The 66458-nt window shown below is 42.3% G+C and overlaps 1 long non-coding RNA gene across 1 annotated transcript; it reads left to right on the plus strand.

Moving 5' to 3' along the window:
* Positions 1 to 27785: 27785 nt before the first annotated feature.
* LOC119467548 lies at positions 27786 to 36571 on the plus strand. Its single transcript, XR_005196085.1, has 3 exons — positions 27786 to 27824; positions 35102 to 35257; positions 36430 to 36571. It is a non-coding gene; the product is annotated as an uncharacterized LOC119467548 (long non-coding RNA).
* Positions 36572 to 66458: the final 29887 nt, after the last annotated feature.

Raw genomic sequence — 66458 nt, forward strand, 5'->3', positions numbered from 1 at the left:
GTTAGCTTCCTTCCAGTGTGTCTTTTATTTGCATGTGAGGGTTGCATTCAGATGGCTTCTGCTTCTGTTATGCACATAAGAACTGTTTTCTGGGGACGCCTTTTATCTCATTAGCACGGTGCTCCCACCCTTTGCTTTCATCTATAAATACAGGGACTCCAGGAGTGAAGGCAAACTGCATTGGTACCTACTCACGTACTATCTTTGCCAATTTCCTGTTTCCTCTCTTTTTAAAGGCCTACTGGAAAAGGAGGCAATCGAAAAAGAGAGATTCTAAAATTATATGGCAGTTAAGGGGGAAAGTTTCTGTAATCAGAAATCTGGGGTGTAATTATATGATAGCCAGAAGAAAGAAACATGCAGGAGGAATAAGTCTCCGGAGTACGATTACTAATGAATTCTCTCTATTCCTTATGGGAAAGAGCCACATTTGTAAAATTAAAAGTCAATGCCTCTTTGATGAGAGGATTTGCAGGCTCTGCTGTCCTTTTTTCAAATATTGTGTGCTTGGAAAGAAGAGTGAGGAAGTTAAACCTCTAGTCAAGGGCGTTGGAGCAGAGCAGGCAGCTTGCTTCTTCCCTCCCGTTTCAAGGCTATGTGAGCCTTTTTCTGAAAGAGCTTGATAGGTGGTACGTGCATGGCTGTTTTGAGGAATATGCCTTTGTCTGTACAACATTAACATACCCAGTCAATTCAGAGAACAATATTTTAGTTGTATCTGTCTTTTGGCATTGTGCAGCCGACACAAATGGTTGGCTGGATTTTTCAGTTATTGTGATATTTGAGAGTCATGTTGAGTTTGTGGGTGCGTGCGCCAGCTTATGTGACAAGCAGGGGTAGCAACCACAAAATGGCACACTGCGTGAGGGCATTGCCTATCTGGTGGCAGAGTTCACAACGGAAAAACACTCAATTTGAGAGGAGCTCAAGAAACATCTGCTTCATCAATTTGCAAAGTTGCCTGAAATTCCACCATTGCAATGACCACTTTGGGTTTCATAAAAATGTCACCAAGTAGCAAACCAGAGGCAGGGGCTGGGTGGGGAGTAGCTGGAGTGGACAGTTGTTTGCCGTGGTCAGCCCCTACAGGCTGAAGAGAGCCCATTATTAAATTTTCAGGAAATTCAGGAGCTGGTTGTTAAACATAGCTATTGTTATTAAGAATTGAATTATATAAGTTTATAGTTAAATTATATTGGAAACAAAGTTAGTAAATACTGAAAGCTCATCATTTCCTATTAAGGGTGCACTTTTCACGATGATCTGTGCCCGGAGGCTGCTTATGACGGTTGTACTGTGCAGCAGAAATGCCACTGCACATTTTTTCCCACGCTGCCTTCAGGGATGTCACACTGGTAGCTTGAGATCAGCCATGAGAGCATTTACACCGTGGAAACGGCAAGTCCTACAAATCAGGGCTGTTTTGTTTTTTGGAGACTGGCTTGTAGAACATTTACCAGCAAAACTCTGGGCTTGTGTGTGGTGTGATGGTGGTGGTGGTGGTGGGATAAGGACCTGTGTGCTGGCGGAGCAAAGATGCTTACCTTTAAGTTGGGGGAGTATCTCAGTTTGGCCTGCTATAACAAAATACCATAGCTGGGGTGACCTAAACAACACACTTTTATCTCTTACAGTTCTGGAGACTGGAATCCGAAATCAGGATGCCAGTGTCATAGGGTTCTGGTGAGGGTCCTCTTCCTCACTTCCTCACACAGTGGGGAGACAGAGAGATGACACAAACTCTCTCCAGTCTTTTATGGGCACTAATTGCATCTGGAGGGTTCTGTCCTCATAAATTACATCCAAAGCTTCTATCTCTAAATGCCATTACATTGGGGATTGGGATTTCAACATGTAAGTTTTGTGTGACACAGACATTCAGTCCATAGCGGAGAGGAAACACAACAAGTAGTGGCCAGGTCACTGGGGACTCTGGGTTTCTCCGTAGGAGAGGGAACGCTGTCCAAGGATGGGAGGATTTGTAATAAACTCCCTACACTTTGCAGTTCTGTCTAGGGCAGGCTGAGGCGCTCGCCTCTGCTTTCTTTCCCCTGATTGGCTCGCTTCACATCAGCGTTGGCCAATGGCCTTTCCTAGTCCTTAACCGTACTACTTAGTAGGGAAAAACTTCGGAAAGAACATGGAATCTGTGCACAGGTTATACATGCATGGACTGAACATTTTTCCTCTTGAAAATTCAAGAAATTCTAATCCCCAACATGATGGTATTTGGAGTTGGGGCCTATATTAGGCCATTTTTGCATTGCCATGAAGAAATACCTGAAACTAGGTAATTTAAAAAAAGAGAGGTTTAATTGGCTCATGGCTCTGCAGGCTGTATAGGAAGCCTTTGCTTATCCAGTACACGGGTCCTCATACCACCACCACCACCAGCACCCCACCACCAGCACCTCACCACCACCAGCACCCCACCACCAGCACCCCACCACCACCACCACTGGCATCAGCTTGGCTTCTGGGGAGGCCTCGGGAAACTTACAGTTATGGCAGAAGGCAAAGGGAGAGCAAAGCATCTCGCATGGTAGGAGCAGGAGCAAGAGAGAGAAAGAGTGAGATGGGAGGTGCTACACATTTTTAAACAACCAGCTCTTGCAAGAACTCGCCACTATCCTGAGAACAGCACCAAGAGGATGGTGCTGAACTATTCATGAGCAATCTGTCCCCATGATCGAGTCACCTCTCACCAGACCCCACCTCCAATGCTGGCGATGACAGTTTGACATGAGATTTGACTGGGGACACTGATCCAAACCATATCAGGGCCTTTAGGAGGTGATTAGGTAATTAAGATAGAGCCTCCGTGATGGGATTATCCCTTAGAAAAGGAATCAACATGAGATCCACCTTTCTCTCTCTCCACTAGAACACATTGAGCAAGGAAAGGCTAAGTGAACACACATTGAGGAGTTGGGGCTGTCTGCAAGCCAGGAAAAGAGCCCTTACCAGACACAGAGTCTGTTTGTACCTTGATCTTGGACTTCTCAGCCTTCAGAACTGTGAGAAATAGATGTCTATTTTTTATTTTTTTTTTGAAACAGAGTTTCACTCTGTTGCCCAGGTTGGAGTGCAGTAGCGTGATCTGGGCTCACTGCAGCCTCTGCCCCCTGGGTTCAAGTGATTCTCCTGCCTCAGCCTCCTGAGTAGCTGGGATTACAGGCAACTGCCACCATGCCTGGTTAATTTTTTGTATTTTTAGTAGCAACAAGGTTTCACCATGTTGGCCAGGTTGGTCTCGAACTCCTGACCTCAAGTGATCTGCCGGCCTTGGCCTCCCAAAGTGCTGGGATTACAGGTGCAAGCTACTGCACCCGGCCACATGTCTATTGTTTAAGCCACACAATCTATGGTATTTTGTCATAGCAGCCTGAGCTAAGACAGGTTATAAGCATAATTTAGTACAAACATGACTTCCAGGTATTTGCCTACACACAGTTAGACACATGTGAGGATTCTGGGGTACATTGTGCTCCCCCATCACCCTTGTATAATATTTTAGAATGATAATGGGAAAGACAGTTTTCTGGGAACCAGGAAGCCCTTCCCCTAAAGTCAGATTCTGAATTTCCAGCTGAGAAATCCTGGGTAGGTAACAACAGGAATCTCTGGGTACTCACATGTAAAATGACATGCTCATCATGATGTAAGAATCAAAAGGAAAGGTTGTTTGCAAATTATAAAACATTGTGCAAATGTACTCCAGGTGGTACTTTTGTTATTGTTGTTGGTTGTTTATTTTTCATCATAACCCTCAGAAACTGTGAAAGCAAGGGATAGTTTTTTTTTTTTTTTTTTTTTTTAAAGATGGGATCTTATTCTGTTGCCCAGCCTAAATGCAGTGGCACAATCATAGCTCACTACATCCTTAAACTCCTGGGCTCAGGCAATCCTCCCACCTCAGCCTCCTGAGTAGCTGGGACTGCAGGCATACACCATCACACCCAACTAATTTGTAGCGATTAGGGTCTCTTTATATTGCTCAGGCTGTTCTGGAACTCCTAGGCTCAAGTGATCCTCCCATCTTGGCCTCCTAAAGTGCTGGGATTATAGGTATAAGTCACTGTGCCAGCATAGGAGGTAGTTTTAAATTCATAGGTCCAACACTTTGGGAGGCCAAGACAGGCAGATCACCTGAGGTCAGGAGTTTGAGACCAGCCTGGCCAACATGGTGAAACCCTGTCTCTACTAAAAATATAAAAAATTAGCCAGGTGTGGTGGTGGGCACTGTAGTCCCGGTTACTTGGGAAGCTGAGGCAGGAGAATCACTTGAACCCAGGAGGTGGAATTTGTAGTGAGCCGAGATTGCACCACTGCATTCCAGCCTGGGCAACAGAGCAAGGCTCTGTAAAAAAAAAAAAAAAAAAATCATAGGTCCCTGAACAAAGGAGATTTTCTAGATACTCGGAACCCACTTTACCTTCTTCTCCTGCTAGAAAAAGCCCTATCTGTAATGAATATATGTGAATCAGAACATTTCTAGTATTCGATTTTTCTCCTTAAACCCTCTTATTTTATTTTGGCCTTCTTTCTTCCCTTCTGTTTCTCTCCCTATATGTCTCTCTCAGGTCTTTTTCTTCTCCTCTCTCTTATTTCTGTAACTATTGATATTATAGAATTATTTTGAGTTTTTCTCTTTTCTCAATATCACCTTTTATTGTTTTCTTACTAAAACTTCCCCTCCTTCTGAAATTAGGTACACTTTTCTATCACGGGACCCTTGATGATTTTTCTGACTCAGTGGTCCTAATGTTCCTTGCTCCGAGGATGAGATGTGGAAATTGCAATAGAAGCTCTCCTAGGGCCAGGCAAGTTGATGCTTGCAAAAGTGGCACAGTGGAGGCTTAGAATCCTAGCTTTCCTTGAAAGAAGGACAGCAATTAACCTTGGCAGTAGAGCAGAACTCACTTGAATTCGTACTTGTAAATCTGCACCTCTCCTTAAGCAAATATGATAGGATGAATCCAGGTTTTCATAAAAAATAAATTAAAAATGGAGTCTTCACCTTATGAAAGACTCTGCGGGGAGATTTCTTTAGTGAGCAACTCTTCCTTAATGTACTTAAACCATGTTTTGATTTGCATAAATTCATTACTGATAGGCTTTTTCTAGTAGCATGCCGACTGAAAACACGACACACGCAGGGATGAGCTACGGGGAAAGCTCACATTTTCAGTACGCTTATTAACCAGTATTACTCTGTATTTCACATGGCATTTTCCTGCTTTGTAAGTTTCTTTTTTAAAGAGGGATGTCAAGCCCAGGTGGGCCTGTTGTTTTGCTTCTGCCCATTTGGGTTTAAAACACAACCTGTTTATTTGGGCCCTTGTCTCTATTCAGTTTTCACTTTAAGCAGGGATTTTGGTTTCTGTGATGTGTGGAGGGAGAAAGTAGGTCACTAATGAAATGCTTCATGCCATGAATAAATGATCCGCCATCCGAACAGCACACAAAGGATGTTTACCAAGGGGACCATCCAGATCTAGAGAACGAGTGGTGAAGCCAACTGGGGAGGCTTCCCAGGAATCAACCAGGATGTCATTCTGAGTACCAGCACCGGCCCAGGCGGGATCTCGGGACTGCAGGAACTCTGGTCTGGTGGAAAATTCAAACTTCATGTCCCAGAGGCACCACCTTCTGTGGGGCAGAGTTTGCCGGAGGTTACTGGGGGCACGGGAGCTGTCAGAGCTGTTTTTCCAGCTTTGTGTTCACAAGGCTTCATCTCTAGCATTTCCTGCTCAATTCTGGAATGTTGGACTCCAAGGAGAAAAGGCAGATTGAAGTGAGCCATGGGATGGCAGAAAGTCCTTTGTCTGGAGACCGTAATCCCCCTTAAAGAAGATGTTCTCCATTTATTGTGGTACTACCTGTATTTGTCTGCTGTAACCACCTGTCAGAAACTGGGCAGCTTAAAGTAACAGAAAGCATTCTTGTACCGTTCTGGAGGGCAGAGTTTGAAATCAGTTTCACTGGTCTGACACCAAGGTCTTGGCAGAGCAGTGCCTCTCTGGAGGCACTGGGGAGAATCTGTCCCTTGCCCCTTCTAGCACCTGGTCCGTGCCCAAAGCAGCCACATTGCCTCTTTTTGTGTCTGTGTCAAATACCCCTTTGTCTCTTTCTTATAAGGATACGTGTGATTGCATTTAGGGCCCACAGAGATAATCCAGGATAATCTCCCCATTTTAAGATCCTTAACTTAATCATATCTGTAAAGTTTTTGCCAAATAAACTAACATTTGCTAGTTCCAGGAATGAAGATTTGATATCTTTGTGGCCGTTCTTTAGCTTACTACATTCCCTCTCGTAATTTTTTCAGCAATACTGTGTTTCGTGTTCGTGTAGCTCTAATTGTTTGTAATTATTGAGTGGCATTAGAAAGCTCTTCCATGGACTTCCTGCCAACTAAGGGCTCTCTGGCGTTGCATCTTCCCTAGAGGGTGGGGGAATAAGATACAACATCCTGGTAGGGAGGAGCATTTTAGCACAGACATTGCTTTCCATTGCCTGTGCATGATGATAATAAAAAGCAGAACTGCTGAGTCTGTTTCATTATTGTTGAAAAATGTTCCGATGACAATGTGCTCCTCATTTCCTGCACTCAGGGCTGACCACTCTCCCACTTCCCACCTTGGTACTCCACTGCTCTGGCCAGCATCCTGGTAAAGAAGCTGACTCCTGATTTACTCATCATGGTAGACTCAGAGAGGTGAGAAGGCTTGCCCTCGGTCACAGAGGTAGACACAGAGTTGAGGCCAGCACTCATGACTTCTCATGGCCCAGGGCTGTGTTCTCACCATTGGTGTCCCTCCTCATACCCTTGACTGGCTCCCTTCTCACCAAGCTGTGAAGGCTCCCTAGGTTCAGCCAGACCCTCAGGCTGTTCTGAGCTGTTGTCTTCTGCTTCTTTCCAGGGTCTTTTTCTCCTTCCCAATCTAAGCCTGGTTGTTGAGTTTTATTTTATTTTTCTGGCTTTCCCATTTCCTGCAGCACACGAAACATCTAAGAGCTCCAGTGCTGCTCACCAGGGGGAAACAGAACGAGGAAAAGAAACAGCTAGAGGGATGAAGCAAATATTCCAGACACCACGCAACATTCTTATGGCAGTGAGTCATGATCCATAGTCCTGTCTTCCCTCTCCTGTGTGTGGGAAATCCCTCGGCAGGTTCCTGGATTGCTTCTTGTTTTATCTGGCCAGTCTCGCTCTCCAGGTCTGATTAGGCTGGATGCTAGCCTGACTTGTGTGGAGTGATGGGGCTCATTGATCCTTCTCGCCTTCCTCTCTCATCTTTCTGGGTATGGGGTGCTTAAGGTTGGTCCTCAAATTCCCTAAGACTCCTCTTGGGAACTACTCTGCACAATTGCTTGTGCAGGCTGTGTGTTCCTCTCTCTTTACATCGGTTCTGTGTGAAGTCCCTGAAAATGTATGCATAGAGCACAGAGCCAGGCAGAGGCTATTTGCATCATACCCTGAACCCCAATCTAATTGCAGGCCAGCTCAAGTAGAATACTTAATCACTCACTTTCCCAAGGCTGGAGACAACTCTCGGTGACCTTCAACACTAAAAGAAGGCCAAGTGACCTTCATCACCTTTTTGCCCTTCATTCTGTGTATTCTCCTGTCCCCTTCCCCTTCCAGACCATTTCTTCTTTTTTTCTTTTTTTTTTTTAAATTTTTTGAGACGGAGTTTCACTCTTGTTGCCTGGGCTGAAGTGCAGTGATGTGATCTCTGCCCACTGCAACCTCCTGGCTTCAGGAGATTCTCCTGTCTCAGCCTCCGGAGTAGCTGGGATTACAGGCATGCACTACCATGCCCAGCTAATTTTTGTATTTTTAATGGAGACAGGGTTTTGCCATGTTGGCCAGGCTGGTCTCGAACTCCTGACCTCAGGTAATCCACCCGCCTAGGCCTCCCAAAGTGCTTTACAGGCATGAGCTACCATGCCCCAGCCCCAGACCATCCTTAGGACAGGAGCAGCTCCCAGGAGGAGACACCCCCAGCCTGTCTTCCTTCTAAATTGTGAGTGAATCAAAAAAGAAACTAGCTATATTTATTGCCCAACTGAAAGTTCCATGCTGTAGCCCCCAAGGACTACTTGGTTTCATTCTCCTGAAAACGATGGAGAGGAGCCCCACCCCACCCTCGCAGGCCATCTTTCTGTACTGTTTTCCCAAGTACCTTCCCCTCCTGTGGAGATCTGGGCTCAGTCCAGACAACAATCATTTTTCTTTCTACCCTGGAGAAGTTTGACATTTTCTACATTGGCACCCACAGCTCTTTTAAGATTTCCTCTTTTAGTCTGCCAGGAAGACTGTTGGCCCTGGAAGTCCTGCTCTCTGGAACTTGATTGGTCTGCTCTATTTTGATCACCAGGGCGTCCTCACTGGCCGGTCCTCATGGTTAATGCTACATTAGTTAAATGTCAGTGTCTTTTCCTACCACCTTATCCCATTGGGCCCACCCTCTCTAGGCAGCCTGGCCCACTGGGAGAAGCCATCTTCTTAATAGGATCCTGGATCTTTTATGTCTTCTCCCTCTTAGAGTGCCCAGGAATCTCTCCTCACTCCAAGCTCCTGTTCTGTCCAGACGTGGTTCTCTATCCCAGCTCCTCATGGAGCAGCGGTGGAAGGATTGAGCTCCACCTGGTTCAGATTATTGCAGGTGGGATTCCCCATTTCTGTTATTTTTCCCCTGTTTTCTTTTCTCCCTCTGTCTCCCTCCTCCATGCCCTCAATGGAGCAGTCTTTTAAACCCTCATCTTTAAAAAAGAAAATACTTCAAAATACAAAGACAATAAAAGACATAATACCCACTGAGGGACCAGGAGGCTAATTTCCTCACATGCGTTTTCTGACAGTTTTGGCAAAGCTGCTTCCCAAACATCTGCATTAAATATTCTCCACCACAGGTGTGCGCTTAATGCACTCTTCGAGTAAATAACAGTCAGAATTGTAATCACAAGGTGGTCTGGGGCCAGCCAGGTCATCTATCTGGATTTCTACCTTGGGAATCTGAGGAGAAGGAAGCCTGAGATCGGGGCTGCACGGGAATAGATTTGCTTCTGCTCAGCAGCATGGAGAAGGCAGCCGGGCTCAGGGCCTTCCAAAGAGGCACACCTGCTCCGGAACGGCACAGCCCCTGAATACCAACCTGTTGTTAATTCAGTCACCGTGCCGTCATCCTTGTGCTTCACAGATGAGAAAAGTGAGGCTCTTTGAGTAGTCAAAGATTAGATCCTAAGTACCTCAGTCCCCTCATCTTGCAGATGAAGAGGATGAACTAATGTTTCTTCTCATTCTAAAATGGTCTGATTTTATAAAATCACTCCTTCCAAATTTATACACTATTGCTGATGAGTGTGGCTGCCTCTCTAATTTCTGTGGGATGTGAAGGGTTTTCTAGCAATCTGCAGCCTGAGCTGAATGCCTCTTTGTGCTTTCCATTGCAGTCTAAAATAAAATCTTTGGAATAGTAGGAGGGAAAAAAAACCCTTCTGAAAAAGTCTCAGTAGAAGAAAAGTGACTTTACTGTAGCCTCTGTTCCACAAAAGGAAAAAGATCTTGACATTTTCCCAGGAGTGAATGAGCAGGTGCAGCAATTGTAAGAGTTAATGGCAAGGTTTCCCAAGAGCTCTGGGATAAGGACAGGATCATGACCAAACTTCTCAATGAGCTTTTTAAGGGATGATGTACAAGCTGGAATCTAGGATCCCATTACATTTCTCAGGTGAGGAACAAAAGGTTAATTTAGTGTGTTTCTTGCTCTCTCCCTCTCCTCTGCAGCCTGTACATTTTTCTATGTATGTAAGTATGTCTGCATCTATGTATGCACCATTTTCTGTGGGTCTATTTGTATGTATTAGGCATGCATCTCTGTGGGCATGATGACCTATATGTCTAACTATCCATATATCTATGTATGTATCTCTATCAATTACCTGTGTACTTACCTATCTCTGTTTCTATCCTCTATGTATCTATCTATCTATTCATCTGCTTCCCTGTCTCCGTATCTCACTTGCCTACTCTCTCTGCCTCTTCTCATTTTTATTTTGTCAGGCTGAAATTACTTGTCTTTCCAGTAAGGATGAATAATAGAGCAGTTTTTTCCTACCCATGGTATGTCAATCTTTCTCCTGACTGGACTGTTCAGATAGTTTCATAGAATTAAAATTCCGAGTCTGCCCCAAAAGTTGAAGCATATGTCTATAATGCTTCCTAACGGTTTTCAGAGATTCCAAGACAGGCGATCACAGCGGCCGACAGTGAGGGCCTCTTCTCTGAAGGGTCCCAGAGGCCTTTTAGTGTGATCATCAAGGAGATATCCCCAGGCGTCTGTTGGCAGTAACAGAGTCCACAACTTCCCATTCAAATTCTCCATGTCTCCTGAGTTGTGGATGGAGTTTGGTGGCTATAGAGTCCCACGGAGGATCTCTTAATGCCACCTCCTCCTTAAGGAGTTATGGGTCTTGGAAAGCAGACCTGTATTTCTTGAAAGCAAACATAGTCAAGCAACCCGTAAAAAGAATTTTTGAAGAGCAAATAAGCTATTTTAGTTTCTGTCTCTGCTCATTTGACTTGCTAGAATTATTTTAGTACCTATAGCTGACATTTATTGAGTGAGCGCTTAGGCACTGTTATACGTGTTTTACATGTATTAACACATTTAATTCTCATAGTAACCCAATGGGGTAGATACTATTAATAGCCCGATTTTACAGGAAGGGGGTTAATGAGGAAACATATCTTTTTGAGGGTAAGGCATACATTCTGCTTGGGGATTAAATAGACAAGGGAATCGAAAAAGTGAATTTCTGTCCTACCCACATTTTACTTTTAAATTCCCTACCGATATGTAAAAATAATTTAAAAATAATTTCAAAAATAGGGCAATAAGAATAAATAGGGCAGGGGAAAAGTAGAGCAATGATGACTAGATTTGTGATCTGCTAGGCCTGAAGTGAGTCAAGGAGTTCTCCACATGTCAACTTGTGACCCTCTTGGCTACTGGTCTGCTCTTGAGAACATCTTAAGGCAGATGTTCACGGCCATTGTCATAGTGTTGCTGAAGCCGGATCTCTAGCACTTCCTCCCTCCATGAAGACAGAATTGGGGGTCAAACGGAATCTGGATTTCCATCTATGCCTAATTTCTGCTGACCTTTACTCTTAACAGAACAAAAAAGGGAACTTTAAGGCCCAGATCCCCCCTGCCTCTGATCACTTTGCTTCTGTGCCTTTGCGGGTGGGTGTAGGGTGGAAGAGGGAGAGGGGACCGACCCTGAGCCGCTGCTTCTGTGCGGCTGTGGGATCTTGATCTCACGCTATGGATAGCCTAAGCTGCCGTATGACTTCCCTCCGGACAGCGCCATTAACCACCTGCGCTTTCAGACGGGCTAAACTTGGCTTCCGTTTTTAAGCCTTTAAACCAGAGCATGGGGAAAGAAGGCCCCTCTAGTGCAGGATATTGACAGCTTATCTAAATTTAGAGGCCATGTGGAATGTGATTTTGCATATGTCCCTTCCTGATGCCAGTTGGCACTGCAGAGCTCACACAAACCCTGCACATTTTCATACAACGCCCTCCACACACACGCAACCTACACGCGCATGCACACACATGTGCCTGCATGTGCACACACACACACACACACATGCACTTTGTGCATTTCAGACTATGCTTCAAGCCATTGACTAAGAAGAGACAGCTTAGCACTTTGCAGATTTGTTTGAAAATGGCTCCTTTTTAAATGCCACAAGATCCGATTGCAGCTCTCTCGCTCTAATCTATGAAGAAATGTCCTGTGCCCAGCACAGATCTGAGGCATAACAGTTCTGTTGGCCAACCCTAGTCTTCTGCCAAGCCTGTATAGAGTATGAACTCCTCAGCTTTCATCGGCAGACTCTCTCATCTCATTCTCTTCAAATTCCAAGAGGAAAATGTTGGGAGATGTGACAGGATATGGCCACTAGATGGGGCCAAAGGTCCGTGAAACATTTTTGTGGTCGCTGAAATCTGTAATTCCGCCCTTAGCTGAAGAATCCTTGCGGAAGAGAGAGACCTTGATCATAAATCCCACACACAATAACAGGTTCATAATGCATCCTAGTGACTACATGTTGTAATTTTTTCTCCCTGAGAAATAAAATTTCTCTTTCAATGGAGAAGGATGTTCCTTTACATTGAACATGTGCTAATGTTAAATCTCTTTCCTAAGAAGCCAGCAAACTAAGCCTCTAATGTGCACTGACCAAGACATCTGGGCAATATCTGCAGTGAAATGCGGATTGATAGCTTGAGGACCTAAGAACACATAAGCCACAGTCTTGGCGTCTGGATAGAGACGCCTATTTTTCCCCTAAAAAATGAACATTTGAATTGTCAAAATGTTTTCTCATTGATCCACTAAAACAGAATCTGCAGATTAGAGAGACAAGTTTACGGAAAATCTCATTCGTTTTCGAAGAGAAGTTAAGGGGAAAACAGAGACTAATTTCTTTCATTTAAAATGTATCTCCCTTTTAAAGATGGAGCAAAATGTTGAATGAATAAAATGTCACTGGGACAGAGATCCATTTCTTTTTTCTTTCCTTTTTTTTTTTTTTTTTGAGTCCAGTGGAGCCATCTCAGCTCACTGCAGCCTCCACCTCCTGGGCTCAAGCAATTCTCCTGCCTCAGGCCCACAAGTAGCTGGGATTAGAGACACTCACCACCATGCCTGGTTAATTTTTGTATTTTTAGTAGAGACAGATTTCACTATATTGATCAGGCTGGTCTTGAACTCCTAAACTTGTGATCCGCCCAGCTCGGCCTCCCAAAGTGCTAGGATTACAGGCATAAGCCACCGTGCCTGGCCAGAAATCTATTTCTTTGTTGCCCCTGACTCTTCCCTTCCTGTAGCCTTCCATGTTGCCTGGGAAGTGAAAACCGAAGGACATAAAACAAATTGCTAAATGATAGAATCTATATATGAAAACAGCAGAATCTATATATGAAAACATTTAGCACCAACCCTACATCTACGTATCCATTTGTTTTTCAGAGTCAGGCTCTGTCACCCACGCTGGAGTGCAGTGGTGCAATCTCGGTTCACTGCAACCTCCGTCTCCCAGATTCCAGCGATTCTCCTGTCTTAGCTTCCCGAGTAGCTAGGATTACAGATGTGCACCACCATGCCCAGCTAACTTTTGTATTTTTAGTAGAGACGGAGTTTTGCCATGTTGGTTATGGCTGGTCTCTAACTCCTGGCCTCATGTGATCCGCCTGCCTCTCAGCCTCCCAAAGCGCTGGGATTGCAGGCGTGAGCCACCATGCCTGGTCAATTTATTATTATTATTTGAGATGAAGTCTCACTCTGTTGCTCAGGCTGGAGTGCAATGGCGAGATCTCAGCTTACTGCAGCCTCCGACTCCTGAGTTCAAGTGATTCTCCTGCCTCAGCCTCCCGAGTAGGTGGGATTACAGGCATGTGCCACCATGCCCGGCTAATTTTTGTATTTGTAGTAGAGATGGGGTTTCACCATGTTGGCCAGGCTGGTCTTGAACTCCTGACCTCAGGTGATCCTCCCACCTCGGCTTCCTAAAGTGCTGGGATTACAGGTATGAGCCACTGCACCCGGCCCGATTTATTCTCAATAGTAATCCTTTTTTTTTTTTTTTTAAGCAATGCCATATAGCAAAAAGGGCTGACATTTCTTGACTGTGATGCACCTTTTGGTGCCTTACTGGTGAGCTCTTTACATGATGATTGTTTATCACGTGCAAAATGTGAGATTATCGGAAAAAAAAACAAACCAAAAACAAAAGCAAAACACCTAACACTGAATTTGATGCTGAGTTACAATTCCTTTGAAATTTCAACTGTTAGGGGTTCACAGCTATTTCTCCGATCTGATTTCTTGGAACTGCACTAGGAGAGCAGGTGGCTTGTGTGTCTTTTTCACTCTTGTCTGCCCAGCACTTGGCATGGTGTCCGGTACATAATGGGTTCTCCAAATACTCGCAGGATGAGTGAGCGGCATGCAGGTCTGGCGGGGGGCCTGGCATGGAGGTGACATGTTCATTTCTATATTTTGTAGGTGTCACAATCTGAAATCTGGTTATTTCAGATTGACCCTTCCAGAGGCAGAGATTTACTTAGTGTCCTTGAAAGCTTACAATTTGAGAGAAAAAAGAAAAAACAAAAAAGAATAAAAACGACCACGTCCTCATTCCCCAAATGAGGATACATTCTGCTGCTTTTCAAAGAAATCAAACCAAGATTCTCAAAGTAGAATGTGGCGCAATAATTTTTAATAGCTTTTTTATTATTGTGTTTATCACAAGTAGGAGGCATTTACTTTGTCAATAGCCTCCTTTTCCAGAGTTTGGTGGTGTTTTTCTAGCTTCCATAATGTTAAATAGCCATCCCATATTTAGTCCAGGCTCATGTGGCCATTTGCAAAAGGGATGACAGTGTACGATGAGGCACATATTCATATTTAGACTCTAAGATAAACAGAGCAGTGACTCTTCGTGAGGTGAGAGAAGCGTTTCTTCTTCATTCTCAGAAATAGAATAATACAGGAAGCAGATGGATTATTCTAGGTTATCAGTTTCTTTTTGATACTTCAAATAACTTCTCACCTGCAATGCCTCCCCCTCCCCTCCCCTCTTACTCCTCCTTTCTCCCACCCTTCCTCTCTCCCCTCCCCTCCCCTCTCATCCCCTCCACTTTTTCCTCTCCTCTTCCCTCCTCTCCCCTCCCCTCTCCTTCTCTGCCCTTCCCTCCCCTCCCCTCCTCTTCCCTTCACTTCCCATCCCCTCCCCTCCCCTTACTTCCCATCCCCTCCTCTCTCCTCTCCCCTCCCCTCCTCTTCCCTTCACTTCCCATCCCCTCCCCTCCCCTTACTTCCCATCCCCTCCTTTCTCCTCTCCCCTCCCCTCCTATTCCTTCCTCTTCCCTCTTCTTCCTTTTCCACTAGGCAAGGAGATAGAGGTCATTTTCTTTCCGTCAGGATGAGATAAATCATGGTCTCTGGTCCCTATACAGGGATGGTTCTGTCTTCTTGGGCTACATCCCCATTTAGTGATGTGAAAACCATGTGTCAAGGCTGAGAGATGTACCATTTGCCTCTCAACAACTGGGAGGCAATTGAACCTCCGCCTTCTCAGCAGCTGCTGAGGCCACAGACCCAGTGAGCAGGGATCCAGAACTGGCCTCCAACTCCCTTCCCAGCCAGACTCTTTGCGTCAGAACCCCTGCTGGCTGTCAGACTCATGTAGCAAATGGAACACAGTGTGGGTCTTCTGAGTTTCAACATTTCGGCCACTCTTTCTCATGAGTGATTTGCGCTGGTCAGCATGTATGTATGCAGCCACAGGAAACACTTTTTAGTGTGGTCCCCTGAAGTCCCCTTACTGGTCTGGGGTCCCCACCTCTCTATATCCCAAGGGGGTTTTCTGGGTACTCACAAGACTCAGGCAGCATAGCTCTCTCCAATGATGAGTCTCACCAAAACTCCTCACCAAAATTCTCTCTTCTCTCTGCTGTCTTTTCCTATCCTTATCTGAATGCAGATACCAGGAGTTGTGGAGGGACTAGGGGCTCATCTCTGTGCATCTGTAGAAGGGAGATCTGTCCCAGTCACTTTTCTATCATTAATTCTTTTGGGCTCATCAGCAGAAATGGAGGTGAGAGAGTCTCATTCTAATGTGCCCTTCTTTGAGGGCCGAATGACATTCTATGAGTGAATACCAAATGAAACAGGCTGTCTGTCAACTATCACATTTTGTGCAGTGTCACTTCTTAGCATCATCATTCTCTGCTAATCTGATAATGGAGTCTTATTACAACGACTGTCAAGAAGGATGAAAAAACCCTTTCCAGCTTGAAAATGTACTTTCTGGAAACAATACTGCAGATCCCAGGAGGATTAGTGAGGGGTCATCTTTCATAGGAGAGCAGTAGATTTCGGATGCTGTGTCAGAGACCAGGGACAGTGGCAAATGGTGTGCCGTGATTGTGCAGTGGAACTGACCGTGCTAAGGAGACAGTCCCAATGCAAGCTGTGTGAGGGCAGATAATGACAGACCCGAGACTGCAAACCGAGGTGACTGTCCCCAAAGCCAATGGGAAATTCAGTCAGCATTCCCGGAACAGCTAAGGAATGAGAGGGGGGAGGGAGGTATTCCAGGCAGAGACCTTGGGAGTGCAAATGGAAAGGCGAAGGGGTTACATGAAGCGTGCGCGCGCGCGTGTGGTGTGTGGTGTGTGCACAATGTGTGGAGTATATAGTGTGATGGGTGGTGTAGAGTGTGGTTTGCATGTGGTGTATAGTGTGGTCTGCGTGTGGTGTGTAGTGTATAGTGTGTTTTGTGTGTGGTGTGTGTGTGCATGGTGTATGGAGTATAGCGTGGTGTGTGTGTGTATGTGTGTGTCGTATGTGTAATATAGTGCAGTGTGTGGTGTATGTGTACTGTGTATGGTGTGTAGTGTATACTGTGGGGTGTGTGTGTGTGGTGTGTGTGCGTGCATGGTGTGTCTTGTATAGTGTGTGTGTGTGGTATGTGTAATATAGTGCGGTGTGTGGCATGTGTACTGTGTGTGTGGTGTGTAGTGTATAGTGTGGTATGTGTGTGGTGTATGTGTGTATGTGTGTGTGGTATGTGAGATATAGTGTGGTATATATGTGGTGTGTGTGTGGTGTGTGTGTGCACCGTGTGGGAGTACAGTGTGGTGTGTCTGTTGTGTGGCTAGAGTGTGTGTGGTGTGGTGTGGGCTGTGTGTGCACTGTGTGGGAAGATAGTGTGTTGTGTGGGTAGAGTGTGTGTGGTGTGTGTGTGCACCGTGTGGGAGTACAGTGTGGTGTGTCTGTTGTGTGGCTAGAGTGTGTGTGGTGTGGTGTGGGCTGTGTGTGCACTGTGTGGGAAGATAGTGTGTTGTGTGGGTAGAGTGTGTGTGGTGTGTGTGTGCACCGTGTGGGAGTACAGTGTGGTGTGTCTGTTGTGTGGCTAGAGTGTGTGTGGTGTGGTGTGGGCTGTGTGTGCACTGTGTGGGAAGATAGTGTGTTGTGTGGGTAGAGTGTGTGTGGTGTGTGTGTGCCTGTAGAAGATGGAAAGGCGTCCTTGGAGATTAATTAGACACTGACTTGGTCTGAGAGAAAGCTGAGGGAGGGAAGGTCTTAAGAGTCAATGTGGAGGTTGTACTTGATAAATAGTGAACGTTGAGTCAAATTGGGTTCCCTCAAATCAGGCTTTTCCTCACAGAGCAGCACATGCATGCAGCAACACGTGACGCATTCTAAAATGTGCACGCACCAAAGGCAGCGTGTCCACCGCCACCCTGGCTCAGTGCTCCCAAACTTGTTACCTCTGGTCCCATCCTGGCCCAGTGCAAGGCTTGATTTCACCCCGAAGTCTTGTGCTCATGTCTCACCTGATCTGGGGCAAGGTGGCAGCTCATGGGCGTCTGGTGTTGCTGGACTGGAGCCTGGGAGTTTCCACTGGAGGGGGGTTGGGAGGGAGGCACAAGACCGTGCTGGGTAGACTCGGGGAAGCAGATCAGTGCCACTGCACGGGGGACACCACCAGGTGACAACAACCCTTGGTGATGGGTGGTCCTCACCCTGGGGCAAAGCGGTGACACCTCAGCCCCTCTCAGCTTGCTGCAGCTCCCTGGAGTCTGCGGACTTTCTCTTCTGTGGGGGATTGTAGCTACTCTTGTCACCCACTCCTGCCCCTGTAATATGCCTCCTCTGTCTCTTCTCTCTAGACATGGGGGCTCCACCTAAACCTTTGCTCTGTCAGTGTGTGGAAGAATCTTCCTGCTCTAGATTTAGGGCAGAAAACAAATGTCTTTTCTTTTTTTTTTGAGGTGGAGTTTCATTCTTGTTGCCCAGGCTGGAGTGCAATGGTGCGATCTCGGCTCACCGCAACATCTGCTTCCCGTGGTCAAGCAATTCTCCTGCCTCAGCCTCTCGAGTAGCTGGGATTACAGGCATGCACCACCACGCCTGGTTAATTTTTGTATTTTTAGTAGAGACGGGGTTTCTTCGTGTTGGTCATGCTGGTCTCGAACTCTTGACCTCAGGTGATCCGCCTGCCTTGACTTCCCAAAATGCTGGGATTACAGGTGTAAGTCCTATTATTTTTTCTTAAAAATTAAGTATTTGAAACATTTTTCTTGTTCTGTGGTCTGTGGTTCATGCCAGGGTAACTATAAAGGGGTCTGGTGAGACTAGATGGGGGAGAAACATAACAATTAACAATGTGAAATATTCCAGTATGTTAATTTAAGAGTGAAAGCCCATCATAATGTCCTCTCTTAGAGAAAAGCACTGCTTACGTCTGCTGTGTATTCTTTCATATTATTCTAGGAATATAATGACGTGTGCAAATAAGACATGTAATTATGACTGTATTATTAACAGAAATGGGATCTTCCTGAAAGCACTCTTCTGCATCTTGCATTTTTCACTCAACACACTCGGACATCCTTTCACACTGTGCGCTGTAAATCAACCTCGAAATCTTAGTGGGGAGGAGGAGGAGGATGGTATTTTGGGGAAGTTGCTCAGGCAATTCTGACAGCGAATCCTCCTTCACTCCCCAGGTGCTGTGGTGTGAGCCCTCTGTGATTATGACCCCTGCTCGCGCTGCTCCATGCCCACAGGTGCTGTGCCTCACGGCCACATCAGCATGCTCTTGTTCACTTTCTTGACTTTAAAAGCACCCTCTAGCCAGCCTGCATTTCTCCCTCCTCCTTTCCTTTCCCTTTCTTTCCCCTCTGTCCCTTCTTCTCTCCTTCCCTCTCTCCCTCCCTCTCTCCCTCCTTCCCTCCCTCCCTCTCTCCTTCCCTCCCTCCCTCTCTCCCTCCTTTCCTTCCTTCCTTTCTTCCTTCGTTCCTTCCTTCCTTCCCCATTTAAAAAAACCACTGAGTATAAAGGATACCATTAATGTGGAAAAAAAGAAACCACAGAAAGGATTTTCTCTACCTTTTCTTTCCTGTAGATAGAACGGTAACTGAACTTTGAGCGCCCTGGGGAAGGAGACATACTCAGAATGCCCACTGAGTAACCCAAGGTCACGCAGTCTATAGAATGTGGCTTTTTGCCCCTTGGGAAAAAGCTCAGGAGGAGAGGGCTGTCCGGATGCAGGCTCTGCGTGGAGCCTCATGGCTGAAAGGAGTCCTTTAAAAATAACAGTCCTCTCTGTCGCTGATATTAGGTTTTCTTACAAGATGTATTTGTGCTTTTGCCTAAGAGCATAGAAGGAGAGAAGGCAAAGAGAACCAGCCATTGAACTCCCGTGACGTTGTCACTAATCCGGTTGGTGTGGAGAGGAGCCGAGCTGCCACCTGCCCCCCTGCTCCCACATTCCCCCCCGAGTGCCTGGGTTCCTGCCTGTAATCAATCACAAGACTTACATTCCGAGGCTGGAGGTGGTGCCTCCATCAGCACTACCTCTGTTTTCACACAACCTCTATTCCAATCTTCATGGTCAGGGTCAACAACAGAATTTCAGCTTTTCCCCCAGACAAGGGAGATATTTCAGCAAATTTCTCTCTAACTTCAATATTCAGTCTCTGTCATATCAACAAGGAACATTTTTTGACAAGTCTGATGTTCAGTGTTTAGGAGAAAAATAACCTTCCTGAGTGGAGAGAGGAAAGATTTCTGTGCCATGACATGAAGACTGTTGACTTTCATCCTGAGCTTTGTGGAAAGTGGTGTTTTAGGGTAATAGGTGGTTGGTTGATTCCTTTTGCCTCCGTGACAGCCTTTTTCTATGAGGACTTTTTTCTTAAGCTCAAATACCAAGGCTAGTAACAAACATTACAAACCACGGTGCCAGCAATCACCAAGAAGAATAAGGAAAAACAAACTGAAAAAAAGATAGGCAGCGAGTAAACTCCGTTCTTTGATTTTCTTAGGAATAAGGGACACCATTCTATTACAGCTATCAGGCGGAGCTGCTCTGACACAATGGGTGAGATTTCCATTCAGTAGAAAGTTAATCTCATCGCTTTACAATCCCTTCTCTAGTGTTTTATTTTGGTGACTCTTCTTTTCCATTTTACCAATGAGAAATTTGAGGTATTGATAGGGTTGGTAAATATCATGGAGCAAGTAGAATTTGACACCTTTGTTCTTCACTGATTAAGAGAGGGTCTTTTTTTTGGGTTGGAGACAGGATCTCACTCTGTCACACAGGCTGGAGTGCAGTGGTGCAATCTTGGCTCACCATAGCCTCTGCCTCCTGGATTCGAGCAATTCTCTTGCCTTGGCCTCCTGAGTAGCTGGGATTACAGCGTGTGCCATCACACTCAGATAATTTTTGCATTTTTTAGTGGAGATGGGGGTTTCACTGCATTGCCCAGGCTGGTCTTGAACTTCTGAGCTCGAGCAATCTGCCTGCCTCGACCTCCCAAAGTGTGGGACTACAGGCGTGAGCCACTGTGCCTAGCCAGGATCTCCTTAATTTTCATATTACTCCTGGGTTCGAGACCAGACGATATTGTAGATTCACATGAGAATTTCAGTACGGAGGCAGGAAATCCTCTGTGGTCTGTGAGTGCCACCTCACAATCGGTTTGGTCTGGTCCTACCTCCACCTAGGAGCTCCCTGTGCAAAGAACGCTGGTTTGCGGCCACCCTAGATGAACCATTCTGCTTCCTGCTGTCAAGGTGCTTGGGATGTGAGACAACAAACCGCTGGTCAGATAGAATCTTAACTGTGTATTTCTAGTGAAGTGGGATGTATCCAAGGTGCTTTTTCACCGCTAGGAGAAAGAACAGTGAGTTTGATAGGGATCTCCTGCGGCAACTTCTGAGCTGCTCAGAAGTCTCTACGTTCAACCTGTTTGGAGTAAGAGCCTTCACTCTGGGGCAGACCAATTGCAGTTGAAGCAGATATATTAAAATAATGGACTGGGAGTGTAGATACTTATTTGAGGTCTGAAAAAGAAAGCTGTGGCTTAACAACTAAGAAACTAACTGAACTTTGTTAGAAATCAATGCATCAAGTGTAATTGAGCTGGTAGATGAAGCCCCAGCCAATTGGCGCCTGGGATTTGGGTACCTGGGTTTCTCAGCTCTAAGTCTAGTTTGGTTCACTGATTATCTGATAGCAGTTCTGTATGCTGATTGGCTGGGGGAGGTTCTCTTCTCCTACAATGAGAAGACAATCAATCATGTTTCTGACTTTTGTCTTGACGAAGGTATTTAGATTTCAGCCAGCTGGTTAGCTGCCTCAAGGCCACCTGCTTGACTGAAAAATAAAGAAGCAGTTTCTTTCCCTTTGCAAGGAGAAGGGAGAAAGTATTGACTTGTGTGATAATTTTTGGGGGATGATTAAATTTGGCCTCTTAGGCTCCAGCTGAAAATTCAATTCAGATGACTGGTTTTTCTTTTCATACATCGTCTGGCAATCCTGTATACTGCCGTGGCTAATGTTCCTGATGCTGATTGTCCCTTCACTTTAACAAATCACAGAATCCCCAGCCCACTCTCCATTTCTTGTGCCTCGCAGCTACGAGGACATAATGAGGAAATGCACTCTTTCTGCTTAAGTTAAGAATACTACCAGTATGTAGTCATGCTTAGAGGCTTTCTCAAGTCACACACTTGCTCTGAAGGAAAGAATCAGAATAGCGATGATTTCTCTGGTGATAGTTTGTAAAATATACCAGTTTCCTCTTGTGCATTTCAAATTTATAGTACAGTTGGTTGTGCATTTGGTGCCATTTGGCTGAAACGTCACAATCTCAGATGCCGGAGTAGTGAACAGGTCCAATGTACCTCCATCCAGCTAAAACCTGAGTCATTCTTGACGCTCTCAGCCCCTGCATCAAATCCATCAGCGAATCCTGCCGTCCGGTCTCCAAAACATGTCCCTACACTTCCCATTTCTCCTCACCTTTGCCAAGTATCACCTCTGTAAATGCCTCATCATCTCTCATCTGGACCACAGCAGTTGCCTGCAAAGTGATCTCTCTGGTTTTTTTTTTTTTTTTTTTTTTTTTTTCCTACAATCCATTCCCCTCATGGCAGCCAGGGTACTGTTTTAAAAATCCTATCAGATTGCAGAGGTCTCTCAATGAAAATCTTCTTATAGCTCCCATGATAATTAAGCCAAAATGAAGTGCTCTACTGAGTCTTCAGGACCTTATGAGAGCTGGCCTCTGCTTTTCTGACCTTACCTTATGTATCTCTTCCTCTCCTTCATCCTGTTCTACTGGTTTCCTGAGAACTTCAAGTTCCCTTTCATCTTAGGACCTTTGCACTAGATATTTCCTATTCCTGAAATGTCCTTCCCCTACCCAAGATCTTCACAGGGTACCATATTTTTTATTCATGGTTCAACTTAAATGTCAACTCCTCAGAGAATCTTTCTTGACTACCCAAGCTAGTATAGTCCTTTTGTATTATATTATCCTGTTTTGTCTTCAAAATAGCACTAACTATTCTCATACCTTTTTCGTATTTGTTGATAGCCTGTCTCCTTTATTAGAATGTAAGCTCTGTTACTGTATGGACTTTGTCTTTTGTGTCCAGAAGATCCCCAGTGCCTAGAATAGTGTTTTGCAAATACCAGGTGCCCAATAAATGGTTATCCAGTGAACTGGTGGGCAAAGAGGTTTTCCTGAATGATGCAGGAAGAGAGTGCTTTAGGTGTGACCCTATCAGGAATTAGGGAATGAAGCTGATTTGCTTTTGTAGGTTTATTCTTGTTTTATATTCTGAGCTTCTAAGTTGTCAGAGATTTTCTGAGGCCTAATGTCTCTGGTGCAGATAAATGCACTCAAACAGTGACAACCTCTTATCTTAGGGAGGTAAGAGACTGACCCCATTCTCAGCTGATCTGATCAACTGAAAAGCAAAATGTGCCATTAATTTTAGGATCCATTATATGTTACATTTTTGTCTTGCTAAAGGTTAGGGGGCAATAGGAGAATCGGACAAAGCTTGCTAACCAATGTATCTTTATTCACATTTAGAAATTAGTTGGCGCTGGGGAGTCCGTGTATTCACCCTGATTTGAGGTCTAGGTCTTATTTTTCCAGGAAGGGCTGGTGTCTGTGTGGTGTCCTCAGTGTCTAGAATATCTTATTCATGCATAAACAAAGGGCAGGCGTGATTCAGACAGGATGAATCCCTGAACCTCACAGACAGGAGAAAAATGTAGAGTCGTGATACTTAAAACATTTCTCAGCCTTAGTTGTCAGCACTGGTACCCACTTCAGCACATTTCTGAAATGAACTCTGTTAAGGCTAGGTCAGCAGCACCATAAAATTTTCTTTTGCAATTAAAAAGGCTTAAAGGGATCACTGGCAAGATGGCCTTTTTTTCTTTTTCTTTCTTTTTTAAACAAGTCACTAAAAGAAGAAAACTTGATGTATTTTCTTACGTCAGTTTTGTCCATCAGTTAAAGTGAGGGGACCTAGGCTGAGAAGGGCCACCATTTGAGAAACGCTAAAGGCAGTTCATAGAACTCAGTCTTTGCTTGAGAGGTGGTTGTTAACCTCCTGAAGGCATCTATCAGGAGAATTCAATGGTCCTTAAAGTTTGATAATTTATAGAAAAAGATAATAGGATTAGGAAATGAGATAGAGATAAAACAGCTCATCGGGAAAGCTCTATCTTTTTTTTTTTTTTTTTTTTTTTATTTTTAAATTTATTTTTTTTTTTTTAATTATACTTTTTTTTTAATTATACTGGTTCTGGGGTACCAGTGCAGAACATGCAGGTTTGTTACTTAGGTATACGTGTGCCATGGTGATTTATTGCATCTGTCAACCTGTCATCTACATTAGGCATTTTTCCTAATGCTGTCTAACCCTCCTCTTGCCCTTCTACCTCCCGACAGGCCCCCGTGTGTGATGTTCCCTTCCCTGTGTTCTCATTGTTCAACTCCCACTTATGAGTGAGAACATGTGGAGTTTGGATTTCTGTTCCTCTGTTAGTTTGCTAAGAATGATAGTTTCCAGCTTCATCTGTGTCCCAGCAAAGGATATGAACTCATCCTTTTTTATGGCTGCATAATATTCCATGGTATACATGTGCCATATTTTCCTTATCCAGTCTATCACTGATGGGCAAGCTCTATCTTTTAGGAACAGCAATAGGCCTTATTTTCTTAATTTACCAGATGGATGCTAGTGATTTAAAATTTCACAATAAAGAAAAACAATGGCATCCACCAAATTACATAATTTTAAATGTACACTTTACTGCATTTAACCCATCTTGGCCTTAGGAAATTAGATCTTACTGGCTGTTTAATAGGTTAACTGAAATATATAAAATCAGAGATAACAAAATTAATGAAGAAGCAGTAAGAGTCACGTGTCTGGAATCCTCTTAGTGTTCTAAGAAGGAGCAGCTATTTCCATGAGCCATCCTGTAATGATAAGGTACTATTGGAGGAGATTTTAGCCTCTGTCTTGAATGAAAGGCAATTAGGATCCATGATGAGAGATTATCTCAGACGAGGAGTTTTATTTTATTTATTTATTGCACATACATGAATGTTTAATCATAACATAGTTTCTAATAGTAGGAAATGTATACAACTTAAATGTCTAAGAATATAGGAACACTTTAATAAGCTGTAGTATATAATTATTGCGGAACATCATGTAGCCATTGAAAGTGACATGATAGAAGCTGGGTGTCGTGGTGTATGCTGGCAGTGCCAGCTACTCTGGACGTTGAGAGGGGAGGATTGCTTGAGCCCAGGAGACCAGCCTGGGCAACATAGCTAGACCCTGTCTCTTAAAAAATATGTCATAGAAATAAATTTACACAAATGGAGCTGGATGTAGTGGCTCATGCCTATATAATTCCAGCACTTTGAGAGTGAGAGTTTTAAATAAAAAACTTCCCTGGATCATTCAGATAGTTGTTTGTAATTACCAGGAAAACACACACACACACACACACACACACACACATACACACACACACACACACACACAGAGAGAGAGAGAGAGAGAGAGAGAGAGAGAGAAAGAGAGAGAGAGTGTGAGAGCACAAAAGTGACGACATAATTCTCAGAGGGACAGCACTGAAGGTTTAGAGTGTATTGGAGGCTGGAAGATCTTACAGAGCAGCCAATCTGAACAACCTCCTTTGCTAACCAGGAAATTGACATCAGAAGGGGTTAAAAGACCTGCCAGGAGCCACAAAGATCATTAATGATTAAGTGAGGGCTAGAACCTGGGCGTGTTAACTTATAGTCTTTCTAGGCAGAATGGGAAGTTAGAAAAAAAACGACAATTTCTGATGCCTATTATGTTATCTCTGAAATACTATCTTTCCGCTGTGAGATGGCATATATAATGAAAGCACTATGGAGTCTGAGTTTGAACACAGGATTTTCTACTGTCCGCCATCTGATCTTGGACAAATCACTTCGCCAGTTTGGGTGCCTGTTGCCTGATCTTTTGGATATACAAGCATAGGCAGTGGTAAGCTTTAGAGACAATATATGCAAAGGCTAGTGTATAGTTAGCACTTGGTAAATGGCACCTACTGTATACCGGCATTTATATGGTTAATATGTTACAGGGCACTGGAGTCAGACTGACAGGCTTTGAATTCTGCCTTTGCCACTTCTTAGTTCTGAGACCTTATTACTTCTGTAAGCCTTGGGTCCTTCACTTTTAAAATGAGGAAAACAAAAGTACCTACTTTCTAGAGCAGTTGTAGAGATCTAATTATATAGTTCATGTATAGTGTTTAATGCCACATTGCACATTAAAAAGTTTGATAAACATTGACTTTTATTAATTATTTAAATTTTGCCATGGAGGATATAGGGCCAAAGTTAGTAGACTTCTTCTGCCAAGGGTCAAATAGTTAATATCTTAGACTTTGCAGTCTGTAAGATCTCTGTTATAACTACTTAACTGTACTACTGAAGTAAGAAAGCAGCCCTAGACAATATGTAAACTAATAAGCATGGCTGTGTTCCAATAAAACTTTATTTATAAAAATAGATGGTGGGCCAGACTTGACCTGTGACTGTAATTTTCTAATCCCTGATATAGGGCAACTAAGAACTTCTGCTCTAATGGCTTCTGGAAAAAGACATCTTGTTGATATGGAAGGATAGATGTCTTCTTTCATGGAAAGAATAACTAAGTAAGTCACCTTTAAGCAATGTTTCCTATAATCAGACCCTGTTCATGGTAGCATTTACTTACAGTGGGGCAAGAGACTCTCTGTTTGCCCTCTGACCCCACCTTGTTTTCTCCCATAGGACGTGGACAGTCAGGCTCATAAGGAGGCAAAGAACCCAAGAATCAGCCCAGTCATATCCACCATTCACTTAGTTTCTAGGATATGCTTGAATTTCATTTTATGTTAGTGTACAATGTAAGGATATTCCTTGCAAATGCTATATAGTTCTGATTTTAATACAATTTTCAAAGTTCCCTTATTACAAACACTAGGGGTTCTCAATTTTTCCTCCCTCTGTTTGTGAAATATCAGGTGGCTATGCCCTTGTTTTGATTCATAAGACTCTTCATAAGAAGGTCTTCAGAGACATGGTATTTTTGGCTTTTGATGTTGCCTGGTGATCTTTTCCTAGTGTTCATAAACCTAACAAGTGGAGGGTCAGGTGATACACTGCTGAAAATGATTAAAGGTGGCACTTTGCTCCAGAGTGGAGGTGTAATCTTATTAATCTAGTACCATAGTACATCTTGCAGGCAGAGAAAAGAGAAATTTAATCTTGGCCACCCTCACATACAGTATCTGGACAGTTTACTTGCTATTCACTGATCTGGGCTCCAGGATCATAGGAAGAAGCATCTTGGGCAACCTCAGAAGTTAGAGGCTGAACTCTGACAAATGAACACCCAGTTGATTTATGCTCAGCATGGTGATTGCCAACAGTAGTTTATTTTTTATTTACTTATTTATTTTTGAGATGGAGTCTTGCTCTGTCAACCAGGCTGGAGTGCAATGGTACAATCTCAGCTCACTGCAACCTCTGCCTCCTGGGTTCAATTGATTCTCCTACCTCAGCCTCCCAAGTAGCTGGGATTACAAGTGCTTACCACCATGCCCAGCTAATTTTTGTATTTCAGTAGAGACAGGGCTTCACCACGTTGGCCAGGCTGGTCTGTAACTCCTGATGCTAACAGTAGTTTAAATGGTAGTGAGCCCATCAAGAGGGTCAGGATCTAAGACTTTATTGACAGTAATGATACGGAGTTGAGTGTTCCTCACAGAGCACATGTGCAGAGAAAGCTACTTAGGGGAAAAAAAATCAGGTCCTTGTGGGCTCACAGCAAAATTCTGTGACCAGGTTTTTTCTGCTTAGAGTACAGGGGCTGTTTTGCTTAAAACATTGAGCAGAATAGGAAACTTCTTTGTCATGTTTCTGACAGCAAATCATCATATTATTTCAGAAACTTCATAGACAAATATTGCTATTTAACTTTTCCAGAATCCTCCTTCCCAGAGACCTTTGGCTTTCTAAGGGAGCGTTAGATTTGTCATCTTTGGTGAGAGTTCTGGAGTGTAGGTTATGACCTTGCCATTCGTCAGTTATGGGAATTCGTTATGGTGTTTTAATTACGTAAACAGTATTTTTTATAGGTATTAAACATATATTTACAGCATTTTCTTGAACATGGTTTCTCCCTTCCCTTCCCTTCCCTCCCCTCCTGTCCCCTCTTTTCTTTTTCTCTTTTAAAGAGACAGAGTCCTGCTCTGTTGCCCAGGCTGGAGTGCAGTGGCACGATCATAGCTCACTGCAACCTCCAACTTCTTGGCTCAGGCAATCCTGTCAGCCTCCCAAGTAGCTGGGAATACAGGTATGTGCCACCATGCCTGGCTAATTTTTAAATTTTCAGTAGAGACAGGGTCTTGCTATATTGCCCAGGCTGGTCTCAAACCCCTGGGCTCAGGAGATACTCCTGCCTTAGCCTCCCAAAGTGCTGGGATTATAAGCCTGAGCTACTATGCTCAGCCTTTTTTTCTATCTAGATAATAGAGTTGTCATTCCTTCAAAGTGGAGTCCGTTTCCTCAGTGTGCCACCATTTTATTTCTGAGGAAACATGAATTATCTATTAAATTAATTTTGTATGAATAGATGACGGATGAATGTACAGCTTCTGAAAGCTATTTACTTTTGAATAGAAGATTCTGTGAGACACAGTACTTTAACTCAAAGGGATGTGTCTTCAATCAAATATTTGGTGTGACGGGGTGCTCTGTGCATGGTAGGGGCAGGGAATGTGGGGTTGGAGAATGTATTTTATCATCTCTGAAGCCATCACATGTGTAGCTGGCTGCCAGACCGTGAATAAAACCATGTGCCCCATGGCAAGCAAGTGGGACCAGACAAATAGAGACAGGGAGGAACAGGCAATGAGGGGATCGGCGTGGGAAGCTCAGAAAAACAGGGTTGCAAGAGGAGTTTCCTCAGCCACATCAGATACAGCTAAAAAGTCCAAGGGATTAAGAACTAGTATTGACTATGTGACTTGGCACAATGGTTCAATCTGATGATTCTAAAAAGCAATTATAATGGTGTGGTGAGCATGAAAGCTATATTTCTGATGTGTCCAGAGAGAATGAATGGTGTGGTGATTTCGCTAGTAAAGAAGAGATCAGAATAAAGCAGTATTTGAGGCAGTACTAGGGTGAGCGTGAGAGGAAATGATGCTAGCAGTCTTGCTGTCTCATGGCCAGTCCACAGAAGAGCGGGGCCAGGATCCATCTCTCCTGAGAGCAGCCTAGGGAGGATCTTCCGTGGAGGAGGAACATCAACATATTTGGTGACAGAAGGAAAGGACCATTGGAGGATAGGGTGAGAATGTTGGAGAGGCAGCTGGTTTTTGGGAAAAAGAGAGATCTCTTCTTTTAAGGCTGGGAGGGTAGATCAAAAGGCTGATACAGTGAAGGGTGCTCTTTGCCCAAGGGAGGCAGATGGAGGAGCACTGTTGGGTTATGGTGCTCCCTGGAGAATTCATGTTGATGGTCAGTGAAATTGCGCTTTCTCTCTCTCTCACCCACCTCCCCCCACATGCACACATACTGCTCCCCCACCCCCAAACTTGCTAACACACAATAGTGCAATAGTGAACAATGGACAGACATTTAATAAGTCTTACTTGAGCTGATTCTTCCCCTTTTCAAGGAGTTAATCTCAAAATAGTTACTATGATTAGCTATTGTGGATTTAATTGAGGAGATAAAATTATTCTCGTTTTCATTGTTTATATCTCTTTAAGTTCAAGTGTTTTTTAGGACTATTTTGATGCACTTCTTTGCCTACAGAGTATAGATTATAGCAGAGATAGCTACACTTTACAGAGCCCGAGATCTCTATCCTCCCACCCTTCTCTCCTCCTCCCACCCACTTGCCTGCCTTGCCTTTCTTCCTTTTCTCTCTCTTTCCTTCCTCCCTCCCTCTTTTCCTTCCTCTCCCTTCTTTTCTTCCTTTCCAAACTGATTTCTAAACATTGAGTACATCCTAAGACTAGGATCTATAAAATAGCCTTAACAATGTTATCAGAACTAACTCCTAACCATGACAGGGTATCTCTTTAAGTAGAATAACAAAAATAATAATAATAAAAAATCTACCAGTGCTATTTTGAGTAGTGTTTGGGGGCTCAGTGGACAGCATGCGCATTCTGTAAATTTCCTTCCTATGTTATTTTGGTTTTGCCTGTTAGGAAGTGCTAGGAGAAAAATAATGGGTGCTTTACAACCACCATAAGAAAAGAGCCAGGATCCTTTCATTTCGTGTTTATGTGATGACAAGTCTGCATCCCTGCTCCATCTGCTTATTCCCATCTGCAGTTTCAGGACAGGGAACGAAGAGCTAAAATGATAGTCTTCTTGGATTTGTATCACAGGATAAAGCATAGATCCCAGAAATGAATCAGTAAGCTTGTATTTCTCCAAAGTGCAAACATCCAGAGAGCTCACGTTAGCAGAGTGTATTTCTAAAAGTGGGGGCCAGTGCGGAACCCCACCTTCACAGTTGTCACCCAAGGCTTGGCATCATCCTGAGGTGCTGTCTGGACTATCAAGAGAGATTCCTTCTTGTTTGTTTTAGTATTCAATTGATTTCATTTGATTTTCTAATTTGCTGAAAATGGATAGAGCCTTTCCCAGAATATTTGATTAGCAGGGGCACTGAATTTCTAGCCATTTTCTGTGAATGGGGGTTCTCTGGACAAAGGGAAAGAAAATTCTTCTCTATTTCTTTTTTCCCCCTGAAGATGCAATGAGACTGAAGAGACAGAAACTCCCTTCTTTAAAGCATATTGTGAGAGGAGGAAGGAATTGCCTTTACCTACCTTGCCTATCCACCGGAGTTCAATCACAAAAGGCACTAGCACCCACCAAAGGGTTAATTTCTAAAACCTGACTGCTCCTAGTGAAGCTGACGGCAAGTAAAGCTGCTTCCCTGGTCTAATTACCCACTGAAAGCGGGGGTGGGAGTCGAGTCTCGGCAGGAGGCACATGCCCTACCTGCCTGAATAGTTAGGCTGCGACGTGCCTCGTTTTTAATCCTATACACAGCCCTCTCTTCTGTTCGTTGTTATTTTCCTTCCTCACCTCTGGACACTTCGGCACATTCGCTTGAAACATCGTCACAGGAGAACTCAGCTTTGACAGAAACCTCTCTGAAAATTTTTTTGCCTGTTCTGGCTTGCACTTGAATAATTTTCCATCAACAGCACGTCTGATTGAGTTGGCATCACAAACCCTTTTGTATGCTACTTTTTTTTCTTTAAGAAATATTAAAGTCTGAATAAAACTGGAATAGCTGCCTAGTAATGATCTCATTATATATAAATACAGAAGTGCTCACAGGAGAGATAATGACTCCAAGACTCAGGTATGCAGCGAATACCTATTATCTTCGGAGGAGCCGGCCCACGTTCGGCACTCCTCCACAGCGCCACGCAACCTCCTTTCAGCTTCGCAGAATACCAAGGGCTGATTGAAGCTGGGAATAGAATTTTCTCCCTCCCCCTTCATGACATATGTTAGGAGATGAAAGGAACCTGGGCTGTGTGTTTACTCTTCATTTGGGAGTTTCACATGTTCTGATTGATCGGAATGACAAAAAGGCAGAAGGAGAGACATTTGGTGCTGGCTGAAAACCAGATCCATTCTCCATGTGAAGTTTCCTCGTTTGGTGAGGATAATTGTGATGAGGCGGTTCTGGGTATAGACGCTACTGTAAGACTTTTAAAAATAACAGGCCTACCACCCAGTTTGAATTCTTATGTAGCAGAAGAACAAACACAGATGGTGGCAGTAGGAATGGGGGCCTGGGTGGGAAAGGCCCTCCTAATGGGGGGTTGACTAGTTATTAGCCCCCAGTCATTTTTTCTGGCTGCCAGGACCTAAGCAGATGAGTTTAGCACATCACAGAGGACTGCATGTAGGGTTTGATTCCTGATATGGGCTAAGTAATTCTGGAAAAATGTTTACTCCCTGTGATTGGCATCAAAAGAAGGAGTTGGGTAGAGGAGAGGGTAGACGATATTGTTCTACACGTTCTTGTCAGGTTCTAAAGGGATATTTATTTAAAGGGGTATTGCAACCTGGGCAGCATAGCGAGATGCTGTCTTTACAAAAAAATCAAAAACTTACCCGGGTGTGGTGACACAGGCATATAGTGTCAGCTACTCAGGAGACTGAGGCAGGGGGGACTTCATGGGCCTGGGAGTTTGAGGCTGCAGTGAGCTGTGATTGTGCTACTGCACTACAGCCTGGGCAAGAGAGTAAGACTCTGTCCCAAAACAAAAACAACAACAGAGAAAAGGGTCACTGCGAGGTACCACCTTAGACCAGGAAGAGAGGAGGAATGAAGGATGAGTGCTTGGCTGTTTCTATTTGACTGGGATCATAGGCTTATTATTCTCTTCTTATTTCCATATTGGGGTCTATCAAAATACAACACAGTTTTATAAGCATAATTCTTTGGCAAGAGGATGGGCTGGCTGGTGAAAATATTTTGCCCATAGCTAAAAGTTTCATGCAGTAAATACGGTATGCTGTTGAGCAATGATGATACATTCCTATTAGTTGAGAAAGTTACTGCCATAAAATCTAAAGAAGGTTTAGTCAGAATAGACAAGGGCTGATGTGGCCAGAGGAAAGCCCCTGGTATCGGGTGGGACTATTTCCATGGTAGGGAGAATCAGGACAGATGTCCTTGCTCACTATTGGATTCATGCTGTACGCATGCTATTTGACACAATGCTACATTTTTCCTTACTTTATTAAGTAATGACGTTTGTAATGCCTTATCTCCAGGGAAAGAATCTTTTTCTCTCCTTCTAGTACTACTGGTGCTGTTGGGATCTGGGAGAACCGTGTTTCTGTCACTTGTGCTCAAACTTCCTTGTGTGACAGCAATTGAATATGGATTCAATTGTTTGCAGAAATGAAGTGTTCGAGCCCACCTTTGTATATGTTCCCCCATTGCTTATGGAGGTATCTGGGAGAAGTCCGCAGTACAGTAATATTAGCAAAATACATGTTCCCTGTAAGACCCAATTATGTCTCAGGGTGCCTCCTTTTTTATGATAGACATCACAGTAACCTACTACCCTTTGACATGTGCCAGGCTCTGTGCTACGTGCCTTCCACACTTTATCTCATCTGAGCCTCACCATTCTGTGAGGCGGATACTTTCAGGCCGTTTTATAGATGACGGATGACGTCACAAATAGTGACTTGATGTCCCATGGAGAATCACTGGTTTGTGGCTACAAATATTTGGAGGCTGTGGAGGCAGGAGGGGAGATGGTTTACATAGGCGTCTCTGAATAAATTCATTATCTCCTCAATACCTTTGCATTTATCTAACTAGTTTTAATGGACACTTCAGTATTCAGCCTCTATGGTTTGGGATATCACAGAAACACGAGGCACAATCTCTGCCTGCAAGACACCTCTAATCTAGTAGACAGGAATAGAACATGAAAATACTATCGTGTGAAACAAACTTGGATTTGGTCTTTTGTGTATGATTAGCTCGTCTTTCTGGGCCTAAGCTTCTTTTTAAGAACTAGGTGATTGGACTAGATTAGAGGTTAGCAAACTTTTTCTGTAAAGGGCCAGAGAGTAACTATTTTAGGTTTGACAGGCCATATGGTCTCTGTCACAACCATTCAGCTTTGCTATTATAGCATGAAAGCAGACAAATATATGTTACAAACAGGCATGGCTGTGTTCAAATAAAACTTTATGTATAAAGCAATTGAAAATAAAAATCGGGTGGGCTGGATTTAGCCCATTGTTGATCAGGGGTTGATGTTTTTAGGCCTTTTTGGCTGGAAAATGCTATAATTTATTTTCCACATTCCACATTGATCCCAGCTTTGGAGTATGGGGACATTTCTTTGGTTTTTCTCTTCTTCGGGAGGAGTCTATAAGAAATGGCAATAGCAGTGATCCTGGAGAGGCACCAGGAGGGATTCCCAGGGATGTTCTGATTGAAATCGCAATGGGAGAAAGCCATTAAAAAAGGTGGGGAGAAAGAGCCCATTAATCAGAGATGGGCACTGCTGTTTTAGTTGGAGATCTGGCGATTAGCTCAGCAGGAAGACAAGGAAGACAAGATGGGGTAGGCTGGAAACATGGATTTCCCAGAGGCAGAATGCTAAAGAAAATTCCTTTTAGAACAAAGTTGTTACATAAATTCTTATGTAGGTCTTAGAATCCAAGACATAGTCAATAATGAAATTTTGCTTGTATTAGTAAACACAGTCACCGTAACAATCTAACAGAATTATAATAATCTAACACAATTTAAACAAATTTGATTTTTGTGGAGTCTATATTTTCTACTTGAAAACTCTCTCATGTATTATTTCCATATATTTAAATAACTGGATTTTCCAAGACATAAGAATAAATACACAATTGTAGGACTCTTTCTGTTGCAAGGGACATAAAAACCCTGTTCAAACTGACAAAAAAATTTAATATATGGGCTTGGAATATAGAACAGTGCAAGGGAATACTGGCTTTGGCTGAGAGGGTCTGATCCAGAATATCAAATGAGATCATCAGGGCTTATTTCTTTGTCTCTTTCATTTCTGCCTTTTCTCCCCACTTCTGTTGGTTAAGCTTCATCTTCAGGCTGACTTCTCCCTGGGTAGCAGGATGCTATTGTAAGACTCAACCCTTTATATGACCAAATACAGTTAAGGAGCAAGAGCTCTTTGTTCTCAAAAGCCCTCGCATAGTCTCCTCATGTCTCCTTGGCCCTGACTGGGTCATGTGGCCATTCCTAAACCCATCTCTGCAGCCTCAGCCAAGCTGGGCCCACCAAGTGGTAAGAATGATGGAGGAGAGGTTCCCCAAAAGAGGGCTGAATTGAAATTGCCAAAAAGAGGAAGGTGATTATTGAGTGACAAATAGCAGATGTCCAGTGCAATGCTACTTCATAATTTTCAAAACACTTTTAAGACTAACTCATTTGATTTTACAAAAATTTTACAAGAATATCTCTGTTGCCTGCTATTGTTTCCGTTTTCAGATGAGAACACTAAGGCTCAAATGATGTCTTCAAATTTGCAGAGTTGGTGAAGGAGATTGTGTTACCTTTTCTCTCTTAGCGATGTGATGTCTGACCACTGTACAACATAACCATTACCTCTTCTGTTTTGGACTAGATGTCTGTTATTGTCATCTAAAATTCTGTTAGCATTTTATGTAGCTGTATCACACTGGCTTCTCCTGATTTTAAAGCACACAGTAAAAGCCCCTCTGGCTTTTCACATGATTTCTGGCAAAACATAATGTACCTAAATTGGCATTTTGAACTTAAGTGCAGGGTTGTGTTTATTTTTGTGGTATCTCATATAATTTTTTCCTATTGCTCCAGCCTGGCAAGAACTTTGAGTCACGTGGAATCTCAAATATTAACTATTTCTCCCAGATTTATACCATCTTAACATTTAACAAGCATTATCTGTTTTGTCTTCCAAGTAATTGCTAAGAGGATTGAACTATAAAATATATGTAATATTGATTAATTACCAATTTTAAGTTGGAATGAAGCCTCTAGTGAGATGTCACAGGACTCTATCTGCGGTTATTCCACAGCTTTATAACTGATATGGATGGAGGCTAAATTGACATATTGAAAATGCGAATCACTTCGCAGATGGAGGATGTCTTCTCATTTGACCTCTTGTCTCACATTTCTGATATGAGCAACATTTTGAGATGAAATGCCAAATTATTGGCCCAGAGTCAGTGGTAACTATGATTCTGTAAAACTCCTATATCATTTATCCTGGATAGAGTCAGGGAAATTGTAGCTCCTCAGTTAATGTTAAATGCCTGCAGTGACAATAATAATAATAAGATAATCACAGTGGTGACTGAGCCTCACAATCTGTGGACATTTGGTAGACAACACGTGCTCTCCCAGGGACTTAATTTTCCAGATTAGAACAGTGAAATTTTATAACTCAAAGATAAGTTATACAAAGATTTGTATAGTCCTAGAAATATTATCTAGGACTTTTGATTGTCAGTCCAAGGATGCTCAGGCAGAGAGAGTGGTGGATGGGTATTAGAGTCATAGTCATCTGCTGGTAGGAACTGCAATGAGGCTTTTAAACCCGCTTGCTTCCATCACAGAGCTTTAATTTGGGTTTGGTTCAAATAGCTTTAGAGGACAATGAGAGATTTTAATGCAAATTAGAATCAGTTATTATTATAATTGATTTAAATAAGATTGAGAAACAATCATTGTAAAGTTTAATTTCTCTAAAAAGACTTCTTTTAAGATTGGTTTCAGCCACAGGGCAGACAGGAGTGCTGTTAGTGCCTCTTTGGGAAGGTGTGGGGAGGGGACCATGTTGCTCCCCACCCCTGCCACCACTTCCAGTAGACGAAGGTGATCAGTTCCTCTTCTCTCCTGGATGACGCAAGCACAGCTATTCCTGGGCTCTGCTTACTTCTCCCATCTCTGCTCCCTCACCCCCACGCTTAGATCTTGTAGAAATGCTGCCATTACTTAGGTATTTCATAGAGAAATTTTGCTTTCAAACTGTAATGAATAGGTTTCAAAGAAAGTGAATGAAAGCTATTCTTTTCTTCCCTTTTCTATGAAGTGATTAGCCGTGCAGTCTGGAAAACGGTTTCTATTTAAAAGTAAAAATATTTAGAGAGCAAACATCCTTCCTCTCTTTCCAAAGGCACTCAGAAAACAGGAAAAACAGCAGCTTGCTCCCCTCCTGCTCAGTGCCATGCCCCCCCCAATATCTCCCTGTGCCCCGCTTTCTCATGCCACCCCTTCCTACCTACAGGAAAAGGTTATCAAGGTGATAATAAGTGAGAAAATGTCCCAGCCTTGTTTAAGCCTCAGCCACATTGCAATGCTTAAACGAGGTTAAATGCCTTTGTGAACCTGCGTTTTCTAGCCCCTTGGCCAAGCGGCCCTAAGCCAGCCTGATCCAGCCTCGCCTCGCCTACTCTCTGCAAGAGACTCCCGGGTACAGGATGATTGAGGTGGCCCCAGCCTCCCCACCAGGTGCTGACTTGCGCTTGGAAATTCAATCCTCTCAAGGTAATTCCTCAGCTTATAAAAAACTTCTGGCAATGAATTCTGAATGTGATGCCTCCCACGCCAGGCAGGATAATGGCAGGCTCGCTGACTTCCAGAGACGCTGAGCCTGGGATGGGAGGGAACATCATAGTGGCTGAGGCACTTTTAAAGACAGGACTTTTGTGGCCTCATTAGGAGATTGCTAGCTATTTCTGGAACACCAGCTTCAATCTTCTCTCTTCTGAGGTCCTCTAGATCTCAAATGACTTAGGGCCTGTCTGGGCCACCCCTAGGCTGCAAGTGGTCAAGACTTGTACATCAGAGAAAGCAAAACAGTGCTTTAGTCTTCTCTTGGGTGGAACTGCCTGAGTTGCTTGGAGTGACATCTTGGTGCTAAGTTTGGTGACCAAACTAATTGTGAAAAAATATATGGAGTTACCATGTGAGATCTGCCACCGCCTACAAGCTGGTGGACATGGACATCACCACAAAAGCAGATGGGCTACCAGGCTTGGAGAAATCCCTCTCCATGCACAAAAGTTGTCTAGAGATTCTGAAATGACCATCTGCCTTTAAGATTCTTTGGATCATTATTCTCAAGTTGTGAGAATTTTCCCTTCTTTCCCTTGACCACCCCAAAGACTGCCCAGTCCCCAAGCGCAGAAAATCCCGGTGGTGATTGCAGATGCTGCTGTGACAGTCCTCAGTCTCCTCTTGGGGATAGCTTTGCTGTGGGAGGCTTTGAATGTCCTTGTTGTCCCCTAGAACTTCAGCTCGATGTCTCAGGATGTGTTTTGGCAAGTGCAAAATCCAATAGTCATTGAACCCTTGATAATCTTTTATGCCCTGTAGAAGTACGTTTTTATTCATCCGTTTCTTCAGGAGGTAAGAAATAAAGCTGTTCCATTCTAGGCATAAATTAGCATTTATAACAATGCAGTGCAAAAAAATGTAATTTAAATAGAACTGATTAGAATTTTGATAGGGCACCAAGGAACTTCTAAACAAATGCTTATCAGGTAATGAGTGGAACAAGTCATTTATTTTAGTGGTTCAGTTATCTGTTCAGTGATTGGGTCACAGTTTTCCAAACATATACAGTGACTGTTCATTAATTATGCACTTCTCACTCAGTAATTGTCCAATTTAACTAAAAACTATGAGCTTATACGCAAAGCCACAGAGGACAGCAGAGGGAAAACGTAACAACCTAGATAAAAGTATATTTTCCTTTCGTAATAACATTTACTAATTCAAGGACTCGGCGAGAGGCGAGCTATTGTTAGACTTTGGCCTTGCTCTTGTCTTTATACAACAGACTAAATTGCTCCCCATTTGTTAAGCAGGGACATTTAAGCTCCAGAGTGCCGAGCTTTGCAAATGAGGCTACAGGAGCTGGCATTCAGCCTGTCTTCGTAGGTGTAGCCTCACCTTTGGATCAGTCTGCAACTTGACAAACGCTATTAATTGAATCACATGTTTTTCTTCAGGTGCATCATCCTGGAAAATGTTCTGAATCAGTCTGAAAGGTTAATTTGCAGGATTTTTCTCCTTTGATAGCTTGGAGGTTTTTCTTTTATTAAGAAGACTGGAATGTTATCCTTGCTATTTCATGGGGTAGTCCAGCTCACATCTGGGACATTCTTGCTGTGGTTGCTCCTCTGCTGTATCATTAGAGTCAATGTTCTGTTTTACCTATTGATCATCTTTATTTATTTATTTATTTTTTTGAGACAGAGTCTTGCTCTGTCACCAGGCTGGAGTGCAGTGGCACAATCTCAACTCACTGCAGCCTCCGCCTCCTGGGTTCAAGCAGCTCTCCTGCCTCAGCCTTGTGAGTAGCTGGGACTACAGGCACGTACTACCATGCCCTGCTAGTTTTTTGTATTTTAGTAGAGACAGGGTTTCACCATATTGGCCAGGATGGTCTTGATCTTCTGACGTTCTGATCCACCCGCCTTGGCCTCTCAAAGTGCTGGGATTACAGGTGTGAGCCACTGCGCCTAGCCCCTATTGATCATCTTTATTGTAACTAAAAATCAGTTTATCAACCCTGTTGTCTTGATATAATCTGGATGTTTGAAGGATGTCACTTTCTGGAATGCAGATGAGAAATTAAGTGCTAGGAAAGGTAATAATTTAAACAGGTAATAATTTGCTCAGCATGAAACACTGTTTTTTTTTTTTTTTTGAGATGGGGTTTCACCATGTTAGCCAGGATGGTCTCAATCTCCTGACCTTGTGATCCACCTGCCTCAGCCTCCCAAAGTGCTGGGATTACAGGCGTGAGCCGCTGCACCAGGCCCAAAACATTGCTTTTAAAGGGAGAATCATCAGTGTGTTATAGTACTAATGTTGCCCACCTCACCCTGGGTGTTTTCTTGTACGAAGGACTTCCAGGCATGTAACTCTACAATGTGAGTCCTGCTTTGAATGAGCACCTACTATATGAGGCTGGTAATAAGAAAGGGCGAATGTTGTCCCATGATCTGGTGGGCTAATGCTTGGCACAGCGATTTGTGTGAGTGGCACTGGTTTTTATGCTGCTGCTTGAACAGAGTACACCTCCTGTCCTCTTGTCCTTTGAGTAACAGCTGAACGCAAAGCAAGCATCTAAGGCAATACCCAGTGGAGGCATCTAATACATTGCTTGTCATTACTGGATTAATAAAGCTGGGGACTAGATAAGGCCCAAATGTAGGCAGTGGAGTGACAAGCATGTGTATAGAATTTCCTTCCTGTTGGAAAACAACAGCAAATATCTCTGAGAGAGAGTCTTCGTTGCCCAAACTTACTGTACTAATGGGGAAGAAAAAAAATGAAAGTTTGTCATTGCTGGAAGAATTTGTAGTGTTCTAGCTTTGTGTTTGTAAAATTTGAGCATCATTTGAATACATATGTCTTCTAACATGTGTCAGTCCATTTTACAGCTAAGTAAACTAAGGCAAAGGGAGGGGAAAAGATTGCCACACTCACAAAAGAATTCTGAGGCCTGGGAGAAATAAGGACCAAGTATCCACCTCAAGGAAAGTTTAAAGTCCTTTTCCCCATACGTATCCCTATGCCTCTCTTTTAAAGTAAAAGAGGAGTGAGGTATTGCTGATATAGTTTTCTACAGGGATGATTTTGGTTTAATGAATTATGATATTTGGAAATATGCTAAGAGAATTAACTACCTTAAGACAAACAAATGGCGAATGGATAAAATATTTTGTTTGGGGTAATTTATTTTCTCTGGCTATGTTAACTCTTGAGCAATTAACTAGATTATTTCCCTAATGTGAGCAATGACTATATTCATGCTAAACAATTAATTGAACAGTTGTTCCAGGGTAAGCACTGGAACTCTATTATTTTTTCCTTCTCCTCATGTCATCTCCTTTTCCACACATGCCTGGCTGTCTCTGGAAGAGCAATTTCCCCAGCATAATGTCTATGTGAAGATTGTAAGCTCTCAAAAAAAATCATAGCAAGGAACTATGGCTGCACATTTATTCTCAGCAGATCTCCACATATCTTTGGATTTTTATGTTGTGCTTACTTTACAATCACTGAGTTCCATGTTATAATGTCTCCATTATTTTGGTGGGCATATTAGAGCTGATTGTTTCTCTCAGCAGCCTTCAACCGCCCCCTGTGAGACCTCCACAGCTTACCTTATCATAATATTGGAAAGCAATTTCTCTTTACTGCTGTGAACCAACGCCGGAAATCCAAAATGCTGCTACAGTCATTAAGTGATTTCCAATTAGTTAATTGGTTTTACAGGCTGCTTCTTTCTAAACTGTACCTTAAATGAAAAGGAGAACCATCCATTTTTGAAAAAGGAAAAAATCCTAGGGCCTTTGGGTTTTAACATCCTAAAAGCATAGCATTCTTTGGAAGAGACTTCAGTAAAAACACCAGCTCTGCAGAACAGAAAATTTTATTATTATTACCACAGAAAAAGAATGGAATCACTCTTTTGGCTTTCCCAGATTGTCCAGGGTTTAGTTTGCCCACTTTAACGTTAGATCAAAGGAAGACAGGCAGATTATCACAGAACAGCACAGAACATGGAGACTTTCTTGATCAACACTAGTTCTTGTCTAGGGAAGCTTCCTGGGCCTCTGTGTTGGGTGCCCTAGGGCTGTGTATGCTTGGCTGCTCTGGGATGCTATATTAAACCTCACTGAGCAGTAGGGGAGAAGTGCTTGAGAATGGTTGGAAGCTGCTTTTTGGAAAGGAAAGGGGATCTGATTATGTCTATGGACTCGCAAAAGGAATGGATCGAAGGAAGCCTGAGAGGGTTGGTCTAGAATATTTCTTGTCAACACAAGTGTTGTTAATGGTAGGGCCATAAACACAAATTGTGAACAATATTTGATTTACACAGTGGGGTAAATAAAATAGGATAAATACTCAAGAGGGTAAATAGGATAATAACTGATTTACCCAGTAGGGTAAATCTTTTATCTGTTTTCCCTGATAGAGAAAAGTTGGCTTTAATTGTAGATAAGATGCCTACAAAAGTAAATGCAAAATTTTCTCTTTATTGGACAAAGATGCAGCCCATTAAATCAGAAACTGCAGTGTAGTGGGGCTAGAAGCATGGACTCTGGAGCCGGACTATCTGGGTGGACATCCTGACAGTCCCTTTCCAGTTGTGAGCTTTTGGCCGAGTTACTTGACCTCTCAGTGCTCCAGCCTCCTGCGAAGTGGAGGAGAAGGATGATACTGTAATCAGGGGACAGGAGCAGGGCTGCAGGGGTCCCAAAGAGGCTCACCGTTCCCCAGTGGGATGTGTTTTCCCAGGTCCTTGGGCCTCACTCACCCAAGAATGGGAGAGGGCCCTGGTGGTGCGGTGAGCTCATTCAAGTAAATATTGGACCCAGAGAATTTTGCAGAAAAACGATTTATTAGGCAGAGACAGAGAGAGAGCGAGTGTGCACGTGAGAGAGCGCGAGCACTCCCACGCTGTCATGGGAGGGGATCCGGAGATGGAGTCCGCACAGGTAAAGAGAGAAGGCTCCCACCCTGTCATGGAAGGGAAAATCCGTGTAGGTAAGGGAATAGGGTGAATTTAACCCTGGAGTTACTCCCACTCCATTCAAGTTTTTTTCCAGTGAGAGGAGCTTTTCCAAACTTCTTCTGGAGTGATTGATCTTTGACTTTGATGCTGGATTGGCTGTCTGGCTCCCAATAGAGCCCCTCCTTCCAAGGCTTTTGGTGTTTTTTTTAAACAAAGGGAGCTCACCTGGGCTGTTTAGCTTCCCATACCTGGGAAAGTTAGACAGAGAACTCTAGGCTCCCGGAGCAGGGGTGGATAGAAGTATGCCTGGGAAGTTCTTGCCTTTGAAACCACACCCCTTGTGGACTTGGGAAGAGAAGTTAACATAGTCCCTCAATACCATCCTCACAGGGTTGTTAGGAGGAGTAAACTTGTGGTTACAGAGCTGGAGGCTGTCATCCTAAGCAAATTAAAGCAGGAACAGAAAACCAAATACTGCATGTTCCCACAGATAAGTGGGAACTAAACATGGAGACACATGTACATAAACATGGGAGCAACAGGCACTGTGGGCCAGTAGAGGGGAGGGAGGAATGGAAGGGGGCGTGGGTTGAAAAACCACCTAGTGGGTACTATGCTCACTATCCGGGTGCAATATATCCAGGTAACAAACTCACACATGTACCCCTGTATCTAAAATAAAAGCTGAAATAAAACAAATCCCTTAGAACCAGAGCTGATACATTTTTTAATAAACCAAATTTTATAATACGACATGTTTTGAAAGATTCACCTTTTGATCTCTCCTTTGAAGAAAACCTCTCATTTTATGGTTTATTATCCATGAGAACCGATACTCCAAGGAGGCCAATAGATAAGACACAGGGCCTCTCTGGAAGGAAAAGTTCATCTGTTAAGTGTGTGGGGTTTAATGTGTCTCCAGTCCCCCAAGACTGTTCCTGTCTTAGCATAAATAATATCCAGCCCAGTCAGTTGGTCAGTCCATCTGTCAGTCACCTGTACTGCCTGCCATCAGCTCTTTAAGACAATTTCATTATTCCAAACTCACACAGTGCCTGCTCTTTTTGTTAAAGAGCAATGTTTATATATAGAAGTAGATGTAGGTTAATTCAGAAAGGTAGAGGAGGCAATGATTGGGATATTGGGTCAGGAAAAGACAGTGAACTTCCTTGTGTGTGCTTGTGTGTGTGTGTGAGAGAGAGAGAGAGAGAAGAGAAAGAGAGCGAGAGGAAACAGACACATACACACAGACACAACACAGAGACACACATATGCACACACAGCCCGGTAGGAACAGAAAATCTTCCATGTGAGCAGGGACCATGCATGACAGAGTCAGTTCACTGGTGAGAAGGAGATCAGGGACGTGGGAGGGGTAAGGGAAGCAAAGAAGGGAGCTGAGGACGGAAATCCCCATCCCTGGCTCTGGTGTCTTCGTGTCAGCTTTAGAAGCAGTTGGTTCATCATTTTAGCAGCCCGGAGTCCTTTAGTAATGACTTCATGGATTAAAATTTAAAACCAAATTAAATGTGTTTACGAAACAGCACCCACACTGAATTGATAACGAGCTGCCAAAGTTGGGCTTGCAATGATCTGGGTCCCGATCTCTGACAGGCTGCACGTGCTGGCGGTGGTCCCGGTGCTGTTCTCGGGGGGTAAAACTGCAGCCACCCTTTCTCCTGTGTCATTCCCCTCCTGCCTAAGTGCAGCACTTTTAGGTGATACGCTGGTGGGCACGAGTAATGCATTTATTTATAGATACATATTTGCTGGTTTTGAGAGTAGTAACTCTGTTAGAAATTTGTTAGCTTTTTTTGGTTTGTTTTAAAAATTTTTCTTTTTAGGTTTCCTTATGCAGCACATCCATTCTGGCTGAAACCATGTTTTGAGAATACTAAGTATGAAATCTCATAATTACTTATGATTTTTGATGGTGTCTACTTTGAGAGTGAAATGTTCTCAGGGATGATGGGTCCCCCTGCCTCCTTCCCCTGCAGCTCCTTCGTTTCTAAACACCTTGTTATTTCAGAGAGGGGGAATTTTTCCTTCCGATTTTATGGAACAGAATGAAGTATTTTTCGTCATATTTTGTTTTTAGAACAAGAACTGCTCTTTCAAGTTGTTAATCAGTATAAAGGAAAAGAGGCATCAAAGGGAATGCTGCTGTGTCCTTTCTAAAGGGAGCAAAATGTTCTTCTTGTAATGAAGTATATTGATAGATTTATTTCTATGGTCCATGAAGATAATTGGGACTCAATAAATATGAAATCAATCAGCAAATAACCTCTTCCTACCCTTGGGAACTTAGGATCTACTGAAACAAGATGAATGGCATGCATCTTTATCTTTTTAATAACCTTTTGCCCTCCATTTATGGGAAACAGACTCTTAAGAATTCCCATCCAGGGATCCTGAAAGGTTTGGCCTGTTATCTACTTAAAATCATGTATAAGCCAATGAGAAGATGCTTTAGAATTATTACCTGAGGAGCAATATTGCATGTGAAATGGCTCCCTTAAAAAAGAGTTAATTTCTAAAAATAGCACCGGAACTGAACAGTGTGTGGCTGGTGGTGATGGCCGAGTGGTCGGCAGTGTGTCTGCAGGGTAAGGAGAGGGGAGGGAGTACCCTGGGATATGACTGTGTCATCTGCTAATCACAAGACGTAAAACCACAATTCAATTACATGGGATTCCATGCTAATATTCCTCTTGTCAATGGCTTTTCTGTTTCAGAAGGCAGCAGAATCCCACTGCAGAGTCAATGTGTGCCTAAAGCCTGATTAACTGTATTGTGGTGCACATGGAATATTTAGTCTCTGGATATTATTTATGTTGAGACAGGAGCAGTCTTGGGGGACTGGAGATGCATGAAACCCCACACACTTAACAGATGATCTTTTCCTTCCAGAGAGGCCCTGTGTTGCTGTCTGGGCTCCAGTGGCCCCGGGGAAGCTCTTGGCTTCTTCCTGACCTCCAGTAAACCTGCTCTTCCTGCTTACCATGCATTAGAAACAAAATGTACTTGTTTAAATCGATATCAGGCATTAAGCAGCTTCTGGGCTTTATGTCAGGGTCTCTGGAAGACGAGGTTATCCTCTGTTTGCACTGGGGTTTGGGTAGCAGGAAATTTAAGACGAAATAGGCTAGAAGTTTAATCCTTGGATGCATTTAGTCTTGTGACTGTTAGTTGGCTCTCAAGTTTTCACGAAGCGCCTTAGTCAACAGGAGGGAAGGTGATGTCCTCAGTTAACACTTCATCTTTTCCTACTGCTCTGCCTCTTTTTACCTTACGCCTTCCACCTGGAACGTGCTTCCCTTCCCTCAAGTTGCTCAATCTCAGCTCATTCTTCAAGAGACAGCAAAAATGCCACGTTGGTCTTCCTTGGTGCCTTCCTTCATTAATTCTGGAACAACCCACATCTCCACACACAAAAAAAATCGTACCCAGGAAGCATCATAATATTAAAAGGTGGTAGACATTTTTGGATTAGATCGGTCTGAGTTTACCTTCTAGACCTTACAGTTAGTAGGTGTGCCTGCTAACGTTACCCACCCACTTTTAGCTTTGCTTTGCTTTAACTGTAAAATGGGGATGATAACACTAGGGTTTTTAGGGGAGTTAAATGATATATTAGTCTTTTTTCATGCTGTTGATAAAGACATACTTGATACTGACTAATTTATCAAGAAAAAGAGATTTAATAGACTCAAGTTCCATGTGGCTGGGAAAGCCTCACCATTATGGCAGACACGGCCGCATGTCTTACATGGTGGTAGGCAAGAAAGAGATAGAGCCAAGAGAAAGGAGAAACCCCTTATAAAACCATCAGTTCTCGTGAGACTTATTCACTGCCATGAGAACGGTGTGGGGGAAGCTGCCCCCATGAGTCAGTTATCTCCCACTGGGTCCCTCCCACAACATGTGGGAGTCATGGGAGCTACAGTTCAAGATGAGATTGGGTGGGGACACAGCCAAACCATATCAAATGATGTCACTAAGTACAGGACCTGGAGGAGAATCCTCGATAGATGTTATTCCTTCAATTTTTCCTAGTTCATTTAGCTAACTGTAATTCTTAATATTTTTGGGGCCATGGATCTGTTTGAGAATCCGATGAGAACTATGGTTTCTTCTCTCAGAAAAAAACATATGTAAATACATTAAAAAAATTTCAGACAATTCCAGGAACTTCCCTATAGTCCAAACAAGAATCCATTAGGGGTGGTTTTGATCCCTAAGGGGTTAACCACCCTACTTTCCTCCAATAGCCATTTTATGCAAAGCACCTGAAAAGAGCCCTTCCATTTAGAAGGGGCTGAACAAATCCTAGTTAATCTACGAGTTTCTAAATGGCAATCAGAATCACCCCATGCCTGGAGAAAATCTCACTCTAATTTTTCCTTATATTTAGTTTTGAGAAGCTGTCATGTGCAAGTGACAGAAATACCTCTGAGCAGAGAGTCCAGTCCTTGACTGACATGTCTTCCAGCTGGCCTGCCATACCTTGTTTGAACAAATTTGGCCTTTTCAAAAAAATTTTCCCTTTCTTGTCGGACTCTACCCTGCAGTCCTGTATGTGCTGCTACCCAGCCAGGAGACGTGTTCTGCTGACATCTCTCTCTCCGCTCCCTGTATGGAATTTATAGAAATTATTCTTTGGTTGGTCCCAGTGTCTGTATTTTGGCAGGCCTCCTCATCTTCTGTGTGATAACCGCTTTGCAGACAGTGCAGCTGAGGTTCTGCCGAAGACTAATGTCACCCTTTGTCAGATGCTGTCTGGGTCCAGGGGTTACCAACAGTTGCCCCTCCCCTCCTCACGTCTGCTGGTGCAGGTTTCCTCTGCGCTATATTTAAAAGCACACAATGCTGTGTGTAGGGCTGGCTGTGATCCAGTTCATTTGAACAAAGTTAGCAGTGAACCTGGATAATTCAGGCACCTCAGAATGTTTTTTATGGCCCGCACTACCTGGATTGGTTTGTCTGACTGTGTACTGCAAGTAAATGAACTGGATAATCGCTGTATTTCTATTCCACTCCGTGCTGTGTAGCCTGCGCCTCTGGAAACAAAAGTTTTCTCTAAAACAAAGTCACTTCTCAAGAACAATTATGCCCCCTGGGGGTGAATATCTTTGTCAATGTGTGCCAAAGTATGACTAAACAAATTGGCTCAAAAGTAGCTTTTCCCCATTTGACTTTCATTTGATAGTTTCATCGAAGATCAATGAGGACAACAAAAACCTCTAAAAACAAAAACCAAACCAAAGTTTTCTCCCCACTTCCCGTAAGTCCTTCTTATTGATGTACTCCAAGCCAACTGTATGTTTCAGGCTTTATTTAGTTATTCTATGGCTGCATTTTATTTTACTTTAATAAAAAATGTAAAATTTGTATATACTTGGGTGTATATGTGTAGACTTCTGACATACGTCTGTTGCCTAGTGGTGAAGTCTGGGCTTTTCGTGTACCCATCGCCTGAACAGTGAACACTGTGTTCATTACTCAGTAGGTACGCTTTCTACCCTCACTCCTTTCCCACCCTCCTACCTTTTGTAGCCTCCAGTGTCTAATATTCCACTCTGTGTACCCATTGCATATTCTTTCTTATAAGTGAGAACATACATTACTTTACTCTGTTTCTGAGTTATTACACTTAGAATAATGGCTTCTGGTTCCATCCATGCTGCTACAAAAGACATGATTTCCATCTTTTTTAAGGCTAATATCCCATAGTATATGTTTTCTTTATCCAGTCCTCTGTTGATGGACACTTATGGTGATTCCATCGTTGCTGTTGTGAATAGTGCTGCAATCAACATACCAATGCAGGTATCCTTTTGATGTAATGACTTCTTTCCCTTTGGTTATATCCCCAGTAGTAGAATTACTGGATCAATTAATAGTTCTATTTTTAGTTCTTTGAGAAATCTTCTTTAGGTCTTTATGGCTGCACTTTAGGCATCTGCATTGGTGAGTTTAAAGATGCTGTGGAGCACAGCTTTTCAAACTTTAATGTGCATTCAGATTAACTGGTGGTCTTGTTAAAATGCAGATTCTGATTCTGTGGGTTTGGGGTGGGGCTTGAGAGTCTGCATTTCTAACCAGCTCCCAGGTGATGCCATTATTTCTGGTTCATGGGCAAATCTTAGAGAAGTCTATAGCCTTCTTCTGCGAGATACCTGCACACCATCAAGCTTGTCCCAACATATGCCAGCCTATGCGACATCTTTAGCTTCCCTACTTGGCTTGCTGTTTGTCATACCCAGTTCTGTTTTCTTACAGCAAATCTTAGTGAAAAGGCTCTGGTCTTGAGGGAAGAGCAATCAAATTAGAATGAAATCAAGGCAGGATATACCTAGACACAACATATTATCCGTAAAGATACACCGTTACCTGCCAGCCCTTATTGGCTTCTCACTAGTTATTTAAACTTCTAAGTAGAAAATTGTTCATTGCTCAAATTTAGAATAGTCTAGAAAAGTACAATGAATGTTAATTTCCAAAGTCTTGAGTACTTGAGGTGGCAATTTTTGGAGCTTTAGTTCAAGACAAGAACATCTCTGCGCATAACTATTCATCCTTTTTGTCACTCCTATTAAATGCCATTCCTTTTTGTTTGTTTGATTTATGTTTCTTAGAAAACCACCTGAATTGTTTTCTGGAATGAATTGGGTGTATATTAACAAATTATTTATGTAAACATTTATTCCTTCAACACTGAATGCACACTATGTGTAAAAAATTGTGGTAGTGACTTTGCTTCCAAGTTAATAAAGCAAGCCAAATCAATAAAACTCTGTGGGTTTTTACTTCACATCTGAATAATGAAGGGCTGGACTGGACGATCCTGAGTTCTCTGAGAGTGTGTCATTCTAAGAACTGGGAGAAGCTGAAGCAGTAACATTCTGCCTGTTTGTCACTTTTTACTGTCCAACACAAAAGCTTTTCTTAGCTTTTTCTCTTTCATGGCGAAGCAGAGAAGGCATGCATCTTTCTGTGCGTGTGTTTGATGGCCATGGGGCGATAAGTGAGGAAGGAATGCTTCCCTATGGCAACCTGGCTTTCTTTTCTTGGGAAGAGTATTCCTAATAAAAAAAAAATCCTACACAGTATTCCTATATTCCTATATGTAACAGCTAGCCCATCCAGTGGGCCTTCCCTTTGCCCCCTGAGGTGTTTCCAAAGATACCGTAGATCTCTGTGGAAGTCAGATGGAAAGCCACTGCCCTTAAGTAAGTTCTCTAAGAGACAGACTCCAAGCCACTCCATGCTGTTTCTGTGTAAATAGTGCTGGGGATGGGAAATCTAATTTAGGAAGTCAATATTTCAGGGTGTGGAAATCTGAGTACGTCTAGGGACCTGAGGAATGAGGAGTACAGAGGGGCCATTTCCTTTTGAGGATAGTAAGGGAAATAGGAAGGGCCTGGCACCTGTGCACAAAGCTGAACAGAGCAGGCCTTTAACGCCTCATGGTTTTCCTGTGCAAGGGATGGATTTATTTTCATAATGGAGAGGCTGACCCCCGGGCTGGGCTTGAAACAAGAATGAGGGGTGGGGAGAGAGAGAGTGAGGGAGAGAAGGAGAAGGAGATAGAGACAGAGACAGAGAGAGAGAGAGAGAGAGAGAGAGAAGGCAGTGAGAAAGAGAGGGAGAAAAGGAGCAGGGGCAGAGAAGGGGAGAGAGAGAGAGAATGGGAGAAATGCATCCAGTCTTTACTCTCTGGGTCTGGTGGGCAGGAAATGAGGCAGAGCTGCTGGGAGCCCATGATCGATGGTGCGGAGGGGCTGCTCCTGTCCTTGCACTGCATCGGTTCCGTTCACATTGGGTTGGCTTTGGAAGTTCCAATCTACAAACCACAGGGGCTGGGTGAAGTCTCTAAATCAAGCATTTCTGTCTTTACTGTCTTTGGTGTCTGTGAAATGCTGAAGCACTGAGTGGAAAGATGAGTCCTAGTTTTTACTTAAGCCAGTGGAGCATAAGCCCTGTTACGGCCTTTAGGCACATGGCTTTTTACTTTATATATATTTATATATACTTCCTCCCCCTTCCCCCGCCCCCTTTCCTTACAGAATGACTAAAAGTGAAGTGTTCCTTTTCTGTTGTTGTGAAGGCTGCTGTCTAGTTGAGTTGCTTCTGTAGGAAGAACAGTCAGTGTCATTAATTTTTTTCCCTGTACTGTGTGGGCTGGGAACATGAAACTGACTTGATTGATCACATTGCCACTTCAAAACGGGAGGCTTCAGAGGCAGGTGGGTGAGTAGGTTGGTGAAATACTTCAGAGAGTTAATGCATTTGTGTGGTTATCAGCAGTACCACCCTTTGGTAGATGGATGACAGTTTGGATCAGCTTGAGTGTGAGGGGCTGGGGTAAAAATCAAGATGGAAAGAGAGAAGTGAGGTTAAACTAAAGGGAGAAAATGACTCTGCCTCAGCCCCACTGAAGCTGTGATTGTGACTTGGACTGTGGGTGTTTCCTTTAAAGGCAGATTGGTGCATGACTGGAGGGTTAGTCAGGGTGGGAATGGAGCTGGAAATCATGTCTTATAAGGAAGCGATCACAGAGCAAGTCTCTTTAATGGCAAAAGAGAAATTTCTACTTTTGTGTGTGTCCTGTTTATTGCATCAGTTCTTGAAAGGCTGTTGCAGTGAAGAGATTTGGGATTCTGTGTGGCTTCCAAGGAAGAATTGGAGCATATTTTGGCTCCATTGAAGGAGGACTATTGAAACTGAAAGGGCAGCTTCTTGTAAGAGTGAACTTCTCCTCAGGCCCTGGTTCAAGCCAATGCTTTAAGGGAGATGCATGGACTGGGATGTTTTTGGCCTGGATGACCTCTAGAGGCCTTTAGAAGACTGTCAGACAAAGATTCCATGACATTTCATAAATGTCCTCCCTATCTCCCATAACAACTCAAGGATAATTTCTGGCCTTGCTGAAACTATATATCCTACCCTGGACAGAATATAGTTTCCTGTAGAAGTGGAGTCATAATACAATAGCCTGTTTTCCCTTTAAGAAATAAGAAAATTGTCTGGATGTGGTGGCTCACGCCTGTAATGCCAGCACTTTGGGAGGCCGAGGTAAGCAGATCACCAGAGGTCAGGAGTTCCAGACTGCCCCGGCCAACATGGTGAAACCCCATCTCTACTAAAAAGACAAAAATTAGCCAGGCGTGGTGACATGTACTGGTACTCCCAGCTACCTGGGAGGCTGAGTCAGGAGAATCACTTGAACCCAGGAGGCGGAGGTTGCAGTGAACTGAGATCGTGCCACTGCACTTCAGCCTGGGAAACAGAGAAAGACCTGTCTCATACAAAACAAAACAAAAAACAACTGCACACACACACACACACACACACACACACACACACACACAAGAAATAAGAAAATTGAAAATCTTAGTTTTTGTGTAGTTGTAATACAGGAGAAAGAACAAAGAACCCAGAATATAGAGTGAGGCCCTAGCTCAAACATTTATTTGCTGTGCGATATTGGGCAAAGCCTCAGTTTTTAAATTAATAAAATGGGCCTAATGTTATTACCCTTACGAGGTTGTTATAACCATTAACTGAGATAATATATGTGCCTGAGACAGGGCCTGGTACAGAGTAGTCACTCAATAAATAGTGGTTATCCTCTTAATCTCCCAGGCAATTAAAAAGAATACAGTCGGGTATCTCTTTCCCAGAGAATAATAGAAAACCGGATAGAACAAGAGAAGCCCAGGCATTACCTGGCCCAGCTCTGGCAATGCCCAGCTGGACACCTCACTGTCTACTGGGAGGTGGCAGCATTTGGCAGAAGTGGTTCTAGTCAGTGGGAATTACAGCTCTGCTCAGCAAGGGTGGCAGTACCAGTGGGACAGCCAGTTTGCCACAGAAACAACAGTGATGCCCGGCAGATGCTAGTGGGCAGCAGCACAGACTTCCCTGGGAAAAATTTCAACATCCATTTAACAAATATTTGCTGGTTACCCACCATATGCCAGGTAATGGCAATGCAATGCCAGGGGGACACAAATGGTGGGCAAAACCCATCGTGGTCTCTACTTTGTGAAAGTGTTCAGATACTGGGGCTTGCATGAGCAGACAGAAGCAAAACATGAATAGAATTAAGCCATTTTTTTTTTTTAAAAACATAACCTCATCTCATTCCACAGTCTAATGAGATTTGGAAGCAGGACGCCATGTATTATAAGGTTTGCAGACATGCTGAAGCTTAGATTTTAGCCCTGAGGTTTGCAAAGGATTATTCCATATCTAAACACCTCTCTTACCTTTATTTTAAAAATTAATTGACAAAATTATATGTTTGTCATGTATAACATATTGTTTTGAAATGTGTATACATTGTGGAAGGGCTAAACCAAGCTAATTATCATATGCATTACCTCAAATACTTATATTTTGTAGTGAGAACACTTAAACTCTACTCTTAGCAATTTTCAGGAATACAATAAATTGTTGTTAACTGTAGTCAACATCTAGTACCATAGATCTCTTGAACTTATTCTTCCTATCTAACTAAAATTTTGTATTATTTGACTACCACCTTCCCCAAACCCTGGTAATGACTATTCTACTCTGCTTCTGTGAGTTTAACTCTTTTAGATTCCAGGTATAAGTGAGATCATGTAGTATTTGTCTTTTTGTGCCTGGTTTAGTTGACTTAACATAATGTCTTCCAGGTTCATCCATATTGTCATAAATAATTGAATTTTCTTCTTTTTAAAGGCTGAATAGTATTGTGTATATATCCCATTATGCATATACTGTGTATATATCCCTGGTTTTCTTTATCCCTTCATCTCTTGATGGACACTTCGGATGATTCCATATCTTGGCTATTGTGAATAGTGCTGCCGTGAAGCTGGGAGTGCAGGTTATCTCTTTGACATACTGATTTCATTTCCTTTGGATACATGCTCAGCAGTGGGATTGCTGCATTATATTGTAGTTCTATTTTTAATCTCACTTGAACACCTTTCTGCAGGCAAACGCTCTACCACTGAGCTGTGTGTGCCCCCTCTCACCTGAGCTCTGTTCTAAGATAACAGGCCATAGGTGGCTTAGCCTTTTCACTTAGGGTGAATATGGTCATGGATCCAAGACCCAGAGAAGGGATGGATGAATGGGTGGAGTGGAGAGGTACTGGATGCCTGTCTGAGGGTGGTTCCGACTAGAATTTGGATCCTCTTTTGTGGCTCTGATTGCCTCAGAGCACTATTAGTGTGTGTGTATGTTTTCCCTCTACTTCTTTTAGGCTTAAGCTAGCTATTCCATCATTTCCTGGAGTTTTGTGTTTGTCCAACTCCAATAATGTATACACAAATGTACTGGAAATCTTGCTAAAATGCAGACACTGATTCGCTATCCTGTGGAGGGGCCTGGGAGTCTGCATTGCTAACAAGCTCCCAGGTGATACTGAAGCAGCTGGTCTGTGGACTGCACTTGGAGTGGAGCGGTTTTAGTCCATGAGAACACTTCCGGCAGAAAGCCTCTGGAGCCATTTCTAGTTTGGTGATGACTTTGGAGCTCTGCCTGCCTGTGCATTTGCCAGGATTCAAGGAGAGTGTTTCCTTATCGTTTTTTTAAAAGCCTGTTATTTATGAATACTACATATCTTTTTTCTCCAAAGATGAGGTCTACCTGCACTCCATAAAGCCCATATTTGGGCTTCTTATATCAATACATAACTTTTCTCAGAGTGGTGCTAACACTGCTGGTGGTGAAGCCCTAAGTACAAACCTGTTTTAGGAAAGAAATACATCTTGTTAGAGGGAGCCGAGCTACTTACAAGGCAGATAACGTTCTGCAACTTGCTGAATTGATGGAGAGAGGCACCGGGATTCAGACTCACCTATTTTTCATTCTTTGAATGAAGTCTATCTTCTGAATTACATGAGCCATGTGAAGCAGGGAAAGAGAGCAATGGTTCTGGAAACAAAAACAGAGTTCTTATCTTTTAATACGGAAGAGAATGCCTCAGGATATTATTATTTGTGATTTATGGGGTGCATAGCAATATGACCAGTGTCTCGCCACAGCAGACACAGGACTCTGACCCTCTGCCTTTGATGAACTCTTATAGCTTCCCAGGGGCAATTTTCCACCATAGAATAGCTGCTGCATCACAAAATTCTGGCTTAAAAAATCATACTGAATGAGTTACTAGGAAACCTGGTTTCTATTTCTAGTCCTACCACTGACTTATTCTATGACTTTGTCCAAATTCATTAGATCTTTTCACCTACTAGTAAGTTAGGTTAAGTATACTTGCTATGAATATTTGCCCGTGAGATATCTTGAGATATATTTATTAGCTAAATATCTGTGAAAACTAAGCTTTCTTCCTGAAGATATATCAGATTTCACTGACAAGATCAAACTATGTAAATGAATACAATCAATGAAACCAACAAAACAATGAAGAAGATCATAGCGGCCTTTGTAAGTCAGGAGCAGATGATAAGGCAAATCTCCTTCCTTCTGCCTCCCTCCCTCCCTTCCCACCTTCCTCCTTTAATTTCTTCCTTCCTGATTTTCTAAAATTTTATTTTGAAATAATTTTAGAATTATAGAAAAGTTGCAAAAATAGTACAAAGAATTCCTGTATAACCTCCATCCAGATTGCCTAAGTGTTAGCATTTTGCTGGCATTCAGGCATTTGCTTTTTCTTTCTTTCTCTTTGTGTATGTATCCTTACCTATCTCTCTGTATCTATATGCTTTTTTTCTGACCTAACTGAGAGTAAGTAAAAGACAAGATGGACACTCCTTTATGCCTAAATATTCACTGTTCTCTTATATGACCCTAGTAAAGTCATCAAAATCAGTAAACTCCATTGACAATAGTATTATCTCTATGTATTTATTCAAATTTTATTAATTATCTTAATAATATTTTTATAGCAAGAGAGGCTGGGCATGGTAGCTTATGCCTGTAATCCCAAAACTCTGGGTGGCCAAGGTGGGCAGATCACTTGAAGTCAGGAGTTCAAGACCAGCCTGGGTAACTTGATGAAACCCTGTCTCTATAAAAAATACAAAAAAACTGGTGAAACCCTGTATCTATAAAAAAATACAAAAATTAGCTGAAGGTGGTGGTGCATACCTATGATCTTAGCTACTAGAGAGGCTGAGGTGAGAGTATTGCTTGAGCCTGGGAGGTGAAAGTTGCAGAGAGCTGAGATCGGTGACAGAGTGAGACCCTGTCTCAAAAAAAAAAGTCTTTATAGCAAGAGAAAAACATAATTTTCTTTGGTTTCGGATTCAGCCCAGGCTCATGTGTTATATACAATTGTCCCATTTCTGTGTCTGTTCACCTGGAGCACTAACCCAGTTTTTCTCTTTTTCATGGAGAAGGTAAATTCTTGAGCTTAAGTGAGTCCCTGAAAGGTTGAATGGATAAATGCTATTTTATTTTAACAAACAACCATAAATGGCAGCTAGGAAGTTCCAACATTGAATTATGAGAATATTAAAGTTGTTTTTTAAAGTTATAAAAATAGGGCAATTATAATAAAAATGTAAAAAATACAGAAATGAATCATGTAAAAATAAAAGTTGGGGAAAGGATTCCCTGTTTAATAAATGGTGTTGGGAAAGCTGGCTAGCCACGTGCAGAAAGCAGAAACTGGACCCCTTCCTGACACCTTACACTAAAATTAACTCCAGATGGATTAAAGACTTAAACATAAGACCTAACACCATAAAAACCCTAGAAGAAAATCTAGGCAACACCATTCAGGACATAGGCGTAGGCAAGGACTTCATGACCAAAACACCAAAAGCATTGACAACAAAAGCCAAAGTAGACAAATGGGACCTAATCAAACTCCACAGCTTCTGCACAGCAAAATAAACAGTCATTAGAGCGAATCGGCAACCAACAGAATGGTAAAAAAATTTTGCAGTTTACCCATCTGACAAAGGGCTGATATCCAGAATTTACAAAGAACTAAAACAGATTTACAAGAAAAAAACAAGCCCATTCAAAAGTGGGCAAAGGATATGAATAGACACTTTACAAAAGAAGACATACATGAGGCCAACAAACATATGAAAAAATGCTCATCATCACTGGTCATCAGAGAAATGCAAATCAAAACTACATTGAGATACCATCTCACGCCAGTTAGAATGGCGATCATTAAAAAACGAGACAACAGATGCTGGAGAGGACGTGGAGAAAGAGGAACACTTTTACACTGTTGGTGGGAGTGTAAATTAGTTCAACCATTGTGGAAGACAGTGTGGCGATTCCTCAAGGACCTAGAAATAGAAATTCCATTTGATCCAGCAATACCATTACTGGGTATATATCCAAAGGATTATAAATCGTTCTATTATAAGGACACGTGCACATGAATGTTCATTGCAGCACTGTTTACAATAGCAAAGACCTGGAACCAACCCGAATGCCCATCGATGATAGACTGGACAGGGAAAATGTGGCACATATACACCATGGAATATTATGCAGCCATAAAAAACGATGAGTTTGGGTCCTTTATAGGGACATGGATGAACCTGGAAACCATCATTCTCAGCAAACTGACAGAAGAGCAGAAGATCAAACACTGCATGTTCTCACTCATAGGCAGGTGTTGAACAATGAGAACACATGGACACAGGGAGGGGAGCACTACACACTGGGGTCAGTTGGGGGGAAATAGGGGAGGGACAGTGGGGGGTGGGGAGTTGGGGAGAGATAGCAAGGGGAGAGATGCCAGATGTAGGTGATGGGGAGGAAGGCAGCAAATCAAACTACCACGTGTGTTCCTATGCAACAATCTTGCGTGTTCTTCACATGTACCCCAAAACCTAAAATGCAATAAAATAAATAAATGGAAAAAAAGAAAAAGTCCTCCCTCTAATCCCACTTTTACTCAACACTGTTAAACAGTTTTATTTTTTCAGATCCTTTTCTATGCTCATAAAACACATAATTTATAACTTCTGTTCTTTTTAAGCCAAAATATGATCAGACTGTACATATTGTTCTATAAATTTCTTTTTTAAAAATGTTATTTTGTCATTAGCATCTTTCCCTATCAGTTTATGTATGAGGGTTGACTTTTGTCATCTCTAGTAAGAAAGCCCTAACCTGAGCCCAGAGTCTTCCATTTTGCTCTTGGTAGTAGCTTTGACTTACTAATAAGTTTGGAAGTGGCCTTGATCACTGGGAGATAACATTCCTTTTTCACACCTAGTTATCCAAGTACACAAGGAAAGTTTGGGGAGCAAACTCCCTCTTTGAATTATTGACCCTATTTGACCATTTCTTTCTTGGTATCCAGATCCCTCCCTTAATTTATGGCCCCTTTACGAGGACCTCATTAGGATGACTGTAGCCTGGGAAGTCTTGATCACAATTTGGATAATATGGTGTTGATGTTGAACTATTTCAAAGGAAAAAAAAAGTATGAAAAAATGTTTAAAATAATACTCTGAACTCATTTAAATCTGTCTCTTTTGCACTGCAACTAGAGTAGAAGATGACGTGACTGGTGATTATATATTATATATATATATAATACCCACATACACACAAGCACACACACATGCATTTTGTAAAGTTTCTGTGATCACATATCTGGGAACCATCCCCATGGGTGTTAATTTCTAACTGTTTGGATACTCTTTTATCTGTATCCTAGATTAGAAGTGCAGCTGTTCTTCTCCAGTCCTAGATACACTTGCCTGATCTTGGAATGACTTTAGGGGGTTTCTTGCAACTGTTTTGCTGAGATCTTTAAGAAAACCAGTCTTAAAGATTGGTTTAGACTAGTTTTCCTTTGATTCTTAACTGGATATTTGCTGGACCTTTCTGACCTTTGCTTACATTGACCTTATGGTGCCTTTAAACCCAAGAGTGCAACGAGACAGTGATGATCCAAAGTTATTTGTGAGTTTGGTGGCTGTATTAGTGGTTTTCCCATTTTGCTTCTCTCCTGCAGCCTTTAGCCCTGAAAGCCTTTTGGAACAGGGTCTGTTTTCCTATAACTGCCTTCTTGCACTTGGTGGGCAAAATCAGAGCAGTGATTGAGTCTTCAACACCCTTATGGCACTGTAGAGTAATAACATTTATCACAGTTCTTGTTTAAGCCCTTTAGAGAATGACATTTCACAGTGTAATTTTGCTTCACAGATTTTTCCCTTGTGAGTTTTAACTTTCAGGGCAGAATTCTCTCTTATGGCTTCACCTTTTCCCTATTTTGTGTATCTGTGAGAAGTTGCACAAATAAGGCTCCTCTCAGCATAGCAAATGGAATCAGGTCACGCTCCCAAGTGACCTTCACCTCCAGATTCCTGCTTGTTTTTTCCTTATTTGTCGTGAGCAAGCCCAAATTACCTCACCTCTAGCTGCCCTTTCCACTTTATGAAACAAACAACTAACAGCGACGCAGCTCTAAAAATTCCCGGATGACCTGAATTTTGCTCTTTTTATTATCCCTTAAGAAATGTCTCAGTAATTGAAATCTAGAGTTGCACAGTTTTGTGATCTTGTCATTTAGCATTTTACTTATATTTGGTTTATGTTTATTGTGCCTTTAAACCCAAGAGTGGTCAAAGTCTGCCTGAGGAACCTGGAGGAGTGAAACCAAGAATATCGTCATTTATTCAAAGACAAGGAGTTAAACAAGAGTTTTAGCACTCACACTTATTTGGGAGTCAGGAGGAAAAGGAGGAGAAGAATGCTGGAGAATTTTAGTAGGTAGCAGCAGGGAGAGGTGAGACATCTATGCAGAGATTTATACTGCATGCTACATTTTATTTATTTATGGGGACATGGGTATCTGTTTTTTCCCTCTACACTAATTTATCAGTGAGTTCATCCTGATTTAGTAGTGTACAGAGGACACCCACTGCTAATTCCCCTTTATTTCGTATATTTCTTTTACCTTAACTCATAAAACTTCAGCATTGCTACTTCCTTTATCATCCATCTGTATTTCACTGCCAGTCCAACTCTTTTTGATCTATAGCACACGCCCTCATTTCCCCACCTCTTTGTCCTCTCTTCACAGATTGCATTCCTCAGTATTGACATTTCAGTCACTTGATTTATCCTAACAGGTTCCCCGGTGCCAACCAGATCATAATTCCCTTTCTGGTAGCATCACTTCAAGACCTTCCTGGTTATTTCCTTTGGCTCCTAGTATTTGTGGATCAGCACCTAGGAGATTTACTGATGATTTGTCTCCTCTTTTAGCTTTTTGTTTGCTTAGATCCAAATCACAGGTGGTAACTTGGGAGGCCTGAGGATACCTGGAATTGTGTGAAATGTGAGCTTTGTTCTGCTTGGTAGGGAGTGCTGGGATGTTCTATCTATCTCAAGCATTTTCACAGAAGGGCCATCTCTGGAATTGCTTCAAATAGAAGGATCTGCCCATGAGCATTCTGCTAGCCTTTGTAAATCAAATGCCATCTACCAAATTTCCCTGAGAGGGTCTAGATGGGAGAGAGTTGGATTATCAGTTTTCAAAGTGTACTATCTTTTAAAAAGAGGAAAACACCTGTAAGAAACTCATATTAATTTTGGTCAAAAAAAAGTAAAATACTCCTTTTTTGTGCTATTTATTTATTTTTTTTACCAGTACTATATTTGTGGTATCTGACCACACACACACATACATAGACAGACATATACATATATAATAGACATGGGAAAGAGAAAGATTAAAAAAATTTCTCTTTTTTGAATTTTCATTATGTTGACATTAAAATATGGATGCTACATTATGATGAGACCTTCAGTTGTCCTGATTTGTATTAATGACATCTATTTCACATCTATTTCTCATGTCAGATAAGAAAAAGCTGCAGAGATTTTTCTTCTCCAGTTTCTTTACCTTTCTTTAATCAGTTCCTGGGACTCTACACAGAGAGAGATTTTATAACTTGTGTATGATATGTTGGAGATTGGCTATATTAGGTAAAGTAGCACTCCGGCATTGTTTTTAAATTGAGTGCAATCTAAGATCTTGCCCATTGTTTAAAATTATCTTATATTACCATGAAGGGTGCTTAGAACTCTCCATTCTGCTTTATAAGGATGTGGGGCTGGGGGTCTTTCAGGGATGTACTATGCTTACTACTTGGGCTGTGAAATTGATCCTGGCTCACCGCATGATGGAGGAGAAAAGATTTTCTGACTGTGGATAAGAAATGCCTACCAAGAAGCTGTTTCTTGACTTCGTTCATTGCCAAGGAAACAACAAAGATAAGAACACTGTGGTGTCTTGTCTTTACCACCTTTCCTTCATCTACAAAATAAGAGTGTGATGAGTCTCCTAGTCCTAAAACAAAATTTGAAATGGGCTTCTATTGCAGCTGGAGGGATTTGGTCAGCTATGAGGAAGAATTTCCTGACTTTGAGGATGTCAAATTGCATGAATGGTTGTATAGCCATATTCTCAACAGACCCTTAAAAGCTTTTTCAAATCTCTTCTGGGTACCTGAAGGCAGAGGGAGAACCTTTGACATCTGAGGGCTATATATCAGTTCCCTGGCAGAGAAGCGCACAACAGGAAATACCAGTTTGTAATTTCTGATAATGACACATAGATTTCTGCCTAATATTGATGATCTAGTAATTAAAAATTTTCCCAAAATTTTATGAAATGAATCCAAACTTATAGGTAGAATGACTATGTAAATAATAGCAAAGCAGTGACCAGAAATGCTGAGAGAAAAAATGGGGAACAAAACCTAACAAATAATATTTATTTATTATTAGAGATAAATAACACAAAATCAAATTAGTTTACTTGTTTTTGAAATTCATTTTTGAAAAAGAGCAATAATTACACATACAAAAAAGAAACAGTAGAATTAAAACCTCATTTTTGAATGAGAGTCACCATGGTGTCTCTCTTTTAGGGCTCAAAAGGAAAAAAACAGTATTAATATTATTTTGCAAGATATTAGTGGATGAAGTCACCAGGAAAATATAACCTGTATGCCCAAAACCCCTATATTGCTTTTCAAGGTTGAAAATAATACATGTTTGCTTATTGGAATTGCCAAAAAGGAGGGTACAACGGAGGAATTGACATTTATCACTGATCTCCAACATTTACAATGATTTTAATAGATTTAACCAATCTTTACCAATTGGATTTATGGAATATTGTGAAGAATTTAGTTGTCCTCTTATAATAGTATGTACTCTTCGAAATTGGGAATATGCTGCGGCATTGACTAAAAATGCATGGGAAGCATGGAAGACAACACTTAAAACAGATTCCTTACTACACAGCCAGAAAAAAGAATGAAATCACGTCCTTTTCAGCAACAAGGATGCAGCTGGAGGCCATTATCCTAAACAAATCAACACAGGAACAGAAAACCAAATAGCGCATGTTCTCGCTAAGAAGTGGGAGCTCAACATTGGGTGCTCACGGACGTAAAGATGGCAACAATAGATGCTGGGGACTAATGGAGGAGGCAGAGAGGGCAGGGGCTGAAAAACTAACTGTTGGGCACTATGCTTACTACCTGGGTGACTGGATCATTATATCCCAAACCTCAGCCTCACATGCTATATACCCAGGTAACAAACCTGCACATGTACTCCCCAAATCTAAAATAAAGGTTGAAATTACATTAACAAAACCCCAAAACCAAAACAGATCTTTAAGTATGGAGCTATGGCTTCTCCTCAAAACAGCTTCGCACAGAATTTTTTTGGAAGCTGAGAGAGAAGTACTGATTTACTATTTATATAAGGGGCGTAATTTATCTGCAACTGATTAAAATGATCAAGTATGCAGTGACAGGTCTTTATATTCCAGGTAAATGCTTCCTTTGTGTTTCTCAGGCAAGAATTTCTGACATGACATGGGAGAAGCTGAAGAAGTCAGTCTGTGGGGTGTGTTTTCATCCAGGAGGTGGCTTGAGATGGATTAATGGCAAATGACACTAAATTATTTATCAGATAATAAGTGTGATAATTGTTCTTATTTATCATCAGTATAACTTGCCTTGTTCTCCTGCCATGCTTTCAATCAAACCTTCCCCAAAGATTTGCTGGTTAAAATATACAGCCAAAAGGTCATTCCAACAATTTTTACTCATAATGGCACACTGATTATCTCCTAATTGAAAAATGTAAACTAGGGGCTCTGTGAGTAATGTGAGTGACCCTTGCATTTCTAACACAATGAAGAGAGTCACTCTGTACCTCATTCATCCTGCCATGGGAAAGAGTACAATTCTCAGTAATTTTAATGTTCTCCTGAATGAATTAGAAATAACTTTTTTGTTTTCCATGGAGAAGGAAAAAAAAAAAACCCACATGCCCAAATTTGCTGAAAAAGTAGAGATGTAAAATACCATTCACTATCTACTATCCCGCTGGCAGCTAATCCATTGAAGCTTAACTGTAATTATCCACCAGGTCTGGGCTTGGAGAGGAATACGGATTACCATTACATGTGTTTCCATGGGCAAAACTGTGTATTGAGCTTGTTGCAAAGTTTCAAGCAAATTCATTTCTGCCGGCAGCTGTAATGGATCACTGGTCATGGACTATTTCTGGACTTGGTGCAATGGGAGGAAATAATTCCAACTTATTTGTGCAGAATTCCTTAGCCAGTGTTGCTACAGTAGATGGGTAGGTGCAATGGGAGGAAATAATTCCAACTTATTTGTGCAGAATTCCTTAGCCAGTGTTGCTACAGTAGATGGGTACATACCCAAACACCCCCTGCTTTTGTGTTGGGGTACCTGTGGTCCAGGTGTCCTGGGTTATTTTCTAACTGTTTACCTCTCCACCCAGAAATCCATACTCAGCTAGACAGCCATATGTTTTCCAAACTTTTAAAATGGGAACAGTGGTTACCATAAAAAAACACAGTTTTTATTTTTTGAGACAGAATCACTCAGGTTGAATGCAGTGGTGCAATCTCAGCTCACTGCAACCTTTGCCTCCCAGGCTCAAGCAATCCTCCCACCTCAACGTCTGGAGTAGCTGGGTGTGTACCATCACATCCAGCTAATTTGTTTTTTTTTTTTTTGTAGTTTTAGTAGAGTCAAGGCCTTACCATGTTGCCTAGGTTGGCCTTGAACTCCTGAGCTCAAATGATTGGCCCGCCTTGGCCTCCCAAAGTCTGGGATTACAGGTATGAGCCACTGTGTCTGCTGTCTATATACTTCTCCCTCCCACTGGGCATCCTTCCCTTCCACCCTTCCTCCTTTCCCCACTCCCCATTTTTGCCCCCTCACCTATTTTTGATGTCCCCCAAGGTCATAGCTCAGATTGGACCCTCTTCTAATGCTTCGTTTCCCACTGATGGGCATCCTATCATCTGGGTCACAGCCTCTTTTGAGCACGTTGCTTCCATGTGGTCTATGAACCACTACTTGGCATTTATCTTGCCTAATCTGCCCTTTACTTTCCAGGTAAGACTGCTTATCCTGTGTGATATGGGAACTTTTCACCCTCTTTCCCAAGTTTCTCAGCACCCTTCACAGCTCTGTTCCACAGGGCTCCTACTGCTGCCCTAGGGTTTGCCCTTCTAAGCCAGCTTCCTCTGCATGGGTTACCTTGATTCCAGGCCCCCTTGCCTTGTAGCATGTTTTCACGTCTCTGCACAGGTCTTTTCAGACCCTTTGTATTGTTCTCCTTCCCCCAACCTTGCCTTCATCCTTGGACTCTATTCTTCCCTTTTAATGTTGCACAGGGGAGAGCTGGATTTGGTTCTACTACCTCAGCTCAGTGTAGGAGGCTTGATCCTTTTGCTTTACCTCATAGTGGAGTTTAGACAATGTCAGTGTCAACCTTTATAGAGGAAGCCACTTTCTGACTCTCAATAGCCTGGTCAGTGGGCCTATTTTTCAAAAGGTCTTGGGAGTGATTTTATCAGTTCATTGAGAAGTTGACCAGCCCCGTTTAGGAAATAGAGGTTTTCAGTGAACTGGGTGGTGGTCATATATTCTTGAGGAAAGCCATATAGATAATTCCTTGATTGCTCTTTTGGCCTTGGTGTTGATTGAGGTTCAGTGTCTCTAATCTTGTGTACAAGGCAAGGAGTATCTCTGGTGATCAAATGTTCTGAATTCCAAATCAGGACACATGGAGACACAACAAGACAGAATATTTGAAATCTTGAAAAATCTAGGATGTTATATTAGTTGTCTATCACTGTGCAACAAATTACCTCAAAGCCTAGTAGCTTAACATAACAGACATTTTTTATCTCACACAGTTTTGTGGGTCATGAATTTGAGAGCAGTTGTGGGTGGCATGGGCTCTGGGTCATTCACAGGGTTGCAGTCAAAATGTTGGCTGGGGCTCCCATTTTCTGAAGACTTGACTTGGTACTTCCAAGAAGACTCACTGACACAGCGTAAGCAGAAGGACTCTGCTCATCACCACACAGATCTCTCCGCTGAGCTGCTTGAGTGTTCTCACAGCATGGTAGATGGCTTTCCCCAGAGCCAGAGATTCAAATGAGCAAGGTAGAAGCTGTAATGTATTTTATGACCTAACTTTGGCAGTCACACTCCAATATCCTGCTGATTACATAATTCAGTCCTATTTATTTGGGGAGGGGACTCCCATAGGGGAGGAATGCCAGGAGGCTGGGATCACTGGGGACCCTCTAGAAGGCTGACTACCACAAATGTGTAGACTCATTTATTGTGCTTCACCAAACTCTCTTATCTTTCCAGCTGTGCTTGGAAGGTGGTGGAGAGTATCGTGCCTTGCTCAGCTCAGCGGGAAGAGATACCAGGGCATGTTATATCTTTGTAGCACTCAAATCAGGAGACAAAGGGCTCCCAACAGCTACCATGGTTAAAACAAACGTAGTTGAATTAATTTTCTCTTTTGTTCTTTCTTCCACCGACCTTTCCCAACACGTATTTCCCAGTGTACTAGTCCCGTGAAGTGCTCTACCAAACTTGTTTTTTTTTGTAATCAAACTCTGAGGTTCACAATTTCCATGGCTTGATTGATGGTTCTGATAATCCTTGCAATAGAGATCCTTGTTTCACTTTGTTCAACCCAGCATTTTTCAAATGTATTGGTCCACTGTAATTTAAAATTTTGTCATACTTAATAATATACTCTAAGCAGAGTGTTCTTTAAAACATACATTCTGAAACACTGATTTAGATATCCATAACTAATATTATTCCAGAACAGGTTAAGATGGTTGTAATATTAAAAGTAGCACATTGAACCTATCCGGAATCACAGAGTCGAGTGTGCCCGCTAGGCTGAAGTCCCTGATGAGCAATCTTATAACCTCAATACCTAACTCAGTACATAAACTGTGTGTTTGCCGGGGAACCCTCAATTGACCATCCTCTTTACTATGCTTCTAACAGCATACACTTTGATGTTTCCCTACCCCTGTATGAAATCGCTATTGAAAACTGGTCCTCCAAGTCTTTCAAAGAGCGTTAACCTTCTTTCCCCGGGAGGAGGAAATTTTCTCCACCTGCATATAAACTCCAAGAAGCATTGCACTGCTGAGATTAAGCATCTCTTAGCCGGTGTATTTTATGGCTGAATTGTTTGTCTTGGTATGTAAGCCTCTGGGGCATAACCATTTCTTCTTATGAGTCTGGTATAGCACTCAGCACACTGTCAGCACTCAACCCAAAATAAATCATCATAATAACAGTCATAAACATAAATCAAGGGAGCACAATTCAACTTATTTATAGCCTTATAGGAGAAGCACAATAGAAAAAGTGCAGTTATTTTCCATCATATTATCCTATATCATTTCCAAGCAAAATGTCATATTGTCCACTAGTGCGTAACCAGGTAATGAAGGATTTTGGCATAACCTGCAAATTCCACAAGGCCACAGTTAAATGATGTGAGGCTAGAAGCTCACGTTTCCTAAGTTTCTATAATTAAAATCTGAATTTCTAGGGCTCATTAAGATAATATTTAACATATAATTATCTTGACATTTTTAAAAGGAGAAGTGTTTAGGACAAATTATGTAGTAATATTTAATCAGAAAAATCTACTGGTTCTGCTCATTTCTTCAAGGTCTGCTCTCTGATTTTCAAGGTGAAAGTTTAATGCTTAATAAAGATTTTAATCTAATGAATAATAGTTGATTAGTTAGTAGATTATCCCATCCATGTAACAGATTTTCATGTGCAGAGTGTTTTTATCACTTTGAGATCAGGGCCACTCTTGAATTTGGGTGTGTTATTCCATATGACTGTCAAACTATAGTGGCCACATTATCCTTTTTTTTTTTTAACTTGAGGAATTTGGAGAGCATACCCATACCCACACTGCCCCCCACCATATGTGTGACAATAACAATCTCAAATATATCTACCATCCATAAAAAACCACTTGAACATTTTTATAACTTGTTTTTCAGGCTTTTTCCTGGATATATACTTTAAAAACACATAACACATGCCTGTATTTTTCTTTTTTGAAAAAATTAAAAAATTTTGGATAGAGTGGAGACCCTCTTCAACTACCACCTAAATCTCATCCTTCCTCCACCCTCTTCTTAGTGGTACTCATAATCATGAGTTTGTTTGTATTTTTCTGATTGATTGTATATACACTAGCATACATATATTTGCATCTTAATAAAATGTATAGTATTGTATTGTAACATGGAAGGCATTATTTTTACATGATATTTTATGCATATTACTTTACAAACAAAATAATCTATGATGACACACACACACACAGGTTTATTTCTTTTACCTACTATATAATATTCTACTTCTTGAATATGTAACATCTTATTTAATAATTCTACGTTAACTCTTACAAACAACTTTAAAATAAACATCTCTGCATGTGCTAGAACTTTTTAAAAATAAGATATCTCGAAGGATGAAAGCTAGGTCATAGGTATAAACATTTTTTTTTTTTTTTTTTTTTTGAGA

Source organism: Cebus imitator, unplaced genomic scaffold (genome assembly GCF_001604975.1).
Source record: "Cebus imitator isolate Cc_AM_T3 unplaced genomic scaffold, Cebus_imitator-1.0 Scaffold303, whole genome shotgun sequence".
Taxonomy (NCBI): domain Eukaryota; kingdom Metazoa; phylum Chordata; class Mammalia; order Primates; family Cebidae; genus Cebus; species Cebus imitator.